Source organism: Passer domesticus, chromosome Z (assembly GCF_036417665.1).
Source record: "Passer domesticus isolate bPasDom1 chromosome Z, bPasDom1.hap1, whole genome shotgun sequence".
Lineage (NCBI taxonomy): Eukaryota > Metazoa > Chordata > Aves > Passeriformes > Passeridae > Passer > Passer domesticus.
In genome coordinates this window covers 51,655,927-51,708,178 of record NC_087512.1, presented here as the reverse complement: position 1 = coordinate 51,708,178, position 52,252 = coordinate 51,655,927, and the positions used below count along the sequence as shown (strand labels likewise).

At 46.6% G+C, this 52,252-nt stretch overlaps 2 long non-coding RNA genes across 6 annotated transcripts; both read right to left on the bottom strand.

Annotated features, from left to right (window-relative positions):
* Positions 1–13,661: 13,661 nt before the first annotated feature.
* Positions 13,662–37,272, bottom strand: LOC135290565 (uncharacterized). Of its 5 annotated transcripts, XR_010353329.1 has the most exons (10): positions 36,069–37,272; positions 33,844–33,973; positions 32,958–33,037; positions 32,242–32,458; positions 30,531–30,632; positions 30,027–30,200; positions 29,127–29,190; positions 28,391–28,439; positions 19,424–19,541; positions 13,662–14,988 (listed from the first exon to the last, which is right to left on the bottom strand). It is a non-coding gene; the product is annotated as an uncharacterized LOC135290565 (long non-coding RNA). The 5 variants fall into 5 exon arrangements; XR_010353328.1 differs by having other exon boundaries at positions 32,958–33,973; XR_010353330.1 differs by lacking the exon at positions 32,958–33,037.
* A 2,521-nt stretch (positions 37,273–39,793) lies between these two features.
* On the bottom strand, positions 39,794–42,871 carry LOC135291380 (uncharacterized). Its single transcript, XR_010354186.1, has 3 exons — positions 41,874–42,871; positions 40,765–40,885; positions 39,794–40,124 (listed from the first exon to the last, which is right to left on the bottom strand). It is a non-coding gene; the product is annotated as an uncharacterized LOC135291380 (long non-coding RNA).
* Between the last annotated feature and the right edge of the window lie 9,381 nt (positions 42,872–52,252).

Here is a 52,252-nt window from a genome sequence, read left to right as displayed (position 1 = left end):
TAGAATTCATCTTTATTTCTAGTATTCAAAAAATTTCTGCTGAAGCAAAAATGACAGCATTGGAAAACTTATAATAAAGGTCTGCTTCTGTGTGAATATTCCTCTTCCTGAAATAAAAACAATCTAATGTGTGTCAAACATGGTGTCACAAGGAGATTAAGGGAGTGTGTATTTCTGGCCTATTTGAATATATTTCATGCAAGATATATGCTTAAATTCCACTAATTCACCCAGTGTTGCTTGTCACAGACCATGGTGACATGAAGTGCTCTACAGACTTTGGACTTTTAAACAGCAATGTTTTGCTGGTCCAACCTAGAACAGTCTTAGCACTCTGGAAAAAAAGATAAAATAACTTACACTTGATCTTGCAAGCCTGGAGCTATGGAAAAAAAATCATCCTGAACCAGAGGATGTTCAAGAGAAGCATACTGGGAGGCACAAACAGAATAAAACAATAATGACTAAAACCAGAATACTTGAAGCTGTGGAAGGAGAACAGGGAGATTTGCCTTGCTACCAGATCTCAAATGTGCTGTGGGTTCCAGCAGCCCAATCTGGAACCCTCTTGGGAAGGATGAGAGAGCCACAGAACAATTAGCAGGGCTCAGGCCTACTGGAGAGCACGAGGTCCTGTCTGAAAACCACGTGCAAGTTTGATTTTTGTAAGTTTACTCTGGAAAAGTAGAGAAGAGTTTAGTGATAGCAGGTAGGAGTTTAATTCTAGCATAGCCTTTCCTTGTCCCTCTGCTCTAACACAGGTTGGTTCCTTTCTCTCCTGCAAAAACAGTAAGGAGCCTTTTACTTCCTCCCTCTCCTGAGGGGTGAGCTATTATCCCCCTCACAGCACCTAGCTGACTGATAATGCGAAGCTGTATAAAAGAATCAGGTGATCTGACACATTGAAAACAGCAGTCAAAGAAACACAGATAGTATTTTTCAATAGAACCAGTTCAGGATACATTTAATTTTCTCATGAGTTCCTCCCATTCAGAGCTGAAGCTGAGGAAACAATCTGCCAGTAGAGAGGTCCCAGCTGCGTCAAGGTTCAGTAACAACTAGAAGTCATGACTGGCCATGCCTCCACAGATGTGTCTCTGGGGTTTGCAGGTTAGCAATGAGATCAGAAAATTGTAAAAAGAGCCCTCCAGAAACTGCTGCAGCCTGCAAATGCCTCAGGCATTTGTTGGGCTGAAGCAGCTCCTACCACCCATACCTAGTGTGACTTTGCTGCAGCACTTTGGGGCTGCAAATTTCCTCATGGCTGTCACCTGTGTGGTGCAGGGTTTTTTATTTATGCATTCATTTATGCTAAAACAGCAAAGTAGTGCAAAAAGTTTTACTGGTAATGCCAATAGAAATAACATTAAACTCCCCAAAAGAAAACATTAAACAAGAGCAGTGTTACCAGGTAATGTTCAAGCCAATTCACAAACCTTCTTTGACAGCGGAAAAGTAAAAGGTTTGTTGTGAAAAGTATTGATATTTTCTGCACAATTGATAATATCAATACCACGTGCTGGGGTTGGAACTATCCAAGAAACAAACATTGATTTCCCTCTTTCCTGATGTACAAATGACAGACAATGGCTGAATGAACTCTCAGTCTTTTAATTGTTTTGAGGCTGACAGATTCTGTTAGTATTGAATTTTTATTGTTTCATTTTCTTCTGTTTTCTGCTGCCACGCCCCCCCCCCCATCTTTGAAACCTTTGTGGGGAGGTACTTTGCTTTTTTCCTTTTTTGTGTTAGAAAGACAAGTAAAGGAGTAGCTGAAATTAATGTAGTATTCCCCTACTGCAGTTCACTGTCAGGTCCAATTAATCTAATTTTAGTATTACCTTCAGGAACATTGCAGCAATTTCTTGGGAACACAAGGTACCAGTGATGATATAACATTCTTATTTTTTAAAAACAACAACATATATTCCAGAAAATCATGCTATAAAATAAATGTCTGCTGTATAATAGTGAACTGTGGACATTCCATTACAGTTCAAATGCTACAAACAGAAATCCTGCTTCAGAATCTGTAATTTCACCAATTTTACAACAAACATGAATGGCAAAATTGAAATAGAAATACAGAGGAATAGATAGGCACACGTGTTTCTAATGATCCAAATGCTAAGTGGAATTTGGAGCAAAATGAAAAGGATTGCAGCAGAGTAATTTTTTTTCCCCCCTTTTATTTTATGGAATAAGCACTATTCTTCAATACCAGGTATATGTCATGTAAAGCTTAAAAAGTAGTTATACATTGTCCTGAAGGTCACCCAATCATAGTAAGTTCATTTCATTTTCTTGGCAGGAGACCCAGGCTTGTTATGCACTCTATGAAATATGACAGTGAGGGACTGTCCCTCCAATCCATTTCAAGCAAATGTGATTTTTCCCTCTGGGGAAGAGGGAGAGAGAGGAGGTGGCTGAATCTGATCCTGCTGCACCTGTGCTCACCCAGGGAGAGCAGCTGGAGGGAATGCACTGCAGAGGTGTCCCCATGAGTGAGGAATGGGTCAGAGTGTGCCTGGATCTGGCCGTGCCACACTCACCAGGCTGGTGACAGCACAGTGGCAGCAAGTTGGACAAGTCCCAGCCTTGTCCCCAGAGGCTGTGCTGACACCCACAGGCTGAAACCCTTCTCCCTCAAACAGAAAAAGAGAAAGTGTGACCCTGTGCTTACTGTGATGCCAGTAGCTTATAACATATACTAAGAATAAAATATTTTGATATTTCATTTGAATGCCATAGTTACTTATTTCAGGTGGACCCAAAGCCAGGTAGGAAGGGGTTACCAACATCAGGGTGTTCCTTCTCCCAAGGGAGAGGAGGAAACCCCCAGCAATAGCATCACAAACCTCCCAGCAAGAGAGCCAGGACGCTGATGGCTCCCTGTGAGTCCCAGGCTGTGGCTGAGAGCTGTGGGACATGAGGAAGCCTTTGAAGGGCCGGGACAGCACAGAGAGTGCCGGGGCTGTTTCTGTGCTGAGTTCTCACTGCACTGCTGGGGCTCTTCAGCATCAACTCATCCCAAGGGTGTGTGACTGGCACAAGTGCTGCGGGGCTGACACCATCGCTGTGTGTCAGTGCAGTTCCTGCACATACTCATAGCCCACATGCATGACATTTTATCAGGCACTTCCCTTTTCTTCTTGATATTAGTGAATTTAAAGGGCTTAATGGTAATTTGTTGGGGTGAAATAAAGTTGTCAAGACTGAAGCAGAAGGGCGGGGGAAAACCCACTTCAGTTACAGTGAGGACACTGGCTCACTCCCAGCATTGCCTGCGCATACATGTTAATCACCTCCAGAATGTTCTCTGTTCTCTGTGAAATTATCGGTTTAAAAGTGCTGCAATATTTTGCATATTCCTTATCCCTTGTTCCTTTTGAACCCTGACCCTCAAATTCCACCTTTATCCCACATTATGTAAGTCACGTTTACCCTTGCCTTTGGGCTCTTTTAGTGCAGCCCTTTGTACTGTGTTCGTCTTTGCTCTGTTTGTTATTTTCGTATTAATAAATCCTCTTTATTTTTGGGTCACCAATCTGTGCCCATTCCTCATTCTTGACTTCCAAGTTTGGAGACATCTCACCAATCTCCTGGGTGAACTAAGGGTCTGTCCATTCCAGCTGGACTCTGAGTAGCTGCACTTCGTACCCAAACAGGGACATCTGATATTCAGAGAGCCTGTTGGGATAATTGGCAGAAATCCTGGTATGCTGATTAGGTTTTTACTCCTTCGCTTCAGTGAGTTACGAGGAAGCCAGGCCTGGCACGGAGGGCTGAAGAATTTGTGCTTCAGGAGCCTGGGTGCTGACAGGAGAGCAGCCCAGTGCACAGGAGGAGCCCCATGAGAAGCCTGCAGGAACCAGGTAAGGACTTGCGAAGGAGGACAGTTGCTCCATCACCCAGTTGATTTTTTTTAAAGTTCAGTCTTACAGGATCCCCAGAGTGCCCCAGACTCTCTGAGGATTTTTGCCAGAAACCTTAAAAAAACTCCGATTTTTCAGTTGTCTAAGATGGGTGCCTGACTGTCAGTAGTTGAGATGGATGTGTATGAGTTTTTAAAGTTTGAACTGGCCTCCTGGGACATCAAATTTCAAAAACAAAAATTAAAAGTGATTTTGAAATGGGCGTTAAAAAATCATTCAGACCTGAATGCACCCAAGGGAAAGAACAAATATGTTTGGGACTCAGTTAAAGAAAAATTGCAAAATTCGGCTTCCAAACGAGATCATTCAGGGAAAAAACTCCTACCAGTCCTATGAAAATTAAGGTGACTTTTCACTTTGGATTCAGACATGCCTGGGAGAGCCACCCCCTCACCGGAAAAACTTTCCCAGAGATAGATACGGGGCCAATATGGCGAATGCCTGCACCCAGAGACATCTCGGAGAAAATAACAGTTCGGCTGATGGATCCGCCACCTTGTGTCCATCTCCACCACCTCCATTCGGGGTCCAGAGGGGTAACGGCCATACCAGTCTGGATCCCCACCGTTCCGTCCCACCCAGTCCTGCACGTCACCCTCGTCCCTCTTCTAACACTTTGTGGCTCACCACCTTTCGTCAAAGGTTGCCATTCCAGCAGACTGCTATATTAATGCCTCCTCCTCTTCCTCCAGTTGACTATCTGGCTCGGCAGGAAACCCTGCCCTTAGCTCCACCCTGTCATCCCTGTGATGCGCCCCTTCCACCCTGGACTACACCTTTGGAGCTTCCAACAGAACTCACCCCAAAATCCACAGCTTCTCCCGGGCTGAGGGAACCCTGCCCTCCTGGGTTCCAGAAGGGCCTGACCACAAAATGGCAGCGCGCTGCCTACCGGTATCGAGGCCTCTCCTGAGGCCTACTGCCGACTGTGATCCCTCCTCCTGCTCCTCCTCTTACTCCTCATCTGAGGAGAACCTCTGACCACCAAGGTTTCACATCATCCTTGGGAGAAAATAAGAAGGGAAGCAGTGAGAGAGGGGGAGTGGGAGATAGTATTGTTATATTTGCCCAATTATCCCCTCATAAAAGAAAACCAAACAAAATTAAATGTAGCAGCAATTTTAATTAAGTGGCTTAAGACTATATCAAATTGAATACACTCAAAATATTGACAATATAATTTGGTTAAAATAAGGGATAATTTTGGTTCTTATAATAGCGCATAAGCAAAAATAACCGCATGGGGTAGGGAGGGCAGGGCTTGACCCCCATCCCCTCACGTACGAATTGCCAAGCCCAAATTTCCCCTTTTTATACTGTACATCATCACCATCTCCTCCCATTTTCGATTCATCACACTTTTTATCTCCACCCTCATCATCACCTTTACCACGCATGCTCCACCATTTTTCAGGTGGTCGCACCATTCTTTGGGGTCATTTCTGATGAAGGCCTCTCCTCTTTCTTGGTGGCCTTTGATTCATCTTTTGGATTACACATGCGCACCAAGCTGGTATAATGTAAGCCAAAGCTAATATCATACAAGCCAATATTATGTTCTATCATCAAAGCAATAAATTTCATATAATTAACATATTCCTGGATGTCCAACCAAATTTTCCTCTTCTTCCAACTAAATTTAGTAACAGTTATCTCTTACTTCTTCCTGTTCTGAACATCTGCAGGAGAAGGGGGCGGAGCTCCTCTCTCCCTTTCTTTCTTGGCATTACACCTTTAACTGTTTTATTATTTCTAAGTATTAATTACTGTATCAATATTTATTACTGCATCAATTTTATCAGCATGACTCACACCCTATTTGTTACAGTATCCAAGCTTAAAGTAATGCCAGGCTGGTATGCCAGGGGAGTTGTTAACCCCTGATGGGAACCCCTGGCCTTTGGAGAAATAAAAGAACTATGGTCAGCCGCTCGGGAGTACAGGAGAGATTCACTGTACTTCAGCAACCTGGTGCAGGCTACCTTCTCTGCACATGAGTTACCACCTCATGACCTGAAATATATGACTACCCTGCTGTCCCCTACTGAATATTCATTATGGGAGTTAGCATGGAAGCAGCTTTTAACAAACCTACTAAGGGACCATGCAGGGGATCAGGCATGGGCAGCTCTTACCATGGAGCACCTAGCAGGAGAGGGAGCCCATGTGGACCCAGAGCCTGAGAACATTCCTAGCCATATTTTAAGCAACATTAAGGAAGCTGCTAGGAAGGCTCTCCTACAAGTCCTGGATGGAAATAAGATAAATCTGGATTTTTCTGATATTAGACAAGGCCCCAATGAGCCTTATATAAAATTACTACACAGACTAAAAATTGCTCTTGACAAACAAATAGTTTTGGATAGAGCAAGAGAAGAGCTACAAAAAAGGCTGGCTGTCTCAAATGCTAACTCCGAATGTAAAAAGGCACTTTGTGCCCTCTGATCCTGAGCTCACCGTTGCTCAAATGATTGAAGCATGCAATCACATAGCAACTCTGGAGCACTCTACTGCACTCCAAGCACAAGTCCTCTCTAATGCACTAACATCTGCTCAGGAGAACAACAAGAAACAGCAAGAACAAACTGCTATGCTCCAAACGCAGGTGTTAGCAGAGGCTCTCACAGCCTTTAAGGAAACCATTAGACACCAGCAAGGACAAAACTTAGGGCCTTGCCACAATTGTGGCAAGGAAAGACATTTCACGAAAAAACTGTCATAAACCAAAGAAAGTCGTCCCAAAAGCATTGTGTGTAAAGAGCATTGTCATGGCACTAACAACTCTCACCAAGTACAGGGATGCCCTCGTCACTGGGCAGGAAACTGCCAGCAGAGTGCAGGACAGCAGTGCGGGATGACACAAACATCCCTGCTGACCATCGGCTGCCCACAAATCAACGGCTGCAGTGCATCATTGCCGACCTTCCCACCACAATGCCCCCAGGCATCAGACTGGAGCTGCTGGCTGTGCAGCCAGCACTTATAATGGATGTCGTGCATCGTACTATTTCCACGGGACAGTTAGCCCCGGAACAATGACCACGTCAGTTCTTAATCACAGAATCAGTAGGACCAACTCAGAAGGGCTTTTTGTGATACCTTCTGTTCTAACAGTTACCACAAGCCAGGAAATTACAGTCCTTGCCATCTGTCCTGACCCCCATCTTTCGTTCCTCGTGGGCTAATAATTGCACAAGCTTTTCTTTCACCTGAACCACAGTGTAGTACTTCTTTCATTGCTTGGACTAGACACCCAGAGATCATCTGTGTCGTGAGCCACATGGGAAAATCCATCATCCTCAGCGGACTCATCAACACCAGAGCTGTTGTAACACTAATCTCCAAACGCAACTGGCCGCCAGAGTGGACCATAGTTCCAACAGTGGACACTTTGTCAGGTATTGGGGACCACTGTGCCAGCTTTCACAGCCTACATCCTATCTGTTTTAAGGGCCCTGATGGACACATTGCCACTACCAAGCCATTTGTGGTTCAGGATGACATAGTCCTGTGGGAAAGGGATTTATTGTCACATGGGGAGTAAGGCTGGAAATAAATTTTTAACATTGGCTGCTGATGAGTGTGACACCCTAAAATTAACTTGGGCATCAAAACAGCCCATCTGGGTTAATCAGTGGCCCTTGTCATCTGGTCACACTTGAACAATTGGTTAAAGAATGGTCAGAGAAAGATCATCTTGTTCCAGCTCCTAGCCCCCAGAATATCCCCATATTTGTAATTAAAAAACTGCACAGTGAGAAATGGTGCTTCCTCCAAGATCTGAGGAGAGTTAATACTATTATTGAGGAAGTGGGGTCTCTACAGCCTTGTTTGCTCTCACCTACCACAATTCCCAACAACTGGAACTTAATTATTATTGATTTAAAGGACTGCTTTTTCAATATTCCTTTGCACCCAGAAGAAGCACCATGATTTGCTTCCTCAGTTCCTTCTATCAATTGGAAAGTGCCCTTAAAAAGATATCACTGTGTTGTGCTGCCACAAGGAATGAAAAATTCTGCCACAATATGTCAGTGGTACGTAGCTAGAATTTTGTCTCCTATCTGTGAGAAACATCGACACTCCATTATTTTTCATTACATGGATGATATCCTGGTAGCAGCTGAAAACCATCCAGCTCTCCAGGAAACTTCCCAAGAGGTCACATCAGCAGTGCAAAATGCAGGATTCACTGTAGCCAAGGAAAAGATATAACAGCTTCCTCCCTGGAAATACCATGGATACCAAAATCACAGAGTAGATGATTATACCTCAGACTTTACAATTAAAACACCAACCTAAGATCCTCAATGAGATGCAGCAACTCCTTGGAGCAATCAGCTGAATTTGAACATTATTAGGAATTACAAATCAGGATTTAGCCCCCCTATTTGATTTACTGAGAGGGAATACAGCTTTGAATTTGCCCATGAAGTTCACCAAGGAAGCCCAGGAAGCCTTGGATAAAGTGCTGTGAGCCATTGAATTGTGTCAAGCCCATAGATTCAACCCTAATTTACCCTTTTTATTTGCAGTTCAGAGGGAGAACCCTCATTTGTATGGTTTGATTTTTCAGTGGGATTTAAAAATACAGGATCCCTTGTTAATTTTAGAATGGGTCTTTTAATCATACCAACAGAGCAAAACAATTACCACCTACCCTGAGATCCTATCTCAACTAATTATAAAGGTTAGATTCTGAATCCTGTCCCTTTCGGGTAGAGATTTTTCAGTTATTTCCATATCTGTTTCTTCTAATCATTTAGATCAGCAATCTGCATGTTTTCAATTTGCTTTGGCAAATTTCATGGGCCAAATTTAAATTCATTATCCTAAACATAGGTTATCATATTCTTCTGTTAAATTAATTTTTAAACCCTTGTGAAGCCAAATCCCTCTTGACATGATTACATTTTTAAAAGATGGTTCAGGAAAATGCCAGGAATCTGTGATTACCCAGCAGAGTCCAAATACAAAGGAACGGGAATCAGACACTGAACAGGTGGAAGGTGCACCACAAATCATGGAGCTCGTGGCAGTTGTCTGTGTTTCTCAAAATTCATAGCTCCTTTTAATTTAGTCACTGATTCTTTTTATGTTGCAGGAGTGGTGGAGAGAGCTGAAGGAGCATTACTCAAAACAGTCTCCAATAATAAGGTATATAATTTGTTAAAAATTTTAATTTTCTTTTTTTCTTTTCAAAAACAGCCTTATTTTATTACCCATGTTTGATTGCATACCTCACTCCCAGGCTTCAAGGCAGAAGGGAATGCACAAGCAGACCTCTTGACAGAGGCTTGTACAGACCACCTTACCAAATGTAGCCATGATATTTTATGAAAAATCCTTTCCTAGGATTTTTCCCCTCCTGAGAGCTGAGTTCCTCAGGAAAGAAATGTAAACAATAACTGTCTGCTGCTGTGGAATGCAACAGGTGCATCTTCCATTGGTCCATGTGGATTGTTTTCAATTAGTGACCAATCACAGCTACCTGTGCCAAGGCTGTGAGCAGTCACAGGATTTTGTTATCCATTCTATTCTATTCTTGGTCTCTGTAGCCTTATGATCATCCTCTCTCTCTGTTCTTTTAGTATAGTTTTAATGTAGTATTTAAGTATATTATATAACATAATAAATCAGCCTTCTGAGCAAAATGGAGTCAAGCCTCGTGTCCTCACACACGGGTGGTTCGCCGCAAGAACAAACACCATGGAGCAAGCACAGATAAGCCACACCTTCTACCATCAAAATGCCCCAGTGCTCACGTGCATGTTTAATATCTCAAGACAACAGGCCAAAATGATTATCAGGTCCTGCTTGGATTGCCAAAGACATGCCATACCCTCCACTGGAGGTGGTATGAATCCTAGGGGTTTAAAAAATTTACAGCTGTGGCAGTCAGATATCACCCACTATCAATCTTTTGGGCAATTAAAGTGTTCATATGTATCCATAGATACATTTTCAGGTGCCATTTTTGTTTCTGTTTGTAGTGGAGAAAAGGCCAATGATGCAATAAAACATTTTTCACAAGCATTGTTATCATTAGGCATCCCCCAAGAAATAAAAATCAATAATGGACCTGCCTATAGATCATAAAAATTACAAGAATTCCTCAATTTATGGGGCATCAAACATACCACTGGCATCCCTCACTCCTCCACAGGAAGAATCCATCATAGAAAAAGTCCAATCCATCATAGAAAGGGTCCACAGAACATTAAAAAACATATTTAAAAAGAAAAAGGGGAAGTAGAGATACTATCTACAACAGAAAGGTTGTGCAAAGCCCTTTATGTTTTTAATTTTTAAAATAACTCCTTCATGTAAAGAGTCCCACCTGTTTTTAGGCATTTTAGTAATACCACCCAAACTAAACTCAAAGAAAAACCACCAGTGTTTGGAAAAGGCCCTGAAACTGGACAAGTTTCAGGGCCCTTCCCCCTTGTCACCTGGGGAAAAAGATTTGCTTGTGTATCCACAGGTGCAGCACCCAAGCAGATACCAGCTAAGAACATCCAACCTCAGTCACAGCCACTGCGGGAGCTCACAGAATCATCAGAAGCTCCAATAGGGAACCCAGTGAAGGATAGGACACCAGCTCCAGGACAAGACCAGGACTCACCAAAGACCCCTAAAGAGAATGAAAATTACATTATCCTTGCTCACAGTTTCTGGCTTTGTTTCCTTCCTTCAAGTAACACCTGCTTAATCTTGCAACCAAGGCAAAATGTATGGGTCACCCTTGCTAACCTCACTAAACAGGAGACCACATGTCTCTCAGTGGCCAGCCCAAGTAACCCTTTTTCCACCTGCCTGGTAGGGTTACCTACAGATGTGTGGTCAATACCAGAGGATACCATCCATACTCTGCAGATCCAGGGTCTTAGTTCTAAAAACTAGAAATTTACCCCACAGATGACCACTGGACCAGAAAACTACCACATGCACCAACTGAGCCCCAGGAATTGGAACTATTGGGGTCAGTAAAGATGGGTTATTGCACTAAATTTTACCATATGAGTACACTTAAAGATATTTCTCCAAACATAAATTATATAAAAATCAAACCCTGTGGTGCAATTATATCACCCATACTCCCATATGGGCCAGAACATTCCCAATCCAATTACCACCAGGAATGTTTTTTTATCTGTGGAGATAGGGCTTGGCCTTCCATTCCAGCATACCTCAGTGGAGGTCCATGTAGCTTTAGGCGTTTGATTGTATTAGCACCCAATCTGACCATGGCACATAAATTGGTTTGTGCCAAAATAAAGACTCACCAATTCAAAACGAAGTGTAATGACAAAATTACTTATTGGACAAAGCCAACTGAGATTGTAATGTCTGTACTGCTGCCATGGGTAGCTGCAGCCCAAGTACTGAAACAATTAGATGGAATTGGGTGTTGGCTTAGCAAACAAACCAATGCCACATCGATCACTTTCAGGGAGCTGCTCGCTGGTGTCAACAGCGTCAGACATGCAACCCTACAACTGAGCAGCCATTTTTTGTTGTTAGTGAGTGGGCACGGTCGATAAGAATTTGAAGGCATGTGCTGCATGAATCTGTCTGAACATAGTCAGAGCATCCATTGCAGCACAGGCATGCTAAAGGAAGGAGTAAAGAAGCTACAAATAGAACAAGGGAAGGACTGGATCAACTCATTGTTTATGGACTGGAATCTCCCAGGTTATATGTTTTCAGTAGTTAGAGTTGGACTGTTATTGTTAATGATTCCAGTTATCATATTAATTTTATTACCCTGTTTATTCAAGTGTATGTTTAAAATGTTTGAAAAGTCAATTTACACTTCCATGTTGAAAAAGCAAAGAAGAAAGAAGAACGAAGAAGAAGAAGAAGAAGAAGAAGAAGAAGAAGAAGAAGAAGAAGAAGAAGAAGAAGAAGAAGAAGAAGAAGAAGGGAAGGAGGAGGAGGAGGAGGAGGAGGAGGAGGAGGAGGAGGAGGAGGAGGAGGAGGAGGAGGAGGAGGAGGAGGAGGAGGAGGAGGAGGAGGAGGAGGAGGAGGAGGAAGAGGAGACAAGTCTGGTGGGGACTGCCCCACCAAGTTATGAAGAGTACACTGATCCCACTCTTGGGGAAATGGAAGTGTAAACTAGTACATTGAAACCTTTATTGACAGTTAGTTACGTTTTCGTGTTCAAGAATTGATAGTTATATAACAGTTATTTACTATTGATATAACAAAGTGTTTAAATTTGTCTTAAAGATGCTTATAAAATGTATTAAAGTTCATTTTTAGAAAAATAAAAAGAGGGAAATGTTGGGTTGAAAAAAAGTTGTCAAGACTGAAGCAGAAGGGTGGAGGAAAACCCATTTCAGTTACAGTGAGGAGACTGGCTCCCTCCCAGCATCCCCTGTGTGTACATGTTCATGATCTCCAGAAAGTTCTCTGTTCTCTGTGAAATATAGGTTTGAAAGTGCTGCAATATTTTGCATATTCCTAATCCCTCTCTCCTATTGGACGCCCAACCTCAAACTCCACCTCTATCCTACTTTATAGAGGTTGTGTTTAGCCTTGTCCTTGGCCTTTTTGGTGCTCCCATCTGTACTGTGCTTGCCTTCATCCTGTTTGTTATTTTTGTATTAATAAATCCTCTTTATTTTTGGGTGACCCATCTGTGACCATCCCTCATTTCTGACTGACAAGTTTGGAGACCTCTCACTGATCTCCCAGGTGGTCTAGGGGTCTATTCATCTGGGCTAGACCCCAAGTGACTGCAAGCCCCCTGTGCTTTTCACAAATAAAAGTAAAGTACCCACGAAGAAATGAAACACAGCTATCCAATATATTCTCTGTTTCCAGAGGAAAGAAAAAAATCTCTTCCCAGATGGGAAAATGAACCATGTATTAGTCTGTGTTTTTCTGCTGCCTAGCCATAAGCAAAATAAAGTAGTGAAAATATGTAATACATGTGATAATACTTTTTCTTCTTTTGTCCTCCCCTTTTTCCCCTTGTTCTATTTGAGTTCTGAAGATGCACAGCATGTCCAAGAAAAGTATTATTTCCCCTTTATCTTTTATTTCTGGACAGCAACTTTTCTTGCTCTGTCTGCAGTTCTCATCAATGACAGTCATTAAATAGGGGACATAAACCTCCATCAAAACACAGGAACAGAAACAGCTGTTATGTGTATTGATTCAGTGAAACAGGGTACTTGTGCTTTAAAAAAAAAAAAAAAGGTTATTCACCATTCCCTGAAATAATCAAATGCTTAAGATGCCACTTTCAGAGGGGACAGAGGTTTACCAATAAATATGACTGAATTTATAAGGGAAAATTTGTTCCATATTTGTTCCAAATTTGTTCTAGAAGTAAGAAATACCAGGGCAAGGGCAAGCTGGAATTATTCATAACCACGATATTTAGCTGCTGATAATTTGCTCCAGTGATGTGGGACATCTCTGTTTTTGCATTGCAAAAAAGATGCTTTTTTTCAAATTAAAAAAAAATAAAATCAGACATTGCAGAAATACATGTGAAAAAGAGGTGAGGATGAGCTTCCAGCCATTACAGGGAATTGCAGCATGGCAAATTTCATGGGTATTTTGCTATTTGTCAGTAACAGTGAAGTATGGCTACAATAAACCATGGTACGAATGGTGAAAAAGTACTCCCAAAGTTATAATTAAACAAAAATTGCTCTTTCTGTATGTAATTTTTTTCCTGAAAGTTAATGGAAGAAGAGCTGTAGCCTGGTTTGTCAGGGACATGGTAGCAGGGGTAAGCAGCAAGCACACGAGAGCCCTTGTAAGAGAAACTCACTCATCAATAAGTGACATGACTGGGTGTGGGAACTCAGTACATCACTCCGGATGTCCAGAGCTACCGAGACAACCCTTGGGGGGCTTGGAGGTCCTGGAATGTTGCCAAAAGTACCTGGTGGCTTGACTTTGATCCTTCTAAAGAAATGACACCTGAATGTGAGGAAATGAGAGAATTTCAAGCTTGAATGGTGAGGGGATGATATTCACTTGATAAAGCTTAAATTATAATGCACTGTACAGGGGGGTTTGGAATTCTGTACATGGGGGTCGGGAGTCCCAAGATGGAGGGATTTGGGCGTGCCCTGTCCTTCTTCTTTCTTCTCCTTGGCATCCATGTTCAGGATGATGTTGGCATGTGTGGATTGGTTCATAGTGAAAGTGCACTTGCCAACAAGGGCGAAAAGTATTGGAAATTGAAGGTAAATATCTTATACGTAGTTTTTACTATAAAAGAGACAACCACCCCGTGGGCAGGAGTGAGTGCCCTTGGCTGTCTTGCTGATCAGACCTCGGCTGGACAGACAGAAAAACTTTGTAGATAAGGAACAATAAGCTCAACTGAAGACCAAAAGTAAGAGTCCAGACTCCTTCTTCGAAAGCATGGCCTGCCCAGAACCACCTTTTCCCATGTTGGGGCAGAGACAAGTGACAAACGACCCTGGCAACTGGGAGAAGGCAGCACTGAGTGCTCACCTTGGGAAATCTGTCAGGTTTATTACAACAGAGGAGTGCATTTAAAATTAAACAGCAGACATCAATGACATGAAAGCAGTGATTCTGGGTTTTTTTCTGCTTGGATCTCAGTGAGCCATCACTAGTGGTTGCCATCAGAATAATTAATTATCCTTATCCATGAAAAGTTATTTAGCAAAGACTCCTGTAAACTGAAGCCCCTAAACCAAAGGTCTCTCTAACATGCAGGATGGAGAACTGTGCCTCAAAGTGCTGCCCCTGCCAGATGGTGAAAGTCAAGCACAGAGCAAATCACCCTCTGCAGAGGTGGCGAGCCCTACTGTGGAGGGCTGCTCCTGTTGCTGAGCTCTGCAGCACAACATTTATTATATTAATGGCTTCACCTGGGGTTTTTTTCCCTAATATTTCAGCTGAGGTCTTGCAAGAGGCTGATTTACATCTCTGTGAGTCTGTGTATCAGGCTGCCTTTCCTTTCATCTGGTGGTTTGCTTGTCACTGTGACTTAGATCGGAGGCTCTGCAGCAATGGTTCAACACAGACAAACCACTCCATCTGCTCCTTCATCTCCCTGCCGACAAAGCAGATACAACAGGTTTGGTGTTGTCCAGTGAAGTATTAAAATTCAAACAAACAAGCAAACAAACAACAAAAAAAGAATTTGTAGTGAGGAATCACAATGAAAATTTACAGCCCTTCCTCTCTCTCTCTCACATACGCTGAAACCTGTTTACTGTGTTTCTCCAGGATAACACATTCATCAGACTATGCGACTACTTTTTTTTTTTTTTTTTTACAACAGGTATCTGATGTTAAAAATATTCCTTGTGATTAACCTTTTTAACATTTAGCAGTATCCTAGCTCTAGAATTCAGCATGTGTAGAACACACTTGATTTTTAGGAGGTGCAGGCTGGTCTGTGCTTCTCTGCTTTTCTTATTTCTTTTCAGGGAATAAGATGCAGTGAAAACATAGGAACTGTGCTTATGAACATTTAATAATGATTTAGGAATTTAAGATCATTTAGTGCAAGGTATTTTTAAGTTCTCATTAAGCTGTAATTGAAACATCATCCTTGTGGATATTCTGTGAAGTAATTTCATATTCATGACCTGAGAGTTGAGTCAAACCTCCAGAGTTAAAGATTGCTCAAGATCTAATTCTTCTGTGGGCAATATTCTCAACTATTAAAGGCATTATAAATAAATTGCTTAATTTAAAAACTACAACAAAATCTAATAGACCTTTCCAGTTAAATTAAAGCTTTTCAAGAAGACTTGATTAATGGTACACTGCATTAATTAATTTTAAATATATTATCTTTGCATTTCTAAAAAAGACCTTTAAATATGCTTAGTCTTCTATACTTAAGAAGAAAAGATGAGTATTTGCAGGAAACCTCAAAAACTACAGGGTTTTCTTTGTGCAAATGGACAGAAGAGAATCTTTATTTCTCATCACAGTTCTTCTGCCTTACCACATTTGTGTTTCAGATCCTCAACTATCACATGAGGAAAAGAAGGAAATCATGTCTTTGTGATGCATTTGAATTGCTTTATTTCTGTATCAGTGCAGGCAATAAAAAGCACTTAGATTAACATGAAGTCTCTAACGGAATGGTAAAGTGTGAGGAGCTATCAGCCCCGTGCCATTTAGCTATAACCATGAATACAGCTTTAACAAAAATCTCAGGGGGCTTGGTAGAGGTGATTCCTATAGGCTTCCCTCTTTATTTGAACACAGTTTTAAATTTCTCAGGGTAAAGTTTCTTCCTACTCTGTGAAGGTCCAGCCTCCACTTCTGGCAAGGTCCCACAAGGGCTGTGAGAAGCCTCCCAGTACCAAGACAGGGCTGATTAGGGGCTTTCTTGTCTCTGACACAGGTTGAATCCCTGAATTACGGGATTGAGGCAGTAAGTGCTGAACATTGCTGCTGTTCAATCAACTCGTGCCCAGGTTACCTCCTCTTCTTCTGCCTTGCTTCTGCTGCATCCTGCAGTCACACTGCACTTGCTGGGCAGCCTCTGCTCAGCAAAGCTTCTGACTGCCCCCTCCACAAAGGAATTTAGGGCAGCTCCTTGCAGCCGGGGAGTCTCCCTGGACAGACTGGTAGAGCCACCCACAACCCCGACAACAGGCAAGGAAGCTGCAGGAAGGTTTAATTTCATCCCAAAACAGGCACCTTCATCTGCTCCTGCGAGTCATCCCACATTCTCCACTGACTGACTGGATGGATGCCCACCGAGCACATGGGACTCCAAGGAGCTGCTCTCATGGACACCTCTGCAGGGACCTGTGATCCACTGAGTGAAAACCCTGCCTGGGATGAGCCAGTTAGACTCTGCTTCACAGAACTGCCAGAAAGAAACACCCTGGCTTTACCAGCTGGGTTTTAGTATTTATTTTTATTCCATCTACCAGAAGGATGCATACATTTTTCATGCCAAAGATTTCATCAGTCACCCAATCACAGGAACTATCCTGGATTCAGTATCCTGAAATATTCCCAAAAATTTTCCCAAGGAAATTAGGAGGAAAAAAAAAAAAAAAGTAAGCAGAAGGACTGTAGCCATGATATTTTCTGAAAAATCCTTTTGCCAGGATTTTCTCCTGAGAAACTGAGGAGCCTCAGGAAACAAATGTAAACAATAACTATCTGCTGCTGTGGAATGCAACAGGTGCATCTCAGATTGGTCCATGTGGATTGTTTTCAATTGATGACCAATCACAGCCACCTGTGTTGAGGCTGTGAGCAGTCGCAGGATTTTGTTATGCATTCCATTCCTTTTCTTTCTAGCCTTCTGAAGGACCATTTTCTCTCTATTCTTTTAGTATAGTTTTAGTGTATCATTTTAATATAATATATATGATAATATAATAAATCAGCCTTCTGAAACATGGAGTCAAGATTCTCATCTCATCCCTCACCCTTGGCACCCTCGAACACAACAACAAAAAGACTGTGATCTTTGTTTTTTACTTATTCTTTTATGTAAACTGCATTTAGCTGAAAATGCTTTGACTAGATTTGGCTTTCTTCATTAGGTGGTTCTCGATTTGCCACCACCACCACAACACCTGGGCAGGTCATTCTGGTGTTCACTGTCATAAAGTTCATCACAAGTTACATTCTCCTCCTTCTCCCCATTCTGCATGCCCACCATGAGGACTGATAGCCATATGCCTTCAGGAAAGCACCCTTATTGCTGGACTGTGGTTCTGGCAATGGGGAATTCTATAAAGTGTGGAATAAAACAGAATTATTATTTCCAGTTCATGGCATTACCTCATTTTCTTATTAAAAAACCCCCAAAATTGAAGTATTATGTTTGTTTGGTTACATTACTTTTATTCTCTTTTCTTCCACACAGTAAATTTGGTAGATAATATTCTGATAGAAGTGAAACAGGCGAGCTGTGGCTGCCCAAGGCTGGAGTCACCGCCTTTGCCCAGGAGCCACCACAGCCAAGTTCCAGGCGGCCTGGGGAGCACTCGGAGAATCTGAGGCAGCAGAATTGTGTCTGGGTCCCCGTGCTGGCTGCCAGCAGAGCCCCGGCAGTGGGTGCTGGGATCTGGGGTCCCCCCGTGGTGGGGATTGGTGTGCCTGGGTCAGGCGCTGCATTGTCTGTCTGGAGCCACCTGGGGATCGCCGTTACCAGCGGGGCTGCGGTTGGGAGAGGGGAGAGTTGTGATACCCGAGCTGGGGGACCCTCGACAGCCTGCGGAGAGGTGTTCGGATAGGAGGGACCCCTGGGACCCTGAAACATGGCCCCAGAGAGGGGGGGAATTCCGCAGCCTGGAGATACTGGGAGCATGGACAAGGGGGACCCATGGGTGCCCCAGAGAGGGGGGGAATTCCGCAGCCTGGAGATACTGGGAACATGGACAAGGGGGACCCATGGGTACCCCAGAGCCCTGAAATGGGGACCCCAAGAGGCAAGACCCTGGAACTGCTCTGACACCAAACTGGGGAGCCAGGAAAGGGGAAGCACTGAGATTCCTGGGACCTCCGGCAACCCAAACAGAGAGGACCCCACAAACTCCAAAGAGGAAAGACCAGAGTGGGGGAACTCCTGGGTGGGAGTTTTTAATGAATCTTGGTGTTTCCGAGGCTTTTATGGACACAAGGTACCTGGTAGATTCTATAGATAGATTTGGGCAGAAGGAACTCCCAACCCCATATATTCTCTTGCTTCCCCCAAAAAGAGCATTTCCCTTTCCCAAACCTTGCGTGAATGAACAAGCAGTCAACAAGAAAAAGGAAGATGCCCCAGAACATCCAGGCAGGTGAGGAGAAGTCACTGCCCCTTTCCCCCTCCATCTCCCAGCCCAGCATCACCCCTGGCTGCAGGACAGCCCCACTGCCAACACTGTGCTTCCAGGGATGAACTGGGGTGGTCTCCTTCCCCTTCATCTGGCATGGAGGCAAAGCCCATCCTCTCCTTGTTCTTTCTCCCCTAGACAAGGAGCTGAGGATGGAGACCAGGAGGACAAATCCCTGTGGCAGAACCTTGTGGAAGAGGCTGTTTTGAGCAGCTCCATAATGCAGGAATGCAATGGGGAGGATGAACCCCAGAGATCTTGCACAAGGGGCTCCAAATCCAGCCCAGGGAGCTCCAAGGAGGAAAGACCCACCCTGTGCCAGGATGGCAGGCAGAGATCCAGCTGGAGTTTGGAGCTCTACAAGTGCTTAGAATGTGACAAGAGCTTCAGCTGGAGCTCTAGCCTGACATGTCACCAGAAGATCCACATTGGGGACCAGCCCTGTGAGTGTGGAGAATGTAGGAAGAGCTTCATTCAGAGCTCCAATCTGATCTGTTACCAGATGATCCCCAGTGGGAAACTGCCCTACACATGCTTGGAATGTGGGAAGAGCTTCAATAACAGCTCAGTCCTATTGGAATTTACCAATATTACTGGACGGGACTGCCTTGGTCTGTCTGGCCTCGGCTACTGACCAAATAGCAGCACCTGTGGTCCTTCCTCCCCAGAGACGCTATTCAGTACCTGTGGTCGCAGCTGGTCACGTGGAGACAAGTTGGGCATGCCCCGAACTCCAGTGCTTGCGGCTGGAGCTTGCTGTTAAAGGGAGGTGACTCCTGAAGCCTTCCTGAGCTGGAGAAACCTTTAAGGCAAGGTGAAGAAGGAGTGGGTCCTGATGGAGAGTTTTTAATCCAGAGTTTTTACTTTGAGCCTCATGGCCTCTGAATCCTGCAACAACTCCAGCAGCACTCTCCACCAGAACCCCAACGGCATGGTCTGTTTGTCCTTTTACCTGGGGAGAGGGCAGGGGAGGGAACAGAGAGACTACCAACCAGGTATGAGGGGAGGGGTCTTGGGTGAGAAGGACACCTGGGTGGGCCAATGGCCCCCCAGGGGGTGGAGAGCATCCTTTGAACCTGCCAATCACTCAACGCTCCCCTTGGAATTTCTGGGTTCATAGACAATGCCCAGCAGGGGTCAAGGGTGGGGAAAGGAGAGGTGATTGACACCCCACCTGGGGAAGGAAACTTCAGGAAGAAACCAGGGGAAACTGAGGCAAGCCATGACATTACAGTGCAACCTGTCCTCTTTAGGCACCAGCACATCCCCAGTGGTGAACAGCCCTTGGAGTGCCAGGAATGCAGGAAGAGCTTTACCACGAGCTCCTACCTGATTTGCCACCAGTGGATCCACACTGAGGAGGGACCCTATGAGTGTCCTGATTGTGGGAGGAGGTTTTATACAAGCTCCAATCTCCTCCTGCACCAGAAGATTCACATGGAGGAGAGGCATTTCCGCTGCCCTGACTGCAGGAAGGGTTTCTACCTCAACTCCAACCTCATCTCCCACTGGTGCATCCACACTAGGAGAGGCCCTACAAATGTCTGGAGTTTGGGAAGAGCTTCTCCTCGCAGTCATCCTTGACCCAACACCAACGAACCCACCAATAAGGGAAGCCCTGTGAATGCCCCCAGTTGCACAAAGAGCTTTGTCCTCTGTTCCAACTTCATCCCTATCACAGGACCCATGTTGGGCAGAGACCTGGTGACCTGCATTCCCCAACATCCACATTGGGAAGACACCTGTCCCTTTGCTTGCACCTGGCAATGATGTGAGGTGGGACCAAAGAACATGAGAGTCTGGCCATGTCCCCATCATTATCTTCAATCCCACCTCAGGCCATTGCCAGAGACAGAGAAAGGAACTCTCTCCCAAAGAGAAGGGAGTCCTTTCCAGGTGGAAGAAAATACATGGTCCAGAACAGCCGGGTCAGCGTTGTCACAGTTTTCCCTGTAAATCATTTCTTTGTCTTATCCCTTCTGTTCTCAATATTGTTGCGGTTCCCAGTAACTTGTTCTTATCCCAGCCCGGGATCTTTGCCTTTTGTGCTTTCACACAGGGCCACTGTTTACACAGCTGGAGCCCTGATCAGTCACCAGGAGGCATTTCTGCTCATCCATGCTGTAGTACTGTGAACTCACTTGAAATTTTGGTATTACTGCAGCTGAATGAGGCTTTGCCACTGTTTATGCGTAGGCTGATTGCTGTCCTTTCCTTTGCATAATTCACCAAACAACAACAAAAGTACAGTAAAAATGGCAGCTGAAAACAATTTAAGAAGGAAAAAACCATTTCCCCCAGAAAGAACTTTGTCAAACCAGAAACAGAATCAACTCTACTCAAGGATGTGTTGCAAATTCCACCAACAGACATGAAAACGTTTGACACCATAAATGTGTGTGGGTTCACCGCTTTCCCAAAGTGCTTTCAGCTTCATTTGAGGAGTGAAACAAATTCATGCTTCAGCAGCTGATGCATGGGCTAGGCGCACCAGGCAGCTGAGCTGCTTTGTGCAGCCAGAAGTAAAACAAACTTTCTCAGCAGTATCTGGTTTGCTTTCTCTTTAATTTCTTCCCATGTGAAAGGAGACAGACTTCAGGCTTATGGCTTCAAGGATGTTTGAGTTTTAACCCACTCGTAATTCACCTCATCTGCCTTTTTATGTAACCTGGTCTCATAAAACAGATAGATTTTTATTTATTTAACATGGGACATAAGGACAGCTCAACAACTGCCCCAGTGTTTCATTTCTTCAAACAAAATTGTATACAAAACAAGTTCCATCAGAGTCAAAGCAAGCTGCTGCATGGTTCAGTTAAAATAAGCTCATTTTCAGAACTAAACCACAAAGTTGGGAATGTGAATAAAGGTGTGATATTGCTATAAAATGAACTGGCAAATTCTGTAAGTTCATGATTAACCATTACAGATGGATCTTCTCCAAAGAAGACTGAAAGAAGAATTTCTTTATTAATCATGACTGTATAATCAAAATATGTTTAAGTCCTGGGTTTTCAACTTTTTTTTTTTTTTTTTTTTTTTTTTTTTTTTTTTTGTAAATGTTACATTTAGCATCATGCTTCAAGGGAAAATAAAAACTGTCATATTTCCAATTTAGGTAAAGTATACTTTTGAAACTAAACATTTCAGTGCTGTTTCTTTGGTTTTTAAACTAGTACTGTAACTCTGAAATATTGCTATTTCACAGCTCTTAGGTCACAGTATTTTACTCTAATAGAAGTAAGTTTGACTTGAGACTGTAAGACCATTAGCTATTACAGTTTGTTGGTTTGGGGTTTCTTTGAACACATTTCTAATAAAGCCTCTTTTTTTGCAACATCTTGCTGTTACTCTGACACTTTTACCACGTCCCCTCCTGCAGATGGATAAACACATGCACAGATGTAAGACAATCCAAACTTTAAACCCCAGTTAAGGAAATACGGATTTTGGGGCAGGACGTGGAAGCACTACAACGTAGCCCTGTAGACATAAACATGAATGTGTATTGTAAACTCCATATCCATAGACATGTGAGTCTTAGGCAAAAATGATCATTATATTGAATTTTCTAGAATTTATGGAGCAATGGCTTTAACGTGGGAAGTAGATAAGCAGGATGTTCTGATAAGCTTAAGGTAAGGAGCCTCAATCCACAATTGCAGAATGAAATTTAGTTATAAATATACCTGAAAATGAGATTAAAACACAAACGAGGTTGCATGTTGGGAATCCAAAGGGAAAATACAACTTTTTTTTCATGAAAGAGGAAAGAAAAAGAAATAGAAAATTGGAGAAATGCCAAGAGAAAATATGAGAAGTACATGAAAAGGGTTAGTACCACCATGGGTCCAGCCCTGGTTTCTCTGTCAGGTATGACCCCAGGCAGCCAGACCAGTAAGGTGGGACAGGAGAAGCCTTGTAGGAGCAGCTGGGACAGCAAAGGACAGCAATGACAGCAAGGACTCCCGACACTTTTTAGACATGTTGTGCCATGTTGGACACTGGTTGATTTAGGGGTGTCTTGCTTTAGGAGAGATGGTAGCAATGGCACATGCACCACAAGCACCCTCTGGGCTACGGCATGTCCAACATATCCCTCATGAACTCCCTCATGATCTCTGCTCTCCTGAGGAGTCCCTGAGGTCCATCGTGTGTCCAGCTCTGCTGGATAGCTGAACAAAGTACCCAAAGCTGGTGAGAAATGCTGTGAACAGCACCAGCACCAGCTCCCTTAGAACAGGAGGAACACCTGTAGCTGATGCTGAGTGAGTGCAATGTGCTGATGGGTGGTTTGGCAGCAGAGCCTTGACTTAGCACCATGCAGGAGATGTCCCCTTGTCCGGTTTTGTTTTGTTTCCTTTTTGCTCCCACTGCTGACACGGAGCTGCTGTGGCTGAGGCTGAGACACCCCTCCTACCTTGTCAGCAGCAACCCCTGTCCAGAACTGGCTATAAAATATGAGCAAAGCAGCTGGGAACATCAATGCATAGAATCCTGTGGCTCAGGAGCTCTTATGTCAGAGCCTTGTCTGTGCCTTATGTCTATCAGCACCTCCTTCTCTGTGCACAAAATAGTATTTGGTGGAGGTTTTTTGCCTAAGAGGTCTTGAGAAGCAAATGTTTTATAGAGATTCTCATGAGTGTATCCATTATGTTAATTTCTGGGAAAAAGAAAGGCCATGGTAGCAGATCAGCTGGGAGCCGGTCACTCTCTGCAAAGGCCTTGAGTATAATGTGGGAACACCACGTTCCAGGATGGGCAAGAAGGGTCAATGTGCTCAAGGTGCTGCAGCTGAGGTTTGGGTTCACCTGGAGCACAGTCAGGGGTGGTGAGCACTGGAAGATCCAGCTGCAGTCCCCATCCATGTCCCTTTCAGTGATGGCTTGAGGGTGTCTCAGCCTGGATCCAGAGCACCCTGGGGGGCTCCTGGGGCTGGCTTTGCACTCAGGGTGAGGATGGCCAGGAGCCTCTGAGGCCAGCAGTGGGGACCAAGGCTGGGGCTCGTGGCCTGGCAGGTGTGGCTCTGGGGGCTGGGACATGCCAGGGCTTGGGTCACAGGGTGAGCAGGGGCACGGTCAGCTTGGCAGCTCAGTGACATGGTTCTGCTGCCTGTGACATCACAGAGGAGAGGTCATGCAGGCATCTGTGTCCAGGAGCAGCTCTGGGCAGTTGGATTCTGGCAGCCAGTGAGTGAACATGCAGGGGAAATGCTGGGCTGGATGGGGGCTGGGAAAGGTGCCCTGGGGATTTAAAGCCAGAGTGAGAGCTGGGACCCCAGGGCAGGGCACTGTCCTCAGGGCTGAGGGAAGTGGGGCTTGGGGCTCTCAGCGTGGCAGGTGCCCAGAGAGACTCTGGGGAGATTCCAGGTGTCACCAGCCCCCCTGGTCCCTCCTAGCCAGACATGCTGAACCCCCTTTCTCCCACCAGGCCATGTCTCCAACAGTGGCCTTTGTCCTGGCCCTGTTAGCCACCCATGCTGGGCTGAAGGTGGAACTTCAAGTTGACAAGCATGAAGTGAAACAGATGCTGGAGCGCGAGGAGTATTTGCATCAAGAGATGGCTCGGCTCCTGCAGGAGATCGAGGGGAGCAGTGGGACCATGGAAGCCTTGCTCTGTTCTGCACTGGAAAAGCAGTGGCTTCTTTGGGTCAGTGCAGCAGCCCTGGTTCTGGTTCTTGCTATGGCCTGCTGGCTGCTCAGGAGAGGAAAGTGTGGCTTTGCCAGCAGGAGGAGGCAGGAGGGATCCAGCAGCCAGGAGAAGGTCAGTGAGCATGAGAAGGACAAGAGTGCAGGCAGGGGTGGCAGCATTTTGGCTGTGCCCAGCCCATCACCAGTGGGCACATCCAGGATAAAGCTGGAGTAGACTGTGAGCAACCTGATCTCCTTGGGAATGTCCCTGCTCATTGCTGTGGGGTCACCCTGGACGGTCCTTAAAGGTGACTCCCAAGCCCAGCTGTTCTGTGATTCTGTCATTCTGCAGCAGGGCCTGCCCAGCACGAAGGTGCTGCAGGAGCTGGTGGACGAGCTCCTCGGTGTCTGCCGAGTGCTCTCCCGGAGGAGCTTCATGCCGGAGCTGCACCCAGCTGCCGGGACGGACGCCAGCCCTGCAGCCTGCAGCGTCCAGGAGAGCAGCAGCACCTACCGCACGCTGGTCATCCTGCGGCCACCCCCCGGCCACTCCTTCAGCCCGGAGAGCACCAAGTGGCCGCCAGCCAGGCGCATCCGTGTGGCGCTGGAGTGCCTGTGCTCCAGGGAGCAGCTGCTGGGGCACACGTGCTTCCTGCACGCCGCTGGTGGCCAGCTGCCCACGGATCAGGAGTGGTACCTGCTGGACACCCTCTGCACGGGCTCCTACTTGGACCTGCAGAAAGTCACCCGCTGGGTGCAGATGTTGGTGCTGGCGGCCTGGCTGCTTCTGCCGCAGTCCCGCCACTGCCAGCTCACGGCGCTGCCCTCCGGCAAGTCCTGCAGCTTCCAGCTGAGCGGCGCCTCTGGCCTGCACTGCAGCATCGAGATGGCTCTGGCCGTGCAGCTCGGCAGCTCAGGGGCCTGCCTGAGCCTTGAGTAGGCAGCAGCCGGCTCTGCCAGCAGCACCGTGTGGCCCAGAGAGCTGCCACCTCTGAGACTCACTGCTGTGATGGTGCTGCTGCTGGGGTGACAGCATGGTGACCAAAAAGGAGTTGAGGAAGGTGAAGTCAACCATTCCTCATGGGACTTTTTTTGGTTTTCTGTTAGGATTCTTTAGTTCCTTTACTATGAATTCTAAAAAATATAGCCAGCTGATAATACTTGTAAAACCTTCTAAGGCAGAGTTGGGAAGGTTAACAGGACTTCAAATATGTAGAAGCTTTTGTTAAGATAACTTATACGTCCATAGGAGGATTTCCTACAGACTTTTATTATTTAAAAAAAAATAAAATTCAATTATTTTACAAACATTCAGTCTACCATCAAGTCAGTAAGAGAAAGGAGAAGCTGGGTCAGAAGAGTGCTACGTGCATGAGTGTGGGGAGGGTCAGCTTACTAGAGGGTTGGTGTGGCAGTAAGTGTATCTAAGGATTTTTGTGGGTGCAGGCCTTGCGAACAGGCCCACTAGACAGCCAGTGCTGTTCCTTTTTCTTTATTCAGTCCCTTGTTGTGGTTCAAGAAACCTTTTAAAATTTTAAGAAGTGAGACGTTGTTTCTCACAATGCATAAAGCTGATGCAATATCAAGGGCATAGAAGGCAGAGCTGCCATTCCGTGCATGGGTGTCTGGCATTTTGCCAAGCACCCAGCGCTGTCCATTTTGCTTCGTTGATTTTTTTATTGCTCTCAATAAAACATCTATAACTCATTCCCACTTGGAATCTGGGTCATTCATAACAACCCTGGCCTCGTGAAGAGCTGCTCCTGGCGCTGGCTGTGCTCAGCCCGCTGTGCCAAGCAGCCGCGGCCATGGAGACACAGGCGGGAGCTCTGCCCGAGGCCGGCAGCCGGCCAGGCCCGGCTCGCAGCTGCGAGGACGCCGGCAGCCTGTGCCTGAGCCGAGGCCGTGGCGGGGGGTTTGCGGGCAGGGCTTTTGCGAGCCGGCCGGAATGTGCCGCCTCCCGTGTGGGCCCGGCTGCGGCAGAGGCAGCGGGAGCGCGGCGGGGCCGGCAGCGGCGGGCAGAGGCCGCGGAGAGCAGCAGCCCGGCCGGGCCCGCTGCGGAGCGGCAGGGAGCTCCCGGGCAGCCCTCGGCCGTGTCTGTGCCCGCCGGGCAGGAGCCGCGGCAGGAGCCGGCCATAGCGGCAGCTCGCCGTGCCCGGGGCCGCGGCCGCAGCTCTCCCCGCCCGGTCGCAGCAGCCGCCGCTCGCCTCCGAGGCTCCGGCGCTTCCCGAAGAGGACGGGCCCGGCCCCCGGGACGCGCTGGAGCCCCGCAGCGAGAGGAGCCGCCGGCGCCGCAAACGGCAGCGCGGATGGCGCGGCTTGGGGAGGAGCAGATGAGGCTCTTTCTGGGCCACGCTGTGGCAGCTCTGCCCTCTCGCCTTCGCCTTGAGCCCTTTGCTGCTTTTCCCTGAGCACTGATCCCCGTCCTTGGCCAAGGACCCCCGGAGCCCTTTCCAGGGCTGGGGGGAAAGCTTTCTCAGTCACAGAATCACAGAATCACTGGGTTGGAAGAGACTTTCAAGATCATGGAGTCCAATCCATGCTCTAACACCTCAACTAAACCACGGCACCGAGTGCCAAATCTAGTATTTTTTTAAACACTTCCAGGGATGGTGACTCCAAAAGCTGCCTGGAGGGGTCTGTCCCAGGAAGAACCAAGGTAGCACTGGGGCCTTCTACCCCCCGGAGCTTTTAGGTCTGGAAGTTTGTCTTTCTGCTTAGGGAAAGGCCATGGAAAAGTACTGGGAAATCTAGTCACTAATAGAGTAGGCTCTACAGAGCTACAAATATATGTGCAGAGAACATAGAAAACAGAAAAAAAATTTAAAACTCAAACAGCATCAGCGAGGTCTTGGGCATGAACACATGGATCCAGATGGTCTTCTCAGCCCTATTTTGGTGTATTTCTGAGAACCAAAGAAATCCTGTTTGAGCCTGTGGGGAGATGAGTTTGGGAAGTAAAAGTTCATTCGTATTTTTCTCCTTGGGGCAGCTCCTGTTCCTAACATCAGCCAAACCTGTCTCCAGCCTGATGCCTCTGATGGTTGCAGCCAAACAATTCACGGCAGGCAGAAGACACTGATACTTTCAGGGACATGACTTTCTCCAGTGAGTGTGAGTCAGAATAAAAACTCCAGAAACCACAACTCCATTGGAAAATTCCCTTATTTTTCATTCTGTAAATAAGCTCTGTATCCACTTCTGAATTGTCAGTTGTTTGTTAAGGATGGGAATTTCTCGTTTATTATTTTTTTAATGTGGTTTGGAACTGAATAGTGGTCTCCTTCCTTCACAAACTCCAGCCCAAACTGCCTTTGGAACATGGCCCACTGGGCAGTTTTTGCCCAGTCATGGTACTTCTGGACAAGAAAGCAAGGGCAATGGTATTTGCAGCCAAAAGCCAACAAAGCCTGGGACAGCCAAAGCACCCTGTGGAGATCCAGGCCTCCAGCTGTTACTAGAAATCAGCAAAGTTCCAGCCAAATGGTTCTGTGTCACTAAGTGCAATCTCTTTGCCTGGATCAGAGCCTTGGTCAACTGAAAGATGAGCAAGGATGCTCCCAAAGGCCCATGACATCGTTGTTGTTTTGCTCATCTTGTTTAAGTTTGCAATAAACGTTGAGCTGATGGGGGGGGGGGGGGGAAGAAAAGAGACTTATGACAGGGCCATGACATTCCACAAGAGGAATCGCTGGTGTGCATTTCCTCGACCTGTCTCAACCTTATTAAAGAATTGTAGCCCTGATTTATAACAGACAGGTATGAAACAACCTTTGAGAGACAGAAGCTAAAATGGCTTGTGGGTTTTTTTTAAGAAAGCGGAAAATTATCCAAAGGGTGTTGTTTTGTGACATTTTAAAATACACTACATAAAAATTACCAACTGAAATAAATAAAGAAGTAAAAAAAAGTATTTTGGTATATGAATAATTAGAAACACAAAAATGTGGACATGGAAAGGCATGTTTTCATACAAACAATGAAATTGCAGACAAAAAAACACAGGGCTGTTGACATTTACCTGTCCTCCTGTGACATTGTCGAGTGCTCTAACCACATTTCCAAAAGACCTAGAAACAAAACAGAAGCAGAGAAAGGAGAAGCTGTTTAGCTCTTGGAGTGAAAGCCAGCCCACACAGGAGATGTCTCCTGTAAATGCCCAAAACCTGCACAATGCAGGAGGGCTGTGCCAGAAGGCAGATGATGCATTTTCCTCTCAAGTGCATGGGCACTGAGCCTGTTCCTGAAGCACTGGGGTTCCCTGCCTCAGCTCCTAAAGGGAGCTTCTTCTTTCATGTTGGGTTTCAGTTTCTAAACTGTGTGGTTCCTCTCCTGACCGCGGAGTATTTCCTTCTGCAAACCATAGGAAAGGAATGTTCCTGAGAACTGTTACCTGACAGCTTTGATAGGGGGTAGGTTGCTCTTTCTTTGCAAGCAAATTCTTCTTTTTTCATTAGTGTGTCAGTATGATTTTGAGACATACAAAAATGCTAAAGAAATTAACCCAGAGCTGTCCTACACTTGAGAGACAAGGAGATCTTCCAGGTCCTGTTCCTCGATGCAGGCAAGACCTCGGCAGCATGGAGATGTCTCTGACAAAGCCTTCTGAGCACACTCACAAATTCTGAGCAGCACTGAGAGATGGGACAATCTATCCCCAGTGTCTGAACAGCTTGCCTGACTTCACACTGGATAGACATTCCACCAGAAAAACTCCTGGACCATGGTTGTGTAGAAGTAACTGCAGTTGGACTCACCCGCTGCCAATATATTCCAATTCTGTGTATGTCATCATGGGATTTTTCATGTTCACCATTCTCCCTGATGGAAACAAAATAAAAGATGCTCAGTTTAAAGCAGAGATCCCAGCTTCCAAGAGACACAAAAGGCAGCCCCATTGTCTGGGGATCTGAGCCCTTTGTGGTCAGCTGGGTAACAATAATAACAACCACAGCAGCAAAAAAAACCAAAACAAAACCAAAACAAATCCCACAAAAATAAGTAGAACAAAACAAAAACAACCTTCCCCCCCCCCCCAAAAGAAAAAAAAATCCCCAACAAAAAAAGATAAAACTCCAAAACCAGTCAATTTCTGTGAGGTTTTTTTGCCCTGATGACTGGTTGGAAGTCAGGAGTCTAAGGAGAATTTAGGAAGCTAAAAACCCACTGCAAAGGAGCCCGAAACAGCTTCAAAAAAACCCCAAAATCTCCCAAACCCCCACGGGTACAATAAACTTCACTTTATGCCACTGGCTACTGACCAACATGAAAGACAAATTGATTGTGAAGTAGATTTGGACCACTGCATACTAAGGTTTTATGAATTTCCTAGCAAAACTGTTACTGACTCAGAACCCCCCTAGTTTTTAGTATATTTGCTATGTATAAATGTGCTTCAGAAAACAAAATTACTGTAGGCAAAAAAGCCCAAAACAAACCCCCATTGAAGACTTTTTATTAAGTTGCTAAAAATGGAATATAGATAGTATAAAAAATAAAAAAGGAGTCTTTGAAGTGTTTTCTCAGCCCAAAATTCCAGTAGACTGAGTAGTATGTGTGCGTTTACTCTTGTTATTTTATTTATACAAGCACTGCACTATTTGGCTTATTTAATGAAAGGTAAAGCTCTGGTGACTGTTCCAGAAGAATAATCTTACCATCAGAGATAAATTGGAGACTTGGCTTTTATCTATGTCAGTAAATGAGAGTGATTCCATTCTGCTACTCAGCTCCTGAAGCCGTCGCTGTTGTTCTTCTACAAGCAATCTTGCCTCGTGCTCACACTGCAAAGCCTTGTCTAACTCCTCATGTATATTGTCTTCATTGATTCTCTGGAAAGAGAAACAAGTTGTGCCTGATTCTGTAACTATATTCAGTGGTTTCCCTACCACTGAGTTCGTTCCACTTGCAAACATACCAAATTCTAAAACAAAACATGCTGAGGATTAGTATTGAGGTGGTTTCTTTGACATGAAGATATCACTGAATAATAAGATGGTAGACCAGTTAATTGCTGTGTTTTTTATAAAGAACTTTCATGTAATTAAAGTCTTAGGATTCATTATTCTATTCTAATTAGCACCATAGGATGCAAAAATTCAATATTTAAAAGGAAAAATATGCAGATCAATGTTCAGAATTATAGTGGATAACTTACTAACCCTTGTAAACACCTTTGTGGACTGTTCTTCTCATCCAGGAACTGTTCCAGAAACAAGAAATAATTCTTCAAGGAAAGTTGTCATCTGCATTTCAACTACAATCTGAAATGTGATAATTTTCATCTAACTGTCCAAAAACACTAAGGGAATAAGACCTGTTAAGAGCAAAACTGAAGATTATTAGATATTATTGAGTAAAAAAAAATCCATTTTACTAGCTAGGAGCAGGAAGGACAATGGGTAAGACATCATCTAGCAGACAGTCCCTGCTTGGAAGTGTTTGGATTGGGACACCCTGACAGGTTCTACCAACTAGGCCTCAGGTCAGGGAACCCACAGTGTTTCAGTAAGTCCATCAGCAGCAGCAAAAGACTCAGGGGAATTTTGGGCATTTGTGCTCCTGAGAATATAGATAAAAGTTTTTTTTCCTCCTGCCATAAAGTTAACTTCTTCAGGGAAACAGACCCACTAAAACTTGTATTGAATTTATTAGAACATTCATCAACATCCCTACAAAGTTTAAACTGCTATTTTTATATTTCATGAACTTCTTATAAACATTCTTACTGAATAACGCTCATTCCAACTGACTTTATTCTGTTGAAGTGAAATTTTCTTTTAGGATACATAAATCACATCAACATTTCCAACAAATGGGAGAACATGGATTGCTGAAGACCAGACTGATTTATACAGGCTATTTCTTCTACAAATCAAAAGGAAACTCCAGTGAAATTTCAAAATACATCTGTCTTCTAGTTTAGTGACATTTACAAGACAAGGTTTCTGGGAAATTCTGTTGAAAGTAAATAAATTTTGTGCTTGTTATCCAAAAGAACACAAATCAAAAAATGTGTAAAAAGGAGAATCCCTTTTAAGCAAGAGAGCCTCCAAATCAAATGCACTTAAATGTTGAAGTTCATTTAATTGGTTCTGCAGTCTCTGGGCTTTTTCAGCATCTTTTTGCATCTCATTGAAAGTCCATCTGCATTCTGCAAGCTGCAGGTGCAGTGTGTGGGACTCTACCTCTTACACATGAAGCCTTTGTGAAAATTCAAATATTTCTTGCTGCAAGATTGCTATGTTTCTGTCAGCAAACAAAAACAAGCTGATGGGCTATAAAAGCTGCTATTTTAGCAATAAAATAAATAATATTTAAGACTCAAGAAAATACAGACAAAACATTTTTTTTTCCTCCATCTCTAAAAGACATACACAAGGGCAAAAGTTTGAACCTGTCACCTACCAAGTGTTAGTGCAAATTCTGTTTACAAGTACTATTTTCACCTAAAGTTTACTATAAAAGACTATTAGAGAAAGAGTTTATCCTTTCATTTTGCTTAAAGGGAAGAAGGTTATCTTTACTGAAAGACAGGATGGTAAACATGAGAAAGTAGAAAACAACAATAAATAGCAACCCAAACACTTACATAAGCCAAAAGCAAATTTGTTTTTATCAGCTAATACAGATCTGATAGAATTTGAAAAAAAAATTTTCTTAGATACTCTAAACCACCTCCAAAAATTCTTTGTCTATAAAAGACCTATTCACACCCTGATAGTGTGAATAATAATGTGACAAATCAACTTTGGACTGTCCATATACTGGTACTTCGTTGTCGTGGACTCATCACTATCCCCCTATCAAGGGAGCTTCACTGTTGCTATAAATAAACCTGTTTCCATGAAGGAGAACTGTAAATCTGCTTACTGTGCTGGGCAGTCTGTCATACAATCCAGCTTCCAGGGCCTGGGCATTTACTCTGTTGAGCCCACGAGCCAGCCTCTGTATCAGGGAGTCCCTCTCCAGGTAAGCTTTGCACCCGTGAATGCTCCCTTGAGCTGTCTTCATCAGTACGCTCAGGTTGCCCATCAGTTTTGCAAAGCTGTACTGATAAGTGAGTGTCCAGAAGGCCAGAGGTGTGCATCTTTAAGAAACAACAACACAAAGGAAACATCGAGCAGGTTATTAGTTCCCGTTTCTTGTATAATATCCCATTCTTTTTCACTTATACAGGATGGAACCTGTAAATGTTCTGAAAGACACAATGCTGGATCTGAAACACTGTTCAAACTTTGCTTTTAAAGGATATTAATTTGATTTATTGAAAACAGCATGATCTATTTGCAGGAAACCTGAGCCAGACACTTAATACATTTTTTTAAAAATTATTGTATTCAATTTTAGTAAATTAGTAATCCAAGTATATCCATTAGAAGTTCGCAATGATTGCAAATAATTAAAAAACAGACTTTAATTTTTTGTAGCCAAGACATTCTAGATTCAGTTAATGAATCACAGATCTGCCTGGGCAGTGGACAACACTAAGTCAAAGTGTGGAGTAACTCCATCAACTGAGCAAAAGACACCCACAAATCTGAAAACTCTCTGATGTAGGTCTCTGCTCCTGTCAACAGGGAACAGACCTCATGTAGCTTCCATGCTCACAGCTCTGAGAGAGAAAGAGGAGAAGTTTCCAAGCCAACACCAAAAATATTTCATATTGCTAGGAATAGAAACAGAGCAAATGTTACCACACAATGAAAGGAGAGATTTTCTAAACATGCCAAGAACTTTCCTTTGTCCCTGCTTTCCTCACCCTGCATAAAGATGGCAGAATTGTTATTCAATGGGTAGCTGGATAAAGACATTAGAAAGGCCCAAAGTGGTCATTTAAGAAGAGAAAGTTTTCAGAAAATAATTCTGTGAAATATATCCAGTGTGCCAAATCCACAGCAAAACAAGTGAAAAACAAAACAACAACAAAACATCCCCTCTGCTTTTCTACCTGAAAGCTTGAAACAATTTTCAAGCCATTTTTACAGTCAAATTCTCGCACTAAACTAAAAGAGTGTATAAAATAGAAATAAACATTTCTACAATGGTAGCTAATGAAGCTTGACAAAAAAGTTGGGTGGAAAGACAGAACATTCCTCACATGAAATGATAATCCGTATCTACAAAATGCCTTAATTAGGAATGCCAGTACATCCTACCTGTACTTAAAAAACATTTTCAAATTATCTTCTCCAAGGTGTTGGTTACATTTATTCATGTATTAAAATTTTTTAAAGGTAGCATAATAACAAAAAGGATAAGAGAATGGCAGAGTTCTTCCACAGCTCAGCACAACAAATGCAGCAAATCCTCAGCACAGTAAATATTTTGACAGTATGTTTTTAAAAGCGTAAACAATGTGTGCCGCATTTTTTTCCTTACTATTGAACTTTTTTTTTTTTTTCTATTTACTGTTTATTATTTACTATTGAGGCTTTTTTCTATCCTGTTTACTGTTGAGGCTTTTGTCCTTACAACTGAGCCTTCATCCAGGCTGAAGCTGGCTGGAGGATTCAGTAATGTCCCAGAGGATTCTTCAGTTTCCTTCCTTTCTTCAACCTGGTCTTTCCATTGCACACTTGAGGATGAACGCTGTCTTCGTGAACTGGAAAGTTTCCACAGTAAGATACTTTAACCAAAATTACTTCCTTCAAATGCAGTGTTCTTTTAACCAAAATTACTTCCGTCAAATGCACTGGGTTCTTTAAAGTTCTTTTAAAAGAACTTTAAAGTTCTTTTAAAGGATAATCAATGGATATGGCAGATACCACTTTAGCACACCACATGGCTTCTGAAGCTCCTTGCCTTTCTTAATTGAATGAAGAAATTTATATTCCTTCTAAGAAAGATTTCTCAAGTGGTTATATTTTCGTTACCAAGCCTCGTGTCATGCAATTCATAAGATTATTTGGATATGGCATCAAAATTACATGTTACAAACAGAATTCTTCATATTTTAATTAACAGCTGTCTTCAGAGAGACTATGTCACTTCTTGGATCATCAACCTGATTTCAAGTACAGTTCTTGCTCCTAAGGTTTCCACATGCTGGCCTCTACTCTGTCATGACTTTTAAAGCAGACTACCCAGAATTTAAATCTGTTATCGTACTGTATCAGTCAGGAAAACAGATATATCAAGAGCCTGGCATGACTAAACAGGCAGCTGATGAGGAAACTACAAGGCCAAACAACAGCATAAAGGAGATGGAAGCAGAGACAGGAATCCAAGGAAGAATTGAAAAAGATTTCCTGAGTATTTAGGTACAGTGTATTGTATTGGATAAGAATAATAAAAAGGTTAGAGGGCTTTTGGATAAAAGTTCTAGCTGACAAGCTCTTTTCAGCTAGGACAGGTGGATAGGGATTAGGAACTGGGGAGGTTATGGGGAACCAGGGACTCTGCAAAATAAAAACCTTTTCAGGGTACCCTGCACCTTCAAGCAGTTTGCTCCCAGTGATCTACCCAAAATAAGGAAAAAAGGGGTATGGATTGTAGAGACAGATATTATCCTGCTCTTGGAGTAACAGGGGAAAGAGATCATAAAGTAGAATTTTCAGTTCAGTGAAATGTTGAGGCTTAGCCGTGTGGCTGCAGTGCCGAGTTTAGAAAGATGGGAGTGGATTCCCGAGGGTTTGTTAAGGGGAGGGAGGGTTAGGGATGGAGTTAGGGAGAAGGAGCAGTGAGGGGAGTGCGAAGGAGGGGGAGAGGGAGAGCCTAGGGGATGGAAGGACCAATACCCTTCCAGAGCCTCCTCAAACTAACTCAGCCACTTACTGTTAGCCAGAACTCAGAGCTTACTTACCCTGATGCACCTGGCAACTTAAAAAAGAAAACTGTGTCTAAAAGTAGGCTTCTTCACAGTCTATATCCTGCCCTATCTTTACAAGATTCAGCTTTGAATGAAAACTGGCTTGTGTTTCTGCTTGTTTTGAGAAGGACCTTAGGTCCTGTCCACAAATTCCTCTGTTTTTCACTAGCACTGTGTACTGATAACTTGGCTTAGGTGTTCATCACGACAAACAGCCACAACACGTTCCATCAAAGCCCCAAACCAGCATTACACACTAAGTGTAACTCCCTAAAGCTGTAATCTTCAGAACTATTCTGCAGCATTTAACTGTCTGGGGGAGTTTTTTTCACTTGAACCAGAAAACCTCCAACCCACCACACACTTTGCACCAAAAAAACTTTGAGCCAGCATCTCATGGAACTTTCCATCTATTAATACATCATACCTGACAAGCCATTTCTGTTTCAGCTTTTTCTTTCAAAAAAGAAAAGAAATTGTGCTTTGCAATTCCCATTGTGACGGCTATTCCTTGGTAGTAATGATCGTCACATCTGCCCCTGAGTCCAAAATTCCATTTACCCGTGTGGTTTGGCCATCCCTGCTCACGGAACACGTGAGATGTGGTTTTCTGCTCCCTACCGCTTGTGACCAATTGGTGTAAGTTGGCAAAGCGTCACATAGCGGCAGGGGTCTCTCACACTCCTGGAAATCGGAGAGAGACACAGGGATGGCCTGAATGATCACCTGGCCTTTGGCCAGGGAAATCGGTGGGTAAACACAAAAGAATCCGATGGCAAAAGTATCAATGTTGGACGGCAGCAATTCCGGAATGATAGTGATCTCTGGGGGTGTGAATTTGGTGTCGCCTACAACAACACACACACACTTTGGACCCGGTACCAGGTACCTGGTGCCTGAGGCACAACCATCACGAGTTGGCACTGGGAGTCTGTGATGTCAAGATCCTCAACCAGCTGCAACCTGAAGGGCGAAACCACAGAAGAGGTGGTTAGCAACGGAAGAGAATGAGTAGGATTTACGGTCACATTTGGTGTATTTAAAGTCATGTCCGGTAAATGGGCATGTTGGGATCCCCTCCCCAAATCCCCTTTTTTTGATGATAAAATGCCTGCCTCATTTCTGTCCGCACGCAGGGAGGGGCTGCGCTCAGATTTTAGTTTTTTTGTTGAGAATTAAGTCCCTCCTGGGATGCCGCCTGCTTCCTTCAGAACATGTGGAATTGGCTCTGGAGTGGGCAGTCTGGCATCCAGTGATCGAGGCTCCCACAAAGATGGCATTGCCCATGGGTTGGGTCTCCCTTGAACTGGGGTGCGTTGCGTCTGGGTTGCCATCACATCGGTTGGAAAATCCGGGGATTCGACAAATGACACCCAACGCATAGGAGTCCTCATTGCGGTGATGTCCTCTTTCATAATAACTGGGACCTTCCTCTGGCACACTTCTAGCATGTTCTGGATGGTGGGCGTAGGGTCAAGGGGAAGACTGAGGATGGCTGCCTTGCATGCGGTGTTGGCATTCGTGGCAGCCATCTCCAGCAGCACTTCAGATCAAGCGCTTTCACCCTGGACTTGTTGGTCGATAGCCCTGCGGAGACGCTCGACGAAAACTATAAACGGCTCTTCGCTCCCTTGAACAATCTTTGAGAAGGTTAGTGGTGGTGTGGTAGATTTTAGAGAGAGGAAAGCCCGCTCCGTGACTTTAGCACTCTCCCGTAGCGCAGTGCGAGGGAGAACCCTAGCCTGGGTCGCCCCATCGGCCCAAGAGACCAAGCAGATGTTCTGTGCAGACCACTTCACCACCACCGATTGTGCTGCTCTGGGAATCTGCCCACAAATATGGGAGGATGTCCCTGACCCCCTTTTTCCATGCCTCCTCCCAAACCAAGAACTGGGTTGGGTTGAGGAGACATGAAAAAAGAGTCCGCAAATCGGCAGGAACTACATTAGTCTCTAATAAAGAGGCTCGAAGGAGCCTCGGAAGTATTCACTCTCCCGGGAAAACTCCTTCTGAGCCTTGCACAATTCCTTGATGGTGGAGTAGGGGAAAGGGGTCCACCGCGCTTTTACAGGTCCCTCTCCCTCTCATTGGTAAGTGACCAGGGCCGCAGTGATGACAGGCATGGACCCGGTGTTCCGGTCCTCGGGCCCCGCCCCCCCGGAAACCAGGTCGTGGGAACCGGAAGGTGGGGTGTGGGAACTGGAACAGGGGAGGAGGGGGCAGTGCATGGGAGACTGGGCGGGACCGGGAGCCTGGGCGGAGTCGGGAGGTGGAACATGCTCTGCCTGTGGGTGGTAACTGGGGGCGGGGCTAGGGGAAGGGGAGGAGAGCAAGGTGGGGAAATGGGTGGAGGAACACAGGGAGGAGTGACATAAGGGTGGGCCGGGTTATGCGAGAAAGGGGAGGAGAGAAAAGGGTTGGCGGGAACGAGGAAAGGATTCTGGGGAGAAGATGGGGCTGTGGCGGGAAACGCCATGTGGCCACCGCCATCTTGGGCTCCATGGGAGCCATTTTGGGACTGGGACTGAGAGTTGTCACACTCTGGGACTAAAAATTTAACCTTGGGTCTTACAACTGGGGAAGTCGGGGTGGGGGAAACAGGGTTCGGGGAAGAATCCTCCAAAGTCTGGCCAGGACTCCGGAGGCGGGGGGTTGGAGGACCCTGAGGAAAACCTGGGGGATGGCAGGAACCTGGCGCAGTGCCTGTGCGAGCTGTTCCCCTCAGGATCCCCTTATTTTAGGGTAAAGCAGAAGTCTGGGACTCGGGGACAGGGTGATGGCAAACTGGGGGTTGGTTGTTCCCTCAGTTTTGATGTCTCTCTTAAAGTGGTTATAATTCGAAAACTCAAAAATACTAATTTTTTCTTCTTCAATTCCCCCGCAAACTAATTGAGACAATTTTGCTCCGACCGAATCCCAAAAATCTATTTTAGTTACAGCTTCAGGGGTAATCTGGGGAAACTGAGTAAACAACCATATAGTTAGCTGTTTTAATTCCCTTTTAACTAACTTGATTCCCCTCCCCACAAGGATACCCACAACTTGGTGATAAACTCTTTTCTGCTGTGTCAACAATTTGACATCCATAGTGACACAGCTCAATCCCCCTTGGAGTAAAAAAAAATATAACGCAAACAGAAAACACCTAGGCACCAGCCCTAACCCCACTGGGTCTGGGACGAAACCACAGACCCGACCAGACGAAACCGGGGGGGGTTAGGCGAGAGGGACCACCCAAAGATGGGGAGCTGGGGGTACTCATCCGCTGGCCAGCGCCGACTGGGAAAAATTCCAAGGGAGGGACTTCGGTGCGGACCGACTCCGGGTGCAGGAGCTGCCGATCCCGTCCCGGTCCGGAGCGCCACCTCCAAAACAAGGTCTGCTCACGGTCCCAGGTAGTTTGACGACCACGGAGCGAGTGGCGAACCAACCGGCAAGGGCAAAACCTGCCTGCTGGCCGCTGACCTCCAGCTGCAGGGTCCGGCGGTGTTCTCCAGCCCCACATTGGGCGTCATTTTTACAGTATGTAAGACTGCAATAATTATTTTCTTCAGATAAAAGTGCAAGAGTTTATGAGCAATAAATGTGAAATACACTGATAAACACGATTAAATTAAGCACTAATCTGATATCATATAATACAGAAATGTAAATACTAAAATACCATCCATACGTTTGCCTACGTGAAGTATTTTTTTCACAACTGGGCCACACTCTCTGGTCAGAATCCTGAGATGGTATTTCTTATTCAGCAGGGTCTGAGCTGGACAAGAGGGCAAACCAGAAAAGTCAGATACAGATAGAGAAAGAAAGACCTAGAACTGACATTTTAAATAAGCACTCATTCAATAAGAAAATGGATTACACACCCACAGCTCCACATTTCTGCAGGAGGGAAGAAAGAAAAAAAATGAGTTCAAAGAGCCGGAGGGATTATGCTCACCCAGCTCATCATCAGGCTCAGAGCTCCATCTCGTGGGTGCTGGCCACCAGCAGCAGCCACTGGCCAAGGGGGCTCTTGCTGCTGGCCTTCAGCTTCTCCCTGCTGGCTCCCAGCAGTCTCCGGCTCTCCTCAAGGTCTTCATTGCAGCTGTGGCAAAAGTGGAGGCTCTGGAATTGGTTCCAAGGCCTGGCAGAGCTGCAGTCCCGGAGCCCTCTGTGCTCCCTGCTGGCCCCTCCATCCCCTCAGCCCCGCCATGCTCTCGCCAAACCCCCAGCCCCCTTCAGCTTCTCCAGCCCCTCACAGTCCTCTCACCTCCCTCAGTCCCTTCTGACCCATCCCGTCCCCTTAGACCCGCCACCCCCTCAGCCTGTGCCACTTGCCTGTCACCTCAGTGCCACCATGGCCCTGGGCTGCCCCACAGCCCTCAGCCCCAGCAGCAGCTCAGGGTCACCGTCCCTTCAGCGCCACCGCCCCCTCAGCCCCCTCAGTCTCACCGTCCTTCAGCAGCTCCTCAGGGGACAGTGCCTGGGGCCACCGGCAGCTCCCAGCGCTCCAGGGACACCCGGGGCTGCAACTGCTGCTGCGCCCGGCCCGGCCGCCAGCTCGGACCCAGCCCAGGGAGAGGGGACACAGGGGGCACAGGGGGAAAAGCCAGAGATGAAAAAGGCAGCTGAGGGGGAAAGAGGTCAAAATGCAGCCTAAGTCTACACAAGCAGCAATCTATGCATCTAAATATCCATATTCATCTTACTATATAATTATGCACATCTGTAAATGTGCACATATATAAAATATCATGCCTATAACTATATATATACATTTAACGGTACAGATTTTAAAATACAGCTACAAAGACATTAATAACTATATGGCTATATAAATAGAACTACAGACATCTCTAAACGTATTAATAAACACAGGGATTCCACCTGCCTGATGGTCACTCCCTCTGATCCTTCTCATGCAGGGCAGCCCTGCTGGCGAGGTAGATCAGGTGGAAATCTGGGAAGCAAAGGGAACACTGGGTCAATATTGGCCTCTGTGCATCTTTCCTTTTTGAAGTAATTGTCAACCTACCAAAGACTGTCAAAGATGGCCTGAAAGGCAGACTCTCACTTAGCAATTTGAAGCCTGCTCTTAAAAGAACAGGGATTCTTCCAATCATTTAAAACTGTGTAAACTACTGAAGTACTTTGGTAAAGCCTCACCACTCGCAGTGCAAAGGGCACCCATGAGAGCTTGAAACACAGACAGCCCCAGCTGCCACAAAGAAGCCCAGCCTTGCTCTTTCTCTGTGCTGACAGAGAGACCTCAGTCCCCACTGAAATGGCTGAAGCTCAGGGATGTTGGGAGCTGAGTCATGAACCAAACTGGGACACCCAGCTTGGTGACACAGCTCTCACAAGGTCAGCTTTATTCCCTGCTCTCTTGCCACAGCTGAGGACTCAGTGTTAGAGCCTCTGGAGAAGTGTGAAAGGCAAGGCTCGGGGAGGTTGTGCCCGTGCAGGATTTGAACTAAAGGCACCAGGAAGCACCAGCCCTGCAGACAGGAGCTCAACTCTGCTCATCTCCCTTGCTGCCAGAGGCAGGCTCGGAGCAGCCATCTCACACCTCTCTAAACCAAGGAGGGCTCTGTCCTTACCAAGCTCTTCGGGCTCTGGGGAACTGTTCCTGCAGCTCTCGGTTCCAGATGAAATTTCCTCTGCTGCAGCTCTGTCCACAGGCTCCCCTCCTGAAGACTCAGGGGCAACATTAATATTCCCCTTGAAAGAGAAACAGAAAGGAAGAAACCCTTCTCACCAGTTACACCAAACACCTGGTCCAACAACTCCATGGCTCACACTCTTAATCCCTTAATCCTAACAAGAACTCTGGGCCCCAAAGCCCTTCAAGAGTCAAAACAATTCCACTTCTCAAACACAGTCCAAAAGCTGTCAAAGCTGGCAGTGTTGAACGTGGGGGTGACACTGAACACATGGAATGGCTGCTAAGGAAGGAGTCCTGGCACAGAGATTTGCTCCTCCTCCACAGCCCTGAGCACAGCAGTCTCACCCAGGCTGCAGCTTGGCAGGCACTGCGTGGGAACACACATCTCTTCCCACAGAGCTGCCCAAGAGCAAGGTGACTGAGCTCTGCAACATGGACAGCAAGACTGGCCAGTTTGCCCAGCTGAGGATTTTCCAGATGGAGACTGGGCTGCAGGCACCAGGTTACCGAGAGGACAAGAAAGCTGCAGCTCCAGCCCAGCCCCACACACGGCTCTGGGAGCGCCCACACGCCCGGCAGGGCTCACACAGCAGCAGCAGCAGCTGCAGCCCAGCCCTGCTTTGCCTTGGCCTTCCCACCCAAAAGAGGCACAGCCCACATCTGCTGCTGGAACAGGCACCTCTCGCATGCGCCTCCCTGCACGGGACACTTGGCCTTCAGTGGCAATTCTCCAAACACTCTTCTCTTCCTTCCCAGCAAACAAAGCCTCTTAGAACCTACAAAGCTTCCACTTCCTCACCACAAACACCCCTCCGCGAGGGATTCTTCCCAGTAGAAGGAGCAACCAAACCTGGCAAACACTTTTCACCCTCATTTAAGGACTATCCCCCTTTTTCATTCCCTCTTCTTCTGGAAATCTTCTTTCACCAAGCAAAGCCTTCCCTGTCCATTCACAGTTGAACTCAAAAAGCCTGCTTCTCAGCCATGCAACAATATTCACAAGCTCTTAGTCCAGCTCTTCTCATCCCTGTCCAATGCAATTACCTCAGCAGATGGAGACTTTTCAGACAGGGATCTCCTGCTCTCCCAAATAATTTTCTCAACAGGAAGGCTTAGGTCCACTGGTGGTGATTCCTCTTCCCCAGGTGCATTCTGTTCTGAGCTAGAGGCCGTCGATGCTACACAACCAGCACTGCCAGCTGGAGAACGGGAAGCTGAAGTGTCTGAGGTGGCTTCAAGAATCCAGACACACTGGTCAGGCTCCACAATGTGGCTTTGGGACACAGAGCTCTAGTGCTGCCTTGCATCAAACACCACAGGAAACACATAGAAAACTCTATTTCAGAAATGTATTCAATTTCTTCTTCTTTAAAAGTATTTCTTCTAATTGATGTGTACATAGATTAAAGTATGGATTGTAAAATTGACCTACACACACACTAATTAATCTACACACACTACTGCCTCCCCTGATCTCCAGCTGCACATCTCTTCCTCATGGTCATTATTTCCCAGTGTTTGACCTGGTGTGCCCTCTCGCAAGGACTCTATTGCTCCCAGTCTGTACAGCTTTTAACTGCTTTTTCTAGGAATCCTGAATGTACTCAACAATTTTTCTGGCTGTTTCCACAACGGAAAGGAAGGAGCTCAGCGAAAGCTCACCCCTTTGGAAGCTGCTTTGGATACTGAAGGCATTTTCTGCTGAGATGCTGATGACTCCTCATTTCAGTTTATGACGGCTCATGACTCTCCAGCCCGGGCCCTCAGCCCTCAAGACCTGCTAAGCTTTGGATTGAACATAGGGCTCTAATCACTTTGTTGAGGATTTATTTAGGAGTCTCTCAGGAAGTAAAGAAGGAACAAGACAGAGCTGGAAAAAGGCAGCTGTGTGTGTTGGATTTGACACAGCTTGGTTTTTGGTAGTGGGGGAGGGCCATGGGGGCAGCTCCTGCAGAAGGCCACTAGAAGCTTCCACCATGTCCAACAGAGCCAGTCTCTGATGGCTCTGAAGAGGGGCATGCTACTGGGCAAATTAGAGAGGCTGTAATGCCTCTGTGATGACATATTTAAGAACAAAATCAAAAGAGCCCACGTGCAGTTTTTTCCCGGGGGTGGCAAGGCACTGCTGCCTGGAGCCATCCAGGTGCAGCACATGGCGATGCGCTGCCATGGCTGCCGCCATCCCGGCATGACCTGCGGCCAACCTTGTCTGCCTGGCTGCTCCAAGCCAGCCACACTGCGGACAGAAGGGCAGGTGCAACGGTGGCAGCTTCTCCTTCCCAGCACCCACATAAAGAGAGGCGTTAAATAGTGCCAGCATCGCAGAAGCCACCGCTACCTGCACGATGGTGGTGGGGGCGCCTGGCCGGTAATGGAAACTTGATGAGCTACGGCCTGGAGCAGAATGTAGAGAGATCCACATTTTGGCGCTGCGAGATCCTGAAAGAATCTTTGAATTAGTGGAACTTTTCGGCAGTAGTACCTAGGAGGTGTAAGACCATGTCTGGACAGGCTGTTTAGGTCCAGTCTGGCTAGCTGTGGACCCTAGCCCATATGATCTTACATGGATGAAAGCAAAAGATGAGAAGAGGTCTTTTCCAGGTGGGAACGAATGTCCTCTTTTTATTGTCTTGAGAACCAGCAGATGGAAAAATCAGCATGGGAAGAGGCTGACGGCTCATGGTGGGAGACCTTTACACCTGGGGGAATGGGGGATGGAGGAGGAGGTCCACAGCCAATGGGATGCCAGTAAGGAGGAGCGAGGGGAGAGACTGACCAGGGAATAGTCCACCAGGGGGTACTGGGCAGAGGGGTAGGTGAGGGAGAGACCCTGTGAAACAACTAAATAAGCTATTTAATGCAATACAACAAAGAGGAGCAGTTTTTCTTCTAGTCAGAGAAAAGGAAGAAGTGAGGACATGTGAGGACAAAACAACATGGCAACGCCAAAGTCAGTAGAAAATAAGGATATAAATAAAGGTACAGAATCCACTGGGTCATAATCCTGTGGGATGTCTCTTGAGTTTTTGAAGATCACAGTCTCACTTTTATCCTAAACTCCCAACTGCATCTTCCCCTCTTCCTTTCCCCTTTGGCTGAGGTAGTAAGAAAGTAGAGAGTTCCTAATCCGCCTACTCCATTTAATGCATATTGCCCCTCATCAAGCATTGTATGACTATTAAAATGATATTTAAGCCCACCCTGGGCTGAGGGCATGGTCCTGTGTTGAGACCAGCTGCCTGAGCTGTCTTTTCTGCCTTTGGCTTCTCCTGTGTGGTGGTGGTGTTTTTCTTCTGTAAGTTTATCATGGTTGGTTCTGTTACCCCTATGCAGATGGTTTGTCCCTGAATCCCGCCCTCCCACCTCCCTTGTCCATCTCCCCAAAGACCTGCCCTTTGTTCCAGGCCCTTCCACCTGGTGGAACCCTGTAACCCTGCCTTCCTCCCTTGTCTGTCAGTATAAACGCACCTTTACTTCCAGATCCTTCCCTGTCAATCTTGTATCCCCTGAGATCCAATTGGTTCATTCAAACTGTTCTCCTACCCTATTATTCCCTATTGGTTTGAGCATTGTATTCCCCATCTTATGCTCCTCCCCAGGTTCCTTGCAACTGGACAAAGTTTGTAACCTCCCCTTGTACCCTCCCCCATATATATGTTGGTGCACAGTTTTCTGTATATTTCCGTTCCTGACTCTTCTCCTGGAATAAACCTCCTGGAGAAACCATATGGAAGACCCCTCTCTGTTCTTTGTCCCAATTCTCAGCACAGCTACAGTGCTTGGGGGGAGCAGCTTCACTGCTGCAGCTTTACAGCAGCCCTGCTATACCACCACCTAGGCCAATCCTGGCAAGGGGCAGCTGGTCTCGGTGCAGTCCAGGAACGGGCTAGATACAAGTTGACCCAGCACCCGCATCATTCCTGCCCTGCAGGGAGAAAGCATTGCCCAAAGATTGTGGGAGGGAAATAATTTATTTCTTTTTCCTTCAATGAAGATTTGTGAGAGCCCTGCTGGAGTTGCCAGTGGGTTGGCCTCTTGCAGGGCTGGGGAGAGTCCTGGGGGCTGGGGACCCTTCTCTTAACGGGGTGCAAGGGTCCCCATGGCAATTGGTCCCAGCCCAGGACAGGGGTGGAGGGGCTGAAGCTGCTGCCCTGGGCAGAGGGATCTGCCACTGTCACCACCTCCTGCTGTGGTTCCTCCGGGGGCCGCTCCCGCTCCACGGGGACCGGCACAGGTGGGGGGTGGCTGGGACCCCCAGGGAAAGCAGCCTCCAATGTGCCAGCTTCCTCCTCCACATCATAGATTTTGGGGTCATGGGCAGGAGCCCCCATCCAGGAGATGCTGGTCTGGGAGCTGCTGGGGCTGCCGGAGCTGGAGCTGGCAGTGGCCACAGGGCCGTTGTTCTCATCCCTGGTGGCACCAGAGCGCAGCAGCCTCTGGGCCTCCTCGCTGCACTGGCCCACGATGACGCTGATGATGCCATGCACCAGTGGAGCCGTGTGCTGCTCGAGGACAGGCTGCAGCCCCTGGACCAACACCTCGGCGTTCAGCCCTTTGACGCACAGGTCGTGCAGGATGGAGCTCTCTGCGGCCTCAACCAGCCACCACCAGCGCCAGAATATCCCCTCCAGCCTCCGGCGCAGCCAGGGCCGCACGGGCTCCAGCAGCTGCGGCTGTCCATGGAAAAGTCCGGCCCACACCTCGGGCAGGAGGCCACCCGGGAACTCCAGCCCTGAGGGGCCCTGCTCAGCTGGGGACACTGTCCCCTGTGGAGCAGTGGGACAGGACACCACAGGGCCATGGAGGCTGTTCTCGTCCAGGCGGCCGGGAGCTCTCCCTGCCTGGCCGGTGGCCACTGGCAGCTGCTCGGGGGCGGTGCTGGCTGTGTCCAGATGCTCGTCCACGTGCTCAGAAAGCCTGACGGTCTCTATCGGTGTCTTGCAGAGCGGGCACGAGGGATTTCTGTGTGCCCACCGCAGGATGCAGCCCAGGCAGAAGCAGTGGTGACAGGGCAGAGCAGAAGTCACATCCTTCCGAGAGTCCTGGCAGATGGGGCAGTCGCCGTCTGGCTCTGTGGCCATACCAGCAGTGATGGCTCCGGGACTGGCACCGAGATCTGCCAGGAACAGGCCCTGCCCGGCACCAGAGGGGCCTGGCTTGATCCCCTCGGCCTTGCCCGCTCGCTCAGTAGAGTTCAGGCTGGAGCCAGAGTGGCCCTGCCAGTGTCTGAATGGAAGCAGTGAGGGGCACAATGTCACAATCCATGCCCCTGTCATGTCAAAGTCCACTCGTCTCTGACACCAGCCTCCACCCCCTGTGACAGTACAAAAGGCATTCCAAGTCCTTGGAACCCCAAGATAAGCAGTGAGGGAACGTAAGGTCACAATGCAGTGCTCAGTGGTGTCACCATCTGCATTTCAGACTCTTCCACCCTGTGATGGCACAGCAGGCCTTCCATCCCTGCAGACACATGCTCTCAGGAGAAGAAAGGAAATGCTCTTTCCTAGTTTCAATTTTTACTTCTCCATGATGCTGTCCCTCAGCCACCTGCATCACATCTCCCTGGCCCTGTCTCTAATGCCTGCTCCTGACACCTTGCCATGGTTTTCTGGGGACAGTCCTGGTGCCTGTTCACAGGGCCTCTGGTCTCTCTCCCTGGGAGAGGCCATCAAGGTCACACTGCAAATGACAGCATGTGGGCCCCTGAAGAAAGGAAAACTGCAAATACACAAATGGTGCCCCAGGGGTGCAGCTTGACTTTTCTCCTCCACCTGTGCTGAGTTGTCTCCCCACCTGAATCCTGAAGAATGAGAAGGGCACTGTGCCAGCAAGGTGCTGTCTGACACTTCACTGCTGACCAGCCAAAAGCCCCTTCAATATCATTCAAGCTACAGAACTTTGGGAGTTTTTATTGTGTCTGAATCGTTGTAACCAGGCTCCAAGCAGAGAGTTAGGGGCCTCTCTGCATCATTGTGGGACAGTTCGTGGAAATTGATCAAGTGAGCAATGGGTGGAAGCCTGGCTGAGGACAACGTTGGGTTTTTCAAAGATTGGGATGATGCAGTTGAATGCCCGGTTCCAACACTGCTGCTGATCCCAAAATGGGAAGGGCTATTGAGGGAATAGAGGCCATGCACAGAGGTCCAGAGTGGAGCATTCATAAATCACTCTGTGTTAAGACCAGCTCTCCCTGCTGCCCACTCTGCCTTTGGCACCTGCTGCCCTGCAGGTGTTTGGCTGCAGCAGATTTCCTGTGGGAAAAGATGCTGCCCACATGGGTCTGGGCTGTGCCCCTCAGTTCAAGGGTGCAGCCATGGTGGAGGCACAAGGGCAAGGAAAAAGACACCAGAAGGCTGAGGCAGCAGTGCCCAGAGATTGTGTGAGGGAAGTAACAGTTTATTTCATTTTTCTTAAATAATTGCAAGGGCCCTTTAGTTTTGCTGGTGGGGGGATTTCTTGCAGGTAGAGGGAGAGTCCTGGGGATCAGGGGCTCTTCTCTTGGGGGGATGCCAAGGACCAGGGGATCCGGGCCTGCTGCTCTGGGCAGAGGGACCTGCCAACATCACCATCTCCTGCTCTGGCTCCTCCTGGGGCTCATCCTGTCCTGTGGACATGGTGACACTTGGGGGGTGGCTGTGACCCCTGGGCTGGGCAGTGTCTCCTGTGATGGCTTCCTCCTCCACGGAGACTGCAGAGCTGCTGCTGGCTTGAGTCCCCACCTGAGAGCTAGAGGAGCTGGAGCTCAGGTTGTTGGGGCTGGAGGAGCTGGAGCTGGAGGAGCTGGAGGTGCTGCTGGCTGCTGGGCTGTCATTCTCATCTGCGGCAGCGTGAGAGTGCAGCAGCCTCTGGGCCCCTGAGCTGCAGTGTATCACAATGATGTCGATGATGTCCTGGATCAGTGGCACAGTGTGTTCCTCCAGGATGCCCTGCAAACTCTGGATCATTATTTCCTGGTCTGGCCCATACACACAGAGCACATACTCTCTGCCAGCCACCACCGGTCCCCGAACATGGTCTCCGTCCTTTGGCGCAGCCAAGTCCGCACAGGGTCCAGAAGTTCCCGTCGCCGACGGAAAAGCTGTGCCCAGATCTCTGGCAGGACACCGCCGACAGCTCTGGCTGCTGTCTCCTGAGGAGAAGAGGGATGGGCCGGCACGGGGCCATGGGGGCTGTTCTCGTCCTGGCCACCAGGAGCTCTCCCTGCTGAGCTCCTGGCCACTGGCAGCTGCTCAGGGGCTGTGATGACAATCTCCAGAGACTCTCCTGCATTGTCAGAAAACCTGACAGTCTCTACTGCTCTTCTGCAGAGTGGGCACACAGGATTTATCTGTGCCCACTGCAGGATGCAGCCCCGGCAGAAATGGTGGCCACAGGGCTGAGCAGAAACCACCTCATCCCAGGTGTCCTGGCAGATGGCACAGTTGCCATCGGTCTCTGTGGCCATACTTGGCCTCTGCAGCACATGGGGAGAGCTGAGGATCAGGAACTGTTCTCTGTTGCTGGTGTCAGACCCTGCAGGAGAGGGGAGGAAGGAATGGCCAGGCTGCTGGAGAAGGACACCCGCCATGGCCGCCCTGCAGGGATGTTTCGCTGGGGGGATATTTTCCTGCACAGCTCACACTCTGCTGCGAGCACCCACAGTGCCTGGCTGCCCCTGGCTGGGGAAACCCTACTGGTTGCTCTGGGACTGGCACTGGAATCTGCCAAGAACAGGCACCACCCAGCACCAGAGAAACCTGGATTGATCCTCCACAACTCACAGTCACGCTTGGTAGGAGTTCAGGCCAGAGACTGACTGGCCCCATCTCTGCCCACGTCTGAATATAAGCTGGGAGGGACGAGATGTCACAATCTGCCTCTTGCTGATGTCAGCCTCTATCAAAAGATGATGTCCCCACCAGTGCATATTGTCAGGAGAAAGATGAAAATATTTTTTCTTGTTTTCAACTTATCTGTGTTGCTCTGCCTTGGCCACCTGCACCCTGTGTCCATGGCCCTGTGTCTCATCCCCGCTGCTGACACCGTGCCAAGGTTTTCTGTGAGGAGGGGAGTGGTGGGACCAGTCAGCATGGACTGCCTGTGGGTGGATGATGCCTCCTCCTGCCACTGCTGTTCCCTGGGCAATGCTGGGATTTGGAGAACCTGGGTGCCGGTGGCCAGCCCTGGGTGAGAGTCTCCCACCCCTGTGGGTTGTGTCCCTGCTTCAGGGAGAAGCAGGAAGGAATGTTTTGCTCCAGCCCCATCCACTCCCACTGGCACCTGCCCACAGTGCCAGGTCCCTCTCCACTTCCCAAGTGCCTGTATTTCTGGAATCCAGTGCCTTTGTGCTCCTCTCCAGCAGGAGGAAGGAACCTCAGGAAGGAGCTGGAGTTGCTGTCCCTGCAGAGTGGGGTACAAGGGCCAGAGGAACCCTGTCATGGCTCTGGAGAGCCCAGGACCCATCACCACGTGGGCCATGCTGTGCCATCATCCCCTCTTGCCTCTGGCTGTTGACATCCCTGAGAGTCATCAGCCCAAGCAATTCTTTCTTCACTTGGAACTAATTTCTCCTGGTTTGAGGCTTGGCTGGTGTGAGGCAAGGATGCTGTGTGCAATCACCACGTGGCTCTGCCTCAGGGTGCAGAGATCTCTCTTCAAACCTGTGCACAGGGAGGATGTCCATTGACATACTTTGGTACTTCACAGTCCATGTGGAAGAAGATGGATGTTTGTTCATCAGGACTTCTTTGTGTTGTTATTAAGAGTAAGAGCCTCTTAAACTATGCAGTTATATTCCTTTTCATTTGGAATTAGACTTTTAACTGTGTAAATATGCAGGCAGCAGCTGGAATTTCAGAGTACCAAGATACTCCCTTTTTTTCTGGGGAAACTAAGGCCAAAGATACTCCAGGAGATACATTTACTGCTTTAAGAGGACTCTTTGCCAAGATGTGATTTCATCTGGAGTTCCTTGCACATCTGTGGCCCAGAATATCCCCCCATTAACTCGCTGCCATGATCACATTTCATTTCTTTTTCTCTCCTGTCCCATGTGCCCTGAAATGATGAAATGACAGAAAGGGTGAGGATGGAAGGGACCTTTAGAGATCATCTAGTCCAAGCCCCCTGCCATGGTCAGGGACACTTTCCACTAGACCAGGTTCCTCAGAACTTTATCCAACCTGACCCTGAACACTGCCAATGATGTAACATCCTCAACATTCACAGGCATCCTGTTCCTGGCTTTCACTCGAGCAGAGGGGCAGAATTCCCTCCCCTGACTTGTTGGACATCCCTGTTTAGGCACAGGTACAGAAGGGTGTCAGGGGTGCGAGCACACAGTGCCAGCTCATATCCAGTGTTTCCTTCTCAAGGATGGCCCAGTCCTTCTCCACAGGGCTGCTCTCAATCCATCCATCACCTCTGTTGTTTTGCCAAGTTCTGGAATATGCCTTTCTAAAGAGGAGGCATTTCACAGACTGGGAAAAAAAAGTTACAGGTCTAAGGAAAGGAGGCTGAGCCAAGTGGTGGCATTGAAATACAGGTGGGGTAGACATTCCTCCTTGCTGAGAGGAATGGTTTGCAGGTTTGGGGTGCAGAATGTAACATTTGGGAAGGAGAAAAGAGCACAGAAATTGAGGCTTTCAGCAGCTGCGAGGTGGCAGTGTTAGAACACGCAGCAGCTGGGGGAAGCCATCTCTCTCTCATTCAGGTTCTTGCTGTGTGGGAAGGTGCTGCGAGCTGTGGTGGCTGCACTCAGCCTTGGCTGGGAGGATGATCTGCACCAGGAGAGAGCAGAAAGCTGCCACGGTGAGCAGAACATGCTCAGAGCACTGCAATGCAGAGAATGATACTGCCCCTGAAGTGCAAAAAGCTTGAAAGCACATAATTCTGTGCAGCACTATGGTACAAATTTTCTCTTCTAGAACATGCCCCTTTTTGTATTCTGTACATGAATTATCTGTTTTTTACACAATACGAGGGGGTTTTTTTCTTAAGGTTTTTGGGAGAACTATCAAGTTTATTTTTGTTTGCATTTTACATCCATCATTTATACAGATTTTATTTATTATTCTTTTTAAATACTTAGAGAACAAATATCCAATGATTTTTTTTTACTCCTTTGGGATATTGTGATTAATATTCTTAAAAAGAAAACCTTGTTGAACAAGTGTGAAAACAAAGAGAGAGGGAAGATAGCCTAGAAGTCTTTTAAAACAGAGCATATAATGAGGACTGCAGAAATGAGTAATTCCTCCGAGGGTGAGTTCTTCAAGAACTGCCAAGATACTTCCTTAAATCAAGTGAAATGTGACCTGCAGGCATACAAAATACAGCCAAAGCAAATGAAAACCCTTTGGAAAAGAGGGAATTTTGCCAGTGACATCAATCTGTCTGGATAACTGAGGGATGCCCATTGTCCTTGCACTGCATTCCTCAATAGTTGCAGTGTGAATGCAAATTTCTCCTAATTTCTGTGAAGTGAACAAGCAGCTGCAGTTGCTTTACCATTAACTTCAGCTCTTAGGGGAATTATAATTATTTTTGTAGCTGAGCAGGACTTGAGTTCCCCAAATTTTCTACAAAGCAGAAAGGAACCACACAGTTACTTGTGCTGATGTTAAGGAAGGGTTTCATGAAAGCAGGTGTATGAGAGCATTGCATTATAAAACTTCCATGTTCAAGTATGCATGAGAGCACTTAGAATAAAATATATGACAATAACAAAAGCATCAGAATAGGATAAAAAGAAATGACGAGACAGGAAGCGATGTAGGAAAAAAAGACATTTCTCATACATGTGCATGCATTTGTAAGCTAAAACAGAAAAAAAAAAAGGAAGAGATAATAAGGAATAAAGATTTTTAAACTGCACTGTGCAAAAGAGACACACACAGAGAACCACTGTGGCCCACTGAGCCCAGCCTGGGCCGTGGCATTTCCAGCACTGATAAAAGATTGAGTGAGCCGAGCTACAGCCCACAAAGGGGACTTTCTGAATTTGTCATCTCTTTTAAAGCAACAAGAGGTTTTATTGTTTAATATGGTCCAATTTTTTGCACTAGTAAATTATTTACCTATTAAAGAAACAATTTTTTCCACTTTTCTCCAAAGAAACCTTTTCCCCAAACCAATCAGAAGAAGAGCCACTTAAATTGCCTTTCTAGAAGAAATCCCTTTAAAAGTTTTCTCCCAAAAAAACTTTTTTTTGCCCTAAACCAGGGCAAATTCAATTTTTGGCCCCCATTGTGGGGTCCATTAAGTAGAAAAAAAACCTGTACTGATTGCATTTTAGTTGTGTTCACTCTCTATTAGGATAAAGCAATCAGTAGCCATATTGCTTGAATTCATAATGTCTCTCAGGGTGAAAGCCTTCATGTCTTTCTTGTCCTAGGCTTCTTTTTTTAGGTTTTAATAACTTTCTAGTCCTTAAGATTATTTTC